Genomic DNA, 72,089 nt, shown 5'->3' on the forward strand with positions numbered 1-72,089 from the left:
AAGAGCTTTTTAAATAAATCGCGATTCAAGTTGATATTTTTAAGGTTTTTTTTTTTTTGGTTTTCACGATTTTGCTTGGCAACCGCAAGTCCTATCGAAATAGGACTAAAGAAACTGTTGTACCTATGAAAATTCTCTACAAGATTGGCTTTTATGATAACTGCGTAGTTTTTACCGCTACAGTTATCAATTGTCCTAATTTGAACATCTATATCTCAGTAACGGTAAAAACTACGAGGATATCATAAAAGTCAATCTTGCATAGAATTTTTATAGCTAAAACATTTAGTCTTCAGTCTTATTTAAAAATGTCAACTTGAATCGCGATTTATTTAAAAAGCGCTCCGGCTTTTTTATTTTTCTCATCTATGAACATTGTAGTTTCAGAATCTGCAAAAACTTCCCAGGTGTAAGCACCTTTCTTTTAAATTTTGTTCAGGAGCACCGTGTTTGATTAATGGGGTATTTTTTCCTTCAAATTAACCGAAACCAATCACAAAAGTAAATGGAGTATGGTGCATATCCATTGTTGAACTTGTATCTCAAGAATAGTAGGTTTTAGTCAGAAATCGTAAAGAGCACTTTTGTGTTCCATTTTATAATCTAAAAGGTTCACTTCTTTGATAAAACCACAGTTTTCGAAATACGTTTAAAATAATCGCGCAGTGTAGACTAGATCAGAGGTGGCGTGGAAATATTTTGTATTGTTTGACTCATATCTCAAGAACAACATTTTTAACCACTTTTTACTAGAACCTACAGTTTTCGAAACAAGTGTAAAATAATCATATCATGTTAGTTTCCTCTTAGGAACGCTAAAGTGAGTACAACAGACGGGCATAGCTAGACCGACTCAGAATTTTATCCTTATTTAGAATATATGCTTTATAGGTCCGCAAATGATTATTTCAATGCATCACAAACGGAAAAACAAACTAGTGGAGGGTATAAAAACGAATAAAATAAATATACGAAAACTACAGTTTGGGTATTTTCTCGGTTTAATATTTTGTTGACATTGCAGATTGTTCGATTTTCGAGTTCATTAGTTCTTTTCACACAACTTTTAAAGGGGATTTTTTCAACCCAAAAATTTAGCACGATCGTGACATCGTGCAGTGCAAAATCGTGTCGAACAAAAAAACACGATCACGCACGGTCAAAAAATTACTCCGACACGACACGCACAAACACGGGGTTTTTCGAGAAGGCACGAACACACAATACTCACGACACGACACGCGCCCGCCTCTAGTATAAAAATAGCAGTTATTCGGAGTCGATCCAGTCAAGTCTGGTCGCCTGCCTATCTGGCAGGTTACTCGATGGGAGTAGTAGATTTCCTCCGAATATGTCTTAATGTCTATAATGTATCTTCCAAACGTTGTTATATTTGTTGATTAATAGCGGTGTATGAGATGTTCAAAAATGCTTTTAATTTTTTCCGAAAGTTGTCCTTGTGCTCCTATTATTCAGGGACTGCTTCGGTAACAATTTTAAACTCACGGTACTACACGCACCGACCTTTAGTATAAAAGTAGCAGTTATTCGGAGTCGATCCAGTCAAGTCGGGTCTCCTGCCTATCTGGCAGGTTACTCGATGGGAGTAGCAGATTTTCTCCGAATATGTCTTAATGTCTATAATATGTCTTCCAAACGTTGTTATATTTGTTGATTAATTGCTTTGTATGAGCTGTTCAAAAATGCTTTTAATTTTTTCCGAAAGTTATCCTTGTGCTCCTATTATTCAGGGACTGCATCGGGAAAAATTTTAAAACACTCTTATTGCTCTTATGGTAAAAATGTGCGAAAAAGTTGATCAATATAGACTTTCTTTGATTTTAATGTACGTTTAGGGGAATTATTATGATTATGACAGGTGATTTAGTTAATCTGTGCAGTTCAACAAATGCAGCGAGTCATGGAGTCCCATTCCACATGTAGTTTATGTGTTTTATATCGTGCCACCAATTTTGGCACAGTACGAATAGAGTCCGCTGCATCGTACGGATCTAAGTGGGCTACTTCGGCTGCAATGGATGGAATGGACTCCAAGTACGATACCTTCATTCGGGCGGTACAAAATTAGTCAAAATACTCAAATATCTAAAATCGGTAGGTACCGTTATATGGCGCCTGTACCAAAACATGGACCTATGTTGAACATTTTTGGTGGAGGAGTTTTGTGAATTCAGGGAACTTTAATTTTTAAAATTACGGGTGGTTCAGTAAAAACTGTGGCTAAAACCGTAAAAATGCCGAAAATCGGGAAGCACCGTTATGTGGTGCCTATACCAAAATATGTTCCTATATTAAAAATTTTTGGTAGAGAAGTGTTGGACTTCTAGCACAGAAGATACCTTTATACGAGGCTTTTACCAAAAAGTAAAGAACATGGTGCAACTGAACTAACTTTAAATGAAAAGAGCTTACATCTTTGAAGTTTTTGCGGATTCGGCTTTCTCCTGTCTGCTCTAGTTTCCGAGAACACTTAAGCATGACACCGACGACATGTAAAATATGTAAAGTCTACCTCCTGACCAGCATACATACCAAAATACTAAGCTATATTTATAATTTTCAGGGTGGAGGTTTTCTATCCTTTTCTATGAACCCTCAATATCTCTTCAACGGCATCCATATTAAAACTAGCCTCTTTACAAAAATTCTCTAAAGGCATACACCCATATTGAATACTGTATGCCAAATTTGAATATTTCGATAGGATAATGTGGCTAAAACCATCAAAAGAACGATAACGATGTGGTAATACGACTAAAACCTTGAAAATACCGAAAATCAGGAGGTATCGTTCTGTTAGGCATGTTTCAAAACGTGTACCTGCGCATAAAAATTTATAGGGACATTTTTTGTGGCCCCAAAAGTGGACTAAATACCAATTTTCATCCATTTCGGTGGGATATTAAGGCAACAATCTTCAAATTACCGAAAATCCGAAGTTATAATTCTATGGGGCCTACAAGAAGGCATAGACCTATTCCGACAAATTTCAGGTGGATAATTTTCACCCCCAACGAAGACTAAGTGACAAATTTCAGCCTTCAACTTTCAAAGTAACGATAACGGTGTGGTAATACGATTAAATCCTTAAAAATTCCGAAAATCGGGAGGTGCCGCTCCATTAGGCCTATTTCAAAACGTGTACCTGTGCATGCAAATTTATAGGGAAATGTTTTGTGGACCCAAAAGAGTACTAAATACCAAATTTCAGCCTTTTCGGTGGGATATTGAGAACACAATCTTCAAAATACCACAATTCGGGAAGTACCGTTTTATGGGGGCTACACGAAGGCATAGACCTATTCCGAAAAATTTCAGGTGGAAAATTGTATACTCCCAACGAAAACTAAATAACAAATTTCAGTAATTTTGGTATGATAATCAGGCTAAAACCTTCAATATACCGAAATCGGGAGGTACCGTGCTATGAGGGCTGTATGATGGCGGGGACCTATACCGACAAAGTGTAAAGGTGTATACACCCAACGAACAAATTTCAAAATACTGAAAAATACCGAAAATATACCACGGTGTTGCCACAGTGGTGCAATGGTATGCACACCCGCCTTGCACACATAAGGTCGTGGGTTCGATTCCCCGGCCAGGCAACATCAAAACACTTTTCAACGGTGGCAAAATACCCCTCAGTAATGTTGGCGACATTTCCTGAGTATTTCAGCCATGTAAAACTTCTCTACAAAAGTGGTGTCTTAGACACGCCGTTCGGACGCGGCGATAAACTGTAGGTCCCATATCATTGAGCTAATATGAATCGGGGTGCACTCATTGATATGAGAGAAGTCTCCCTTGTCCCTTATGGGATGTTTGTGGAACAATTATATTATATATAATATCAAAACGTGGGCCGATATAGTCCATTTTCAATACCAATCATCCTAGGAATAATACCAAATTATAAGACTCTATCTTTAAAATTGCGAGTTGTATCTTGATTTCAACAGACAGACGGACATGGCTATTTCGACTTAGAATTTTATGCTGATCAAAAATACATATACTTTATAGGGTCTCCGAAGATATGTCGATGTGTTACAAACGAAATAACAAATTATAACAACCTCTTGTTGATTGTTCAGGAAACACACAAGTGAGGATTGATGTTGACTGCCGGAGGAGCACTTTGTCTCATTTTGATCTTATCTGATAGTTTACTACCATAGTAGTAAATAACAATAATGAGTTGGTTTACAAGAGTAGTAGATTAAAATATTTACATGGTTGCATTTTGTCAGTTAATTATAAAATTCAATGAATCAATCACAATAGAAAATTGAAATATTTACAAACTCACAATGACAAAAGCTATGAAAACTGTTACTATTGAAATGTAGATGGCGTAAAACTGTTATTACTGAACTATGGATTGCTTCAAAATTTAATTATACCCTCCATATTATGGTAGAGGGTATATATAGACGAACTCTAGCATTTGTGGTTGCTGGGGTGACGGTCCCTAGTCGATGTAACGTTCATAGAACTGGCCATCGTGGCATTGAGGGTTCGTTGTGTACCCTGTGTAATACCAATCATTTTATGGTGGATAATACCTCTATATTCTGGCGTGCAAAAACACAATTATGCGCTTATTACCTATTCCTTCACACAAAAAGCGAAGAAAAACATTTTTTCAAATGTAAGCAACAGGGGTCCAGCATTACAAGGCCAATACACCTGCCTTCTATAAAATAGAAGACCTCCGTAGACAACTTTTGTAGACTATATGGCCTCCGTAGGGGCCATTTAAAGAATACCTTTGTAGGGGTATTTTTTAGAATAGATTATATCTGTACCCAAACCCTTTTATAATGCAGTTCATACAAATATAAAGAATTTTTTTAGTACCACAGTACCTCGTTATGACCTCCAAATAATGTATCAAATATTATTGTCATGTGGTTGGATGGTTGTTGGTTGGTTTTTGAAACTGAAACACAATCGAAAACATTGCTAATGCATTTTTGGTGTGGTTGTGTGAGTAGCGTGAACATAAAACTGAACACTCGACAATGTCTCACATGTAAAATAAACCTGAATATGTAAACATTGAAATTCTGATGGATGGCTGCTGCTGGTTGATGTGGACAATGGAATGGCGAACTGAATCAAGTTTTGTACACGCTGTATGATGCCAAAATGAGAATTAAATGGCAGCAATGATAAAGCCGTTCCATAACAAATATAACAACAAAAACTTGAACAAAATTACAGCTACTAGCATAGCAGAGAGACAGATAATGCAGCTACTGTTCATGTTGGGGGGACAAGAAGCTAAAAGTCATTGGTGGCAACATGGAAGGACAAAAGACAGCAAGAAAGAAGAAGGATGAAGAAAAATTGTAATGCATTTAAAGGAAAATTTAATGCATTTGCCACATGCATTAATCACTTTTGATGCTTAACAGTCAACAGGGTCGTCGCTGCTTGTGATGAGGATGCACATGAAGAAGAAGCGGGAAAGTCCATCGAAGACGCATTTTTACACAACGGGAAAAAGTCAGCTGCCAAGCCAAAGCTATTCCATGTGGCATGTCTTATTGGTAGCCAAGCGCGTTATGTTGACTGTTGATCATGGCGGGGTGCCCACGCCGGCTATGTGAGGAGATTTCGAGGACGCCAGTAATAACACCGGCAGCCAAGAACACATACCATGGGGCCATGTCATCAACAGCATACCAAAGTAGTATTTTTCTTTTTTCCTGTTTCTTTCACAGTTGATCTGGATATTGTTCCCAGCTACCATGGCCCATGGTTATGCTGTTGCTATTTTGACTGTTTGCCGTTGTTGTTTTTAGTATGAGTGGAAAACGTGCCTGGACTGCCAGAGTGTATGATGGGTTGCCACTATGGTTGGTATGAGGCGGCCAGTTGCTGCTATATACAGAGCGTGATGTTGAATGTTTTCATTATCCACACTCTAGCCAGAACACGAACGATTTCATTGCCACCCTGTTGCCAGTCAGCGAGTGTTGGCTCACTCCATTTTCATGTGGGTGCCAGCCAGTTCGTGTACGTGGCAATGGTGGTGGTTATTGTTTGTGACCGCAGGGTGCATTTTTGTTACATGATAAAAATTGCAATTTCATTTTTGCATCCCCTTCCCAAACCCCTTCCATCACACCAAAATCATCGTCCACACATCAGTGGTCATTGCCATCCTTTGGTCCTTCATATTATTTCCACATTTATTCGTAGGCAAAAAATAACGAAATGTGAGGAAAAACATTTCGGTTACACATGAAAGGATTTAATGATGTTTGATGTCACTTTCGGTCGTCCTCATCGTAGTTCTCGTGCTTCTCGGCCAAAGCCAAGAAACGCTTACAATTTGTAATGAATGAATGTAGAGGTATGAAGAGAAAATATAATTTTTTGTTGTGTCGAATGTAATTAATGTTGGAAATCAACCAATGAGCCACAATGCACAATTCTCTACAAATGCTCCCATATCTCTCTGTGTGTGTGATATGCACACAGCTAGGATTTTGGTTGTTTTACCCAAGCTTGGCCTACCTACGACAGACATAGACAGACCAAGAGCTTAAAGGATTATTTGGTAACATTGGAATATGACGAGAAGACTTTGTTGTTGGCGCTTTAAACATGATTTCCCTATGGAAAACTGAAAATTGTAACAAGTTTTAATTGTTGTCAGGAAAAGGTAATTAGATCACGTGATTACAAAATGTGATATTTTTTTTTGTAATTTGAGGAGTCTGATAAAAAATTTAAAAGAAAAACATCTTTCGAACGCAAATTTGCCACGTTCACAGATAATAAGAACGACAAAACCGGGACCTGAGAGATCCAGTCTACGGTTGACGGAAGGGGACAGTCATGGTGTACTCATTGTCTGTGTAGTAAAAGATAGTCTGGCTTGGCAAAGCAGAAAATCGATGAACGGTGGCCCAGAGTTTCAGTCAGGCTAGTGCTTTTCCGACCACAGACGTCCCAGCGTAAAACTGTTGTCGGTTTCAGTAGCAAGTGCTAATCCTATGAATCCAGGACCATCGCAGGTCACGAGACGAGAAAACCAGGTTACAAATGACGAGCGAGCAGGGACCCGATTCGAAATCGCATTGCGGAAAACCCGAAATCACCTCCAACGAATCGAGTCAGAAAAGCGATAAGAAGATGGAAGCAGAGTCATCGGATTGGATTTATCTGATGAAGAAGGAGCAGCTCGTCGAGCAATGTCAGGCACCAGCAATACCGATCGAAGGTTTAACAGTCAGGTACTTGAGGAAACAGTTTGCAGACCTCGTGCGGATGAAGCGGCAGAATACCAGTACCGAAAATTTTCTTTGGGAGTTGGAAAACGAGATGAGAGCAGAGGAGGCAACTCTAATCACAAAGCAATCCTTGACCGTCCCCGATCCTGCCTTCCGACGAGAGACGTGCGATTCAGAAACAATATATGTTGTGCAACGCTGGAACCTCAAATGCGCTGGAGAAGGGAACTTGGTGGAGTTCCTGGAAAGGCTTGAGGAATTGGCCGATTGCTATTGGATACCCCACGACCGTTTAGTTTCCACCCTATCCATTATCCTCGAAGGTAATGCCTTGACATGCCTTGAGTGTTGGACCACTTTTCGGAGGAGTACTGCTTCTATAACTGCCGGCAAAATAACCGAGAAAGGGCGAAGGACTTCATCCTGCAAATGTTGACAATGGCGAAACAACATCCCACCCTCCGAGCAATGGATCACATCGACCGAATCTACGATGGTCTCCGCCCCGAATATCGCCACTACATCCGCCGATTCGATTTCCAGAGCTTGGACAAGCTAATGTGACTCACGGACGACTTCGAGCTTTTAAAAAAGGATAAAGCCTGTACCGAACGTTCACATACCTCGCACATGTTTACTCATCGAGCCGAAGGCTATCACCGTTCAACTCCTTGCTGGCGGTGTAAACAAAAAGGGCACACTTGTTTCCAAAGCAGAGCCAGGTGTTCAACTGATCACCGCGTCACCGTCTCCTGCAATGCCAACGAGCATGCGACCTTATCGCGGAGAACTGATTCACCGCTTCCTGGAACTTCACCAACTAACGTAGACCCCGACTAGGCGAATGGAAGATGCAAACCCGACCAAAACTGTGATAAAGGCAGCAGAGGAATAAACCAAGGACTGGGAAGAAAACAGAAACAAAAGTCAAGAAGGAAGAACAAATTTGAATCCTTATGCTAGTTTTAAGGGTTTCTTCGGTGATGGGTAGTGATGGGTAAACAGCGCTTTGACAACACTCCTCCATACATTGCCTCTACCTGACAATAGTTGTATAACAAGCCACATACTGGTAAATAGAACTCCAGTGTATTTTTGCAACCATCGTAGTCAGTGCTTAGGGCGAATGATTCGCATTCACCTCATGCCTCGAGTCACTCATATATTTAAGATTTAGTTCCTGAATTAAGGCTGTTCGAAATCCGCTAACTTACACCTTGGTGTTACCGAGTTGGAAATACTTTTTGGAAGCTAACCATCAAATTGTGGTGGCTAATAAATTGCACTGGACCTTAGGGGTTTTCAGTTATACAGGGCTCTTGAGTCAACTGTTTAATTCGGCACTGGACCTTCGGGTTTTCTAGTTCTACAGGGCCTTCGAGTCATCTGTTCCAATCGGAACTGGCCCTTTGGGTTTTTCAGTTCTACAGGACCTTCGAGTCAACTGTTCCACTGTACTCATCGTGTTCCCGAACACCGATACCCAACCATCAACACCCGAACGCAGTATCCATCGGGTTTCCGAACATCAACAGGTGAACCCATCGTATTCCCCATCGTCTCCCGATCATCTGCAGCCGAACACCGAATTCATCGTCTTTCCGATCATCTGCAACCGAACACAGAATTCATTGTCTACCAGATCGTCTGCTGCCGAACACCGAATACATCGTCTTCCCGATCATCTGCAGCCGAACACCGAATCCATCGTCTTCCCGATCATCTGCGGCCGAACACCGGATTCATCGTCTTCCCAAGCATCGACAACCGAACACCGAATATATCGTGTTTCCGATCATTCTAACCCGAACACTGTGGGTCCTCATGGAGACCCTGGACGGGACTGAACTTAACCCAGCCGACGAGAAAACCACTTTACACATTGTAGGAATTAAGACGGTTGCACCATCCCAAAAGTAATTGAGCCAAAACTACATTTTTGTCTTGGCAGCTGGCGTTCCTCTGCTGTGATATATGCGGGATGCACATTAACATGGGAGTTTATTAAGTCTTCTGCGGCTGTTTCCCTATGAATACTACTCAAAAGGACTTGTGATCTACGGGTTTACTCTTGTATCGTTGGTCCCTTAGGAATTGAGACGGCAGCACCTATCCAAATATAGTTGAGCCAATACTAATTTTTTGTCGTGGCAGCTCCGAAAACCACATTCACTCGGGAGGTTATTAAGGCTTCTGCGACTGCATATCAATGAACGCTATTCACTCTAGTATCGTTGGATCTCTCGATCTCTACATTGGATCCTATCCACCATATGGTAATTAGTCCACTCTTTACATGAAGGGGCGTCCTGCTGCCTTGACTCAGCCAACACAGTCGTTGTAACTCGATACGTTTTACTATGTCGATATCAGTCGGTTTGTACAGCTCGTGGTTCATACGACGCGGGTATTCACCGTCAACGCATATTAGTACTTGCTTTCGCAAGTACTCATGCTTCCGATCCATAGATAGGGTAGTATCAGTGTCTGGTAGAGCATAATTTTTATTTGACGAGAGATGGTTTTGCTTTAAAACTGCTGACTTAGACCAATGTAGCATGTGTTGGCCGATATTATTCTTATCTTTATTTAAAAATTTATATTGTTTTTATTGTACCCTCAGGATTTATACTAACGAGGGAATATACACTTTTATACACTTTAGACCCCAAGTATACTTGGACGAAATCCGTTTCAGATAATTTGGAGTTGATTTAGCAATGTCCGTCGGTCTGTCTTGCTGAGCTATATCTGTCCACTCCTTCAGGTACCTCCCCCACAAAAGTTTAAAAAAAACTAGCGATGTGTGTCCGTCCATTAAAAATTGTAAATAAGCTTAAGGCCGCAATTATGGACCGATTGTAACGAATTTTTTAAGGAGGTTGGGTTCGGGCCAGATTAGAAATGATTAGTTTTTGCTGATGATCGTGAAATGTTCAGGGAATGAAATGGACTAAAAACAAAATTTTAACCAATTTTGTAGCCGCTCTGTAGGTCAAAATAATAACCCGCAAAATTTTAAACAAAGTTTGAGTTTATGATGAAGAAGAAGCGTACAAACCAACGTGAAGATCAGATAATACTTAGCGGGTTAAATGGACTGAAACTTTTGTGTGAAATTGGTAAAAATTTCAAAAACGTAGCGGTTAAACAAAGGAAGTAGTAGTACTACATAAGTGGGTTTCATTACATTTTAGTTTGTGTGAACTAAATTTTCCTTTCCTGCTACAAAAATGTCTTTGTCATGCTAGATAACTTTTTGGTTTTGGTCATTACATCTCTGATATTTGATAATTAAATTTTCACAATCATTGAAAAGAAGTTCCGTGGAAAGCGATTGTCCAGGGATAGTGGTATAGGGTATCCCATGGTCGGCTCCGTCCTACTATAGACTTTTCTTACTTGTTTTTGTATATTTTACATGAAAGGTTTAAATGTTGTTCACTGAACTCTTATCGACGTTTTAGTTTAGGGCCCCGAGTAATCAAAAAATTTATCACATCTTGTAAAAGCCCTCATAAAATCGTAACGCCCATTTTCAGGTATTTTGGAATTTTTATCGATATATTCGGCCTAATATATATGTAATTTTACACTTTCTCCAAACATTTTTCAGTACACGTCCACGTTTTGATATATAACGGCCCGCAGTGGTTCAGAATCGATTTTTCCTGGTCAAAATTCTGAAACTTTTGAACGTATTGAGATATTTTCATAATTCTTTTTTCGAGTTCTTTTATTATTTTTCGTCAAAATACGTTAAGATAAGCCAATGCGGGAATACTCCAGCTGAAAGCAATAATATGATTCAATCTTCAACAATAACAAAATCATGTTTTCGTATATGAATGATTAAATTGCATTCAAGTTTAACGGTCACAACGAAACTCCTAGTGGTAGAGTTATAAATTAAATACGCATGTCAATTAAGGAGAGCCCCTAGCGGTACATAGTGGTGCTGGACTGATGTTTGCATGTTCCTGTCATGTGGTGACAGTTCAAGTGATCGTCGACGATTGACAGTTGACCTGACGAAAAAAAGGAGTTGCCTTTCACATACTCGGGGCAGTTGTCTGTTGACGATTGTCGAGGTAAGGTGGTTGGTTAGAAGAAACGGAGCGCAACCTTCGTTGAATTGAGTCATAGTATTCTAAACAATATTCCTTGGCTCATAGTGGGGACTTAACCACGGTGACGGGTAGGTGTGTAGCAATACACACTATTTTCTAGCTGTGCTGAAGCTACTGAACCACGGCAACGGGTGGGTGTGTATTCTATTCTCTAGCTGTGCTGACGCTACTGTACTACGGCGACGGGTGGGTGTATAGCAATGTACACTATTCTCTAGCTGTGCGACGCGACTGAACCACGGCGACGGGTGGGTGTGTAGCAATACACACTATTCTCTAGCTGTGTTGACGCTACTGTACTACGGCGACGGGTGGGTGTATAGCAATATACACTATTCTCTAGCTGTTCGCCGCCACTTAACCACGGCGACGGGTGGGTGTGTAGCAATACACACTATTCTCTATCTGTGCTGACGCTATTGAACCACGGCGACGAGTGGGTGTATAGCAATATACACTATTCTCTATCTGTGCTGACGCTACTGTACTACGGCGACGGGTGGGTGTATAGCAATATACACTATTCTCTAGCTGTGCGGACGGAATACTAGACTGAACGTGGATTCTCATCGGGCCGCTATCTCGTCAAGCCGCTGCCACCATATTCGTGGACATCCATCGGGCTGCCGCATTGTCAAGCCGCCACTATAACTACGATTCATCCAATGTTCAACCCAGTATTCTTCATCGATCTTCCTGATCCTGGAATTTCAATACAACTCCCACAAATACTTCGTCATCATGTATTGTCCTGCGAATTGTATTGTGTTTTATGTGTAGTGATAAGTGTTTTTATTAAATAAATTGTTTATAACGTTTTATGAAAAACATTGAGATTATCTCCTTCAAGTTCCCAAATCAAAAATAAATTCTTGTGACGACCCTGACCACCGCTGAACCTACCCCAGCTTCAAAGTGAAAACATATCGTCACAAAACAAATATATTTAAAAATTTCCATTTGTGTGTATATGGGAAAACTGTAAAAAATGTAACGACGGGATTTCTCCCCGTGGGCTAGAATAGCTCGCCGGGGTCCAGCGGTTCGTACAGAAATTTATTTCGAATTTGTGTGAGAGAGAAAGAGCAGTATGTTTTGTTGTTCTCTGATTCGAATTTTATTCAATGACTAAAGGATTTTATATATAATAAGTTCACTGATTGATTGTATCTATGAATTATAAAGTGTTACATGGAGTATAATGGTCCGCCGTCCACGGGTTATTAGATGGGCTTACTGGATTCGGGACACGAGACATGGATAAGTACTCGTGGTAGTGCGATAGGAAGCCGGAGGGGTTGATTTAACAGAGACCTGGATAAGTACTCTTGGTGGTGGAAGGGGAAAGCCGCGGGTTCATTTAACAGAGACCTGGATAAGTACACTTGGTGGTGGAACGGGAAAGCCGGGGGTTGATTTAGCAGAGACCTGGATAAGTACTCTACGGTTCTCCGGGGATTCTGGGTTGGCTCTTTCGGGTACCTAATGGGATGTGGCTACTAATAGGGTATAGGTGCGAAACTCAACACTACTACAAGCATATATAAGTCAGGTTAAGGATTCGGAGAGAGACCTTAATAAGTACTCACGCACTACTGGGTTAGGGGTTGCAAGAGACCATAATAAGTACTCAAGCACTACTTGGATGACATGCAAGGTTAGAGATTGCGAGAGACCTTAATAAGTACTCAGGCACTACTGGGTTACAGGTTGCAAGAGACCTTAATAAGTTCTCAAGCACTACTGGGTTGTGGGTTGCGAGAGACCTTAATAAGTACTCAGGCACTACGGGGTTACGGGTTGCAAGAGACCTTAATAAGTACTCAAGCACTAATTGGATGACATGCAAGGTTAGAGATTGCGAGAGACCTTAATAAGTACTCAGGCACTACTGGGTTATGGGTTGCAAGAGACCTTAATAAGTACTCCAGCACTACTGGGTTATGGGTTGCAAGAGACCTTAATAAGTACTCAAGCACTACTGGGTTGTGGGTTGCGAGAGACCTTAATAAGTACTCAGGCACTACTGGGTTGCGAGAGACCTTGTGGGTTGCAATAGAGACCTTAATAAGTACTCAAGCACTACTGAGTTGTGGTTTGCGAGAGACCTTAATAAGTACTCAGGCACTACTTGGAGGATAATTACAGGGCGGCAAGAACTTACAAAGGATGTCCGAAGATTCTTCAAGGATGTTGGCAGGATATTCAAGGGTAACGGCAGGATACTCAGGGATGTCGGCAGGACACTCAAGGATGTCGGCAGGATACTCAAGGATGTCGGCAGGATATTCAAGGATGTCGGCAGGATATTCAAGGATGTCGGCAGGATACTTCAGGATTCTCAAGGATGTCGACAGGATACTCAAGGATGTCGGCAGGATATTCAAGGATGTCGGCAGGATACTCCAGGATGTCGGCAAGATTCTCAAGGATGTCGACAGGATATTCAAGGACGTCGGCAGGATACTCCAGGCTGTCGGCAGGATATCCCAGGATGCCCAAGGACCTTTCTGGAGATTCTATTACTTACCGAGGTCGATGTTGCTGCTTCGCTGGTCTGTTGCTGACTGTCCCCCCGTTCTAAGTTAGATCGCCCTTTTATAGTGGGAGCCAGCCACGTGTTCTGTGGTGGCTTAACGGGACCTTGTTTACCACTCCACCAAGTGTTTGTAATGGAGCAGCGGGAACTTGTTTACCAAATTTGAACATCCCAACAACACAGCCAGTGATCATCACCACATGGTAGTGATGACTGCAGCCTCGTTGTTTTTGGGCGATAACGGCGGATCTCTCTCTCTTCATCTGTAATGTGGCCTCAGAACACAAAAGCCGCTCACGTAGATTAAAGTTAAATTGATTTATTCAGTATATACAAAAAAACAATTCAATAAGTAAACTTCATTGGGTGTGGGCAAAAATGAACCCAGGTGATTTTTGGTCGTCACAGAAAACACACACATTTTTAACCATTTAGTTTCAATTTAAAATAGTGTTAGATGGGCGGAGCGGGTCGGGTACAAAATTCTATATGGTCTTAAAGCGGACACTTTCAGACGTCTTTTTGCGAAAACGAAACGATGTTCCATATTGTTTTCCGAAAGCTTCGATTAGAACTTGGAATTTCACTAAAATTTAGTATCTGAAGAAAAATATTATATCTTACAACGCGTAAACGCTTCGGTATGTTATTAAAACGTCTCTTAAAGGCAACAATTTCACCTACCTAACAAAAATAATGAAGAATATCAGTTATAGTTTTCGAGGAATAGCTATTTCGTTCTTCAGATATATGCAAAAATATCGTATTTTCTAAAATGGGGAAAGTTTTTCGCCTTAGGATCACCCCCACACCTTCCAATTTTTTGGTTTCCATAGCTTCAATATGATCACTACTTTATACCATATCAGCAATTTAGACCTTTTTAGCATGCAATTTTATAAGGTATTTAACACTTTTTCTTCAATCCTCTGACCAGCAATTGAAAAGCAAAAAAAAAGTAAAACACGAAACCAATCATCAAGCAATGTCAATGCAATACTGAATTTATGAGACAAACTCATAAATTTTCGTTTGACGCATCAAAAATCACTTAAATAAACGATGTGATGATGCAAGAAGCATGCGAGAAGCCTTTATCAACAATTTCATGGCCAGAGGCAACGTAATACATTGCCACCCTGAAACACATGCCCACTCATACATACACATCTATCAATATCGGTAAACAGTATCGAAACATGACATAAACATAAATGCAACAAAATATCAAAATCATCATCGCCATCATAATCACCAATATGAAAGATGAGGGGCTGTTGGTAATGAAGCAGCTTCAAATGCTAAGTTTTCACAACTATGTAGGATTGTGACTTATTTCATCACACCCACCCACACATGCCCAGCAAGAACACGAAATCATCATTATCATCATCTTTCCCTGCAAGCAAAAACTATCGCGGAAGTGACTCAGGCGTGTCGTCCAGGGCGATGAAAACAGTCGCGGCGATAGTCGCAGAAGTCACCCTGAAGTGACCCCCGTTGTGAAGAAATGAACCACGCCTGCGTGTCGCCTTGGAAGTCACTCCAGCGACACTTCTAGAAGATAATTTCCGCGATAGTTCTAGAAATTAAAAAAATATATATTTTTTTCTATTTATTTTTATTTATTTAAACAATTAAAAGTTTTATTTTTATTTATTTATTTTTTAGTTTTCTTCTCTTTCAGAGAAATTATACTTTCCAATTTTTGCCTGCATTAATTTTGTCATTTTAAAAATGTGATGTTTTGTTGCCTGACTTGGGAAGCGAACCCGGACCTTCAGAGTGCAAAGCAAGTATGCTTACCACTGCACCACCGCCTCATATAATCATCAGATAGAAAATGTTCTATATTTGTTCAAATGTTTTGAATCACTAAATAAGTCCCAATTTACATTAGACGAGTTTACTTGCGGCAATTGTCAGTTTGTAGGTGAGAGAGGGGGCTGAGAGGCAAAGGGTTACCATATGCCTCACCTCTCTCACCATCAAGCTGACAATTGCCGCAAGTAAACTCGCCTAATGTAAATTGGGACTTAATGTAAACAATCGCCTTGGAAGTCACTCAGAAGTCACTCCGAAGTGTCGGCATACGCGATAAAACGTAATCACAATAAGGCTATAGAAATTGTTTGTGTAATTCACCAACGATCTTCCTTGGCGTGTCTCCGGAGTGACCCCTTAGGCGAGGGAGTGCGAAACTCACTTCCAATTGCTGGCAGGGTTGCTATTAATATTTGCAAAGTTTTATGTTTGCTTCTTTGAAATTGATAAACTTGCTCACTCATATTGCTATCACACAATATTTGTTTCTTTTTCTACTTTCTCTTCGTTTGCTTGCAAATGCGGTAAGTTTGATTTCTTTCCTAGGAACAAATTATGTGAGACGGTTGGATTTCGTGGCGAAAGATGTTATGGATCATTGGATATGGATATTCAGTTGTGTATGGTGAATGAACGTGAAGGCATAGGTATGATTTACGCATTGTTCTGCGGAGAATATGTTTGTTTACTTTTGTGTTTGATACTTCGGCAACCGCCCTCGTTGTTTGTCATCGCAATGCCATGAACATCAGTTTCCCAGCAATATCATCAATATGCTTTTTCAAAAAAACTAGAAGGTATCAGTTATGTGCAACATGACAAAAACAACGTTTACACATACATCGCTGCTTTATAAAGTAAAAGTTCTTACCCTGCAAGCAAAAACTATCGCGGAAGTGACTTAGGCGTGTCGCCCAGGGCGATGAAAACAGTCGCGGCGATAGTCGCAGAAGTCACCCTGAAGTGACCTCCGTTGTGAAGAAATGAACCACGCCGGCGTGTCGTCTTGGAAGTCACTCCAGCGACACTTCTAGAAGATCATTTCCGCGATAGTTCTAGAAATAAAAGAAGTATTTTTTTTCTATTTATTTTTATTTTTATTTTTTTTATTTTTTTTTCTTCTCTTTTAGAGAAATTATTCTTTGCAATTTTCGCCTACATTAATTTTGTCATTTTAAAAATGTGATGTTTTGTTGCATGATTTGGGAAGCGAACCTGGACCTTTAGAGTGCAAAGCGAGTATGCTTACTACTGCACCACCGCCTCATATAATTATCAGATGGAAAATGTTGTATATTTGTTAAATGTGTTGGATCATTAAATAAATGTAAACAATCGCCTTGGAAGTCACTCAGAAGTCACTCCGAAGTGTCGGCATATGCGATAAAACGTAATCACAATAAGGCTATTGAAATTGTTTGTGTAATTCACCAACGATCTTCCTTGGCGTGTCTCCGGAGTGACCTCTTAGGCGAGGGAGTGCGAAACTCACTTCCAATTGCTGGCAGGGTACGTGCATGTATAAGACGATTGAACCGACTAGTGTGAATCAAAAGCGAAACACTTTGTTTGCATGTTGGAATTTTGCATGCATATGTGTTTGAGTAGTTGTTTGTAAATACATATTTCAAAATTTACAGCTGAATGAATTTTACAAATAGTTTTACACATTGTTTCCAAGACATAATGGAGTAGAAACATGTGGAACGATTTCTTTTTATAGAAAATGATATTTACAAGTGAAAATGACAAGATGCGTACAAGAAGAACAAGTTCTCAGAATGAAAAATTTTATATAAAATTCATTGCTTTAGTACTAGCTATGTAAATTTGTAAAAATCAATGGCCAATAAGATATTTGAAAATGGGGAGATAGCGAAAAAGAATAATGGTATATTATTAAGAGATGCTTCAATGGTATTGTGGGCCTCAAATGCTCTGTTCCAAGACCTGTAAAATGCTAGATTTTCCTATCTAAGTTTGAAATGTTCTACAAGCTTTTTTGTCTGTCAAACTTCCAAAACGTGTTTGGAATTCCAAGATACCATTTGCAAATAAAATCTTTCTTTTATTTTTTTCTCTCTCACTAACGCTAAGCTCAAAACTAATAAATTCTACGATAATACCAATGAAAATTGTTTTTATTGTTTATATCGAAATGGTAGCGAAAAAACTACCTCACAAACGGCATAAAACAGCAGGTGAAAATCACTTAAATTGCTATGGAGCTTAAAAACAAAGCATAGCATGTACTTTTTCCCGCCTTGGTGCGAGTATAATTTATTGGCCAATGAATTGCTAAATCCTAGTCCAGGAAAGAATACAATAAAAAACCTTTAGGCAATATGCCAGCTGGAATAATATTGATAAACGCTAAAGTCCTAAACAATTCAATAGGTGGTTTTCAACCCCTAGTGCATTTTTTTGAGAGTTTAATCGTTTCAGTAAATAATAGATGGACATAAAACTCAATGATGCGGTGTGTGTGTGTGTCTTGTCCTAACTAGCCAATAGTTTGATTGCTGAGCAAGAATTATTTATACAAGAGAAATTTATTTTATGGGAAAACTATGACGGCGAATGTGAATGATATGACTTATGGCATTTAATTTCACAGATAGTGTGTCATGGAGCGTATTAGAAAATTGTTAATGGATAGATGCATTCATTATACGAACCATAGGCATAGGAATAAAATTCTTAGTCAATCTATTGGTAGACGTTCGTCTCGGGTAATCACTCCAGCCTCTAAAAAACTGATATAACACGCTGAAATGTTGGAAAGATGTATCGTTTGTTTCCAGGCAGGTAAAGTTCGAAGATGGCGGTATAGCGGTCCACGTTTTGGTACAGCGCCTATATGTTCAGACCGAACTAACTATGCTTCGGTAGTTAGGGTGATACAGAAACTTCTGCTCTAAAAAATATGAACGTAGGTCCACGTTTGGTATTGTCATATAACGGTACCACCGATTTCAGGTATTTTTCTTTTTATCCACATTTTCAGACCAATAATTTGGCATTTGGAATATCACCATATCACCATCGATTTCAGGTTTTTATCCCGTCAGCCTTTATGCTAGAGAGGGTATATGGTAAAAACCAAAAATGTTTTACAATCGATGAATCCGAGGTTCACCATTTCAGAATTCGCGAACTGTTAGCATATTCTACATAGTATGACTGAAATTCTATAAAATGAAGTGTTTTAGGAGGGATTCCATAACGTCGACCATTACAATCAATTTACGTGGAAGCTGCAACTGACGGCATACTTTGGCCGCTGAATGACACATAGAAATATGCATAGATATTCAACGAGATTGATTCGCTGTATTATAAATCGGATGCGCGCCAACTGATTTTAATTACTTCGCGAAAAACATTTTAGAGAAATATTTGGCGAACTCTCAAATATTTACACCCTGAACCACTATGTGGAAAGGGAATTATAGGTTTGTTTTGGAAAACATTCATGTAACACCGCAAAATATTCGTCGGAGACGCCCAATGTGGTATACCAATATTCATATCTCGACGATATAAAGCGATTTTAAGATGTGTGTCCGTCCGTCTTTTCATTATAAATTGTAATCAAACTACAGGCCGCAATTATGGACCGATCGTAACGAAATTTTGTATGAAGGTCCGGTTCAGACCAGAATATATACCTATTTTTATTGGTGATTATCGTGAAATATGTAGCGGGTGAAATGGACCAAAAACGTTATATTTATCCAATTTTGTAACGACTCTGTAGGTCGCAACAATAGCCCGATGGCCTCGGGATACAGTATATGACAAAGAAGATGCTTGCACTTTGAGATGGTGATCGGATGATGTTTAGTGGGTTAAATGGACCATAACTTTTGTGTGAAAATTGTGAAAATTTTAAATATACACACATTCTGCTCACATAAATAATATTTGAAAGGCCAATTCTTGCCCTGTCCATTGATGCCAATTTCTGTAATTTCTAATATTATTAAATATTTGAGTAATTGCTACATGAATGTTACTCTAAAAATCTGTGGCAAATTGCTTGAAATATTCGCAATTTTTCAAACAAAATCCTCTCTCACTCTCTATCGCTTGTTGCCCTGCACATATCTTTCAACATTTATATAACATTTAATTTGGTGCCTTTTTCCTTCTTTTTCATATTCCTATTATCAAACTCCTCACAAAGTCCTTGCGGAGAATAAAGTGAATCTAGCTACAAAATGCTTGTGGTTATAACCCTGGTGAAAAGCAAAAAATCGACAATTTTCAATAAATTAAATTTTCCACTTTTCCAGAATCTGAACATTCAGCCTTTTTATGGATCAATGTTTTGTTACATTTAGTTCAAACTAAACAAATCCCAAAACTTTAACTTAAGATAAACGCAACGGCAATTAAACACAAAGTGTACTTACTGTATAATCTACTGCTGCAAGTATCCATGATATTTTAAAGTTCGCTACTTTACTAATGACGAATCATCATGTATATGGGCAATTCTGAGTGAAATCGAACACATTTGCAAAAATTAGTTTTTCATTTCCTTTATTATACCCTACACCACTATGTGGAAAGGGCATTATAAGTTTGTTGTGGTAAAAATGAATGTAACACCTCGAAATATTCGTCAAAGACCCCCAATTTGGTATACCAATCTTCATATCTCGGCGAGATAAAGCTATTTTGAGATGTGTGTCCATCCGTCCGTCTGTCCATTATAAATTGTAATCAAACTCCAGACCGCAATTATGGACCGATCGTCACGAAATTTTGCATGGAGGTCGGGTTTAGACCAGAATAGACACCTATTCTTATTGGTGATGATCGTGAAATATTTAGCGGGTGAAATGCACCAAAAAAATAATTTTTATCCGATTTTGTAGCTATTCTGTTGGTCGCAACAATTGTCCGATGGCCTCGAAAATTCGAACAAGGTAACAGTATACGACAAAGAAGATGCTAGCAATTTGAGATGGTGATCGGATGACGTTTAAAGGGTTAAATGGACCATAACTTTTGTGTGAAAATTGTGAAAATTTTTAATATACCGGTTATATCTTTATTCCTGAAAGATACATCCCGCCCACATAAATAATATTTAGAAGACCAACTCTTGCGCTTTCCATTAATGTCAATTATATTGATTTACGGCGTCAGATAACAGAGTTACAGCCTAATATATCCAGCTTTTTGCTTGAAGTGTAATCATAAGCACAACAGAGGTCGCAATTAAAGCTCAATACTCACGAAATTTTGCACGAGGTAAGGGTTTAGGTCGAAAAAGATGCCTACAATTTTGGATGATGATCCGATATTATTTAGCGGGTGAAATAGACAATTACTTTTGTATGAAAAATATACGAATTTTATTTTTGGTCCATATTTGTATTCCTTGATGGCATATACCGGCAAAGTAGCCTACATATGGAAAAATAAATACTAATACGAGTATTTCCCCTGATAAAAATTGCAATACTGTGTCTGCTAAATAATGAGTTTTGTGTAGAGAACCACAATTTCCTCTCATCTATATATATATATATATATATATATATATATATATATATATATATATATATATATATATATATATATATAAAATTGAAATTTGTTTGTACGTTTGTTTGGTTGTGCCTTATAGACTCGAAAACCGCTGAACAGATCTTACTGAAATTTTTAGGGTACATTGCTACATGGCCTGAATTGAAATAGGCTATATCAATTTTTGAAATTTCGCGTTGATCTGGCGATATGGCATCAAAACCGGAGGTACCTCCAAAAAATTTAGATTTTGTATGCAAATATCTTTAGAACTATTACAGAGACAATCTCCAAATTTTGTATGTGTAATGGAATTCGATGTGGAAATAAATTTACCAAATTATATTCAAATCGGTTCAAATTGGAATATAGCTCCCCCATACATATATTTTCGGACGATTTCCTTATTTTATGTACCAAACATACTATTTATACCCTCAGCCTTTAGGCTAAAGAGGGTATTTACACTTTGATACGATGAAACTGTGCCTCATCGAAATAATGGTTTTAGACCCCAAGTATGTTTGGACGAAATGTGTTTCAGACAATTTGGAGTCGATCTAGCCATGTCCGTCCGTCTGTCTGTCTGTCTGTCCTGCTGGCTGGAGCGCACGATAACTCTCGAACGGATTAACCGATGCGGTTCAAATTTTGGCTTTCGTAATATTTTGCCCAAACTTAGTTTAAGTTCGAAGATGAGCTACATCGGTCCACTCCTTCCGGTACCTCCCCGACAAAAGTTCGAAAATGTTCGGAAAGTTTGTGCGCACGATAACTCTTGAAGGGAGTGACCAATTTGGTCCATACTTTGTAAACTTTCTACCAGAGTAATGTGAGGTTCCAATATGGTCTCAATAGGTCCACTCCTTTGGGTACCTCCCACACAAAATTTCAGAAAAGTTCAATTTAGGGCCATTTCTCGTATCGCTTTGATTTTTGTTTTAGCAACTTGTATTCACTGCCCTCCATACGAAGGAACAAGTTTCATCAGGAGCAAGTCCATACTTCCTGAGAAAATAGCATGAAAGTTGCAAAAAACCCCTATGACACCGTGTGAGGTGGTTGGAGCGCAAGATAACTCTCGAACGGATCTGCCGATTCGGTCCAAAATATGGCCTTAGTAATATTTTGTCCAAACATAGCTTAAGTTTGAAGATAAGCCAGATCGGTCCACTCCTGCAGGTACGTCCCCCACAAAAGTTCAAAAATGTTCGGAAAAATTGCTCGTACGGTAACTCTTGAAGGGAGTGGCCGAATTGGTCTACACTTTACGCATCCTAATATATCTACCAGATATAGATCAGGTTCAAATATGGACTATATTTGTCCACTCCATCCGGTACCTCCCACACAAAATTTTGGATAAGTTCACTTTAAGACCTTATACCGAATCACTTTTTGTTGAATCAACTTGCTTTCTCTGCCTCAATTACGATGGTAAAAGTTTTTCTAGGGGCAAGTCCATACTTCTTGAGCAAACATCCCGAAGAGTGTAAAAACTCCCTATTGCGCCATATGTTGTGCTTGGAGATCCACTTCCATAACGGTCAATGTCGATCCATTCCTTTTAGTATCTCCTCCGCAAAACTTTTTATCTTTAATCCTAATCAAAATTTTTTCGGTTCAAACGCCCAAAATTTTTAAAACCCCCTAAATACAGACGTATTTTGGGAAAAAAAATGTTTCAGTATACACAAGCTGAGGGTATATCTCTGTCGGCAAAGCCGACTGATACTTTTTTACGTGTTATGTACAATTTCAATGAAATTTGTAATGTGTGACGGAGCTTGGTCTGGAAATAAATGTGCCAAATTATATCAAAATCGGTTTAGATTTGGATATAGCTCCCACACACATATATTTTCGGCCGACTTCCTTATTTTATGCACCAAACACGCGATATATGTCCAATTTCGCTGAAATTTTGAATGTCTGACGGAATTTGTTCTAGAAATAAATGTGCCAAATTATAATGAGATTGGGTTAGATTTGGATATAGCTCCCATATACATATATTTTTGGCCGATTTCCTTATTTTATGCACCAAACACGCTATATATGTTCAATTTCGATGAAATTTAGAATGTGTGATGGATATTGGCATAGAAATGTATGTGCCAATTTATATCGAAATCGGTCGGGGGGTAACAAAGCACACCGGGTTCAGCTAGTACTACATATATTCTCAATCATGACAGAGAAATTTTCAGTTCAGTTGTCTAATTGAATTTTTATACAAATATTACAGCATGGAGTCGCTTCGCCACCTATTTATGCCCTCAGCCTTTACCTTAATACAAAATATACAAAATACGACCAAAGGTGTGCCCATCGAAAAAAAGGTTTTAGATCCAAAATTTGGCAATCGTAAAATTTTGCCCAAAGTTAAATTAAGTTCTATGATAGTTCTTATCGGTCCACTACTTTGGGTACCTGCCCCACAAAATTTCAAAACGTTTCGCTAAAATGGTGCGCACGATCACTCTCCAAGGCAGTAACCGATTTGGTCTATACTTCGGACATCGTAATATTTCTACGAGACATAGATCCGGTTATAATATGAACTATATATGCCAACTCCTTCGGACACCTACTATACCAAATTTCGGCTTAACATTCGTTTTGATTTTTCTTGCAACAGATTGCACACAAGGCACCTTCTATGATGGTACAAGTTTTTTTTCAGAGGCAAGTCTATACTTTTTGAGAAAATGTCCCGAAAACTATATAAAAACCCTACGGCCAGCATGTGTAGTGGCTGGGGCGCACGACAACTCCCGAACCGAATACTGCGTTGGTCCACACTTTGCTTATAGTAATATTTCATTTAATATAAGATGAAATTCGCAGATTGTGCTTATAGGTCAACTTTTTCCTGTACCTCCCCTCACGAAACTTCGACAATATTTACTAAAATGGTAAGCGGAATATTTGGTCCAAACTTTGGATCTTAAAATATTTTGTCCAAACTTAGTTTATGTTCAAAAGTATGCGCTATCGGTCCATTTCTCAGGATACCACCCACACAAATCAACATTTTTGTTTAAGTGCTGTGAAGGATCTGTACGAGAATTCTTTGGAAATTTTTACCGAAGTTACTTCTAGTTGCCCTGTTTACATCGATATCATGTTTTTAGTGGGAAAGTCCATGTATCCTGATATAAAGGTCATATAGAGAGGAATGACTCCCATAATTGCGGCCTGTAGTAGTGGTAGGGTATGATGAAATGATGTGCTTTCCCCCTTAGAAAAAAATAACAATACTACGTTAACTTGGCTTCAATTTTTAAACAAGCAAGATTTAAAATTTTGAGAAATATTGAAAAAAGTTTTGAAAATGAAAGGTGAGGTATTAAAAGTATTGTTAGAAAAGACTCAAAAACTAAACTGAAACTTGTATCTTAGTCGAGAGTACATATGGTCCCTACAAATATTGACAAGTATTCATAATTCAGGGAGCTTTCAATTTTTTTGCAGCTATTTCAGTTAAAAATTTGAGCTAAAACCCTCAAATCGGAAGAAAGCACTATATGGAGTCTATATCAAAGTGTGGATCTTTGTTGACAGTTTTTGGTGAAGAAGTTTCGTGACCACTGGTAACCTCAAAAGTAAAATTACGGGTTGTTCAGAGAAAAAAAAATGTAGGTAAATCCCTCAACATACAGAAAATCCGAATGTATCGTTATATGGGGGCTATACGAAAACATGGACCTATGTCGAAAAATATTAGTGAAAAAGTTTTGTGACAACTAAGAACCTTAAATGTGAAATTACTGGCAGTTCTGTCAAAAATGTAGTTAAAACCCTCAGAATATCAAAACTCAGAATGTACCGTTATATGATGGCTACACCAAAACATGTACCGATTATGAAATTTTGGAGGAAAAGTTATGAGCCATTGAGGAACTCAAATCTCAAAATGTGTGGGACATACATAACTATGGATATTTTGGACATTTTTGGTAGAGAATTTTGTGATCCTGGGAATCTCAAATGTAGTTGAAATCCTTAAAAAACTAAATTGGCGAGGATCCATATAACGATATGGTGGCTAAACCAAAACTTGGACAGATGTTCAAAATATTTGGTTGATAATCTTCATGAACACTGTAAACTTCAAGATACTCGTAGTTAAAACTTTCGAAATACCGAACATATGGAGGTACCGTTACTTGGGGGCTATTACAAAACGGTTACAAATTTTAGCTAAAATCTACAATATACCGTAAATCGGGAGGTATGGTTATGTAGCAGCTGTACAAGAACATGGATCTATTTTGATAATTTTTTTGTGTATTAGTTTTGTGACCACTGGGAACCTCAAATGTCAAAATACAGCAAGTTTGGTAAAAAATCTGGGATTTCTGTTAGCAAAACATTGACATATAGTGACAATTTTAGTGGAGAAGTTTTGTGACTGCAGGAAACCTCAAATGACAAATCGGTTTAAATATGTTGGCTAAAATCGGGAGGTACCTTTATTTTATATGGGGGCTTCACCAAAATGTGGACCTATGGGAAGTTTTGTGACTCTTGGGAACCTCAAGTGTCAACTTACGGATAGTTCAGTCAAAAAATGTAGCTGAAACACTCAAAATAACGAAAATCTTAAATTTCCTCTATATTGGCTCTATACCAAGACATAGACATGTTCATGATTTTTAGTGGAAACATTTCGTGACTGCAAGAAATCTCAAAATGTAGCTAATATCCCCAAAAACCAAAAAAAAACAAGTGGTACCGTTATATTGGGCCTATTCAAAAATATTGACCTTTATTATGAATTTTTGGTGGAGAAGTGTTCCGACCACTCGAAACTATCTAGTTCGGTTAAAAGTTGTAGTTAAAATCCCAAAAATACAAAAAAATTGGGAGGTACCTATGGAAAAACACTCGGGTGAAAAAATATATATTGTAGAGTTAGTTCTATCTCAATTACTGTGGACGCTGGAGTGATTACAACAGACGGACAATTGAATACACCCTTCATACTATGGTGGAGGGTATAACAATCAGAACTTTTACCTTAAGGGTTCACTGCTATTCTATCGTTAGCTTCACGACACCCAAGCCAAATCAGTTTGCACATACGAAATAGTTTGGCCATTAGTATGTTCACAGCAACATAAAAATTGTTTTTGTCGTCATAAACGACATCATTTTTAATATAACCAAATTTATATTTGCAATCAAATTGACCAACAAAATATTTCTTATGTGTACTTCTCAGAAATAATTAAATATATTGTTTATCAATATGTATAAATAAAAATCCATCTTTTGAAAAACATGTTTATATTATTTGTATATTGCCATTTGATTTGTTTGGCTGCACGTCGTTGTGTTGTTTTTCTGGCCAATTGGAAAATATTTGATTTGAGATTTCCCTTGGAAACCTTTTTGGGTAAATAAAGAATTTACAAAGTTACAACAATTTGATTACACATCGAATGCAATTAATTTTGCTTGTAAATAATTCCAATTTTATTATGAAATCGTTCGTTCTACGTTCGTTTGGGCTGCTCATGTTGCTGTTGGTGTTATTGCTTTTGGACAATATCATTGCCGAGAGAGAGGGAGAAAAAAATGTAAAAAAATATTACTTAAATTGAAGTTGATTACAAATATCTTTTTAATTACCAAAAATATTTAATAAAAGTTATATTCGAAATAAATGCACACAAAACACACATACAAATGGACATGGATATGCAGAGAGGCAGAAAATGAAGATATAATAACATGTTTGGGGAAGAGAACAACATATACCCAGTGAACAATTATAAAGAAGGTGACATCTTCCTCAAATTCAGATTATCACGAAAGAAAGTGGAGATAATATGCAAAAAATACCGAAGTAGAACCTATAGTTTATAAGCTGAGGAACCCTAGTGACTTCGGATTCTTAGAATTTTTAAAAGTAGAAGGTTTTGAGAGTTCTTCTTTTCGAAGATGATTTTTTTCTGAAGTTGTTAGGAAGGCAAACCTCTCTATTTTAATATTCAACAAATTTGGCCTTTCCAAAAGGACAAACCCGAACGTTTTTAGCTTAATGTTTTGTGGCTTATGTACGTGCGGCGTGCAGGATTTAGAACGACTCCATTTGTAGGATTTTGGCATCCCGAAAAGGAACTTACCTTTTTAGCTCAATATTGGGATATACGAAAGGCGGAATCTAGTACATCTCCTCTTGTAGAAAAGTTTTCAAATAACCACCGTAATGTCTTACTGATCCTAATGATCCTCTTTACATAAATTATATATTTTTATCCTTTTTAACTACCACAAGTTGTAATGACTAAAATTTTCACTGGGTTGTTAACAGCATTTTCCGATTTTACATATGTTTGTTGTGTACATTTGTGCCTCTATATACATATTTACATGAAATGCAACCACATAGAATTTGATTGGCGATTTTAACAAAAATTAATTTTTAAATACAATTTCTAGACAAAAATGTAAGCAAAAATTTTGTTATTTTCATTTGCCATTGGTTGGTAGCGGGGGCGGCATAGATTGGTTCGAGATAAACATTTGTAGTCCTACCCAACGCCAAATAAATAAATAAATATACACAAAGTGAAATTTGTACAAACGATGAGTAGCTGTGTTACATTTATATTTACATGCAATGCAATATCACATTTCTATCAGCAATTCATAAAGCCACACATTGATTTTATTAAAAAAGACATTTATAGCTGACATTTGAACAAACAGAATGAAATCATGGAGTGAGAGAGAGTATCTGTTTGTGCAATTTTAGCAAATATTACACGTAGTCATGGTTGTTGGTGATATTATTGGACAGTAGATATGGGACATTCTATGACTGATTGATAGATCAGAACCAAATGTTTATGGTATATGGTGGAGGGTATAATAAATTCAACCCGCCTGAAGAAATCAAAACCATCATCGTTTCTTTTGAAAAATTCAGTGTGGAAAGTTTTGCACGCCCAACGAAGACTACAACCCAATTTTAGCCATTTCGGTTGAATATTGAAAACCACAACCTTCAAAATACCAATAACTAGTATGTGCCGTCCTATGGGGACAATATGAAGCCGTGAACCTATACCAACATATTTAGAGGGGAAAGTTGAATACCGCCGACGATGACTCAATACCAAATTTCAACCATTTCGATGGCTTATTATGTCCATAACCTTGAAAATACCCAAAACAATTTCAGCCATTTCGGAGGAATATTGAGGCCACAATCTTCAAAATACCGAAAATCAGGAGGTATATGAAGGCGTTGTCATATATGAAGGCGTTGACCTTTTCCCCCCAACGAAGACTAAGTACCAAATTTCAGCCGTTTCGGTGTGGTAAAGAAGCTAAAACCTTAAAAATACCTAAAATCGGGAGGTACGGTTCTATGGGGGCAATATGAAGGCGTGCACATATACCCACAAATTTCATTTGGAAAGTTGTATACCCTAAATGAAGACCATATACCAAATTTCAGCTATTTCGGAGGAATATTGAGGCCACAACCTTCAAACAACAGAAAATCGGGAGGTACCGTTCAATGAGGGCTATATGAAGACGCTGACCAATACCAACAAATTTCATACGAAATGTTTTATACCCAAAATGACGACTAAATACCAAATTTCAGCCATTTCGAAGGTATATTGAGGCCGCAACCTTCTAAATACCGCAAATCGGGGATACCGTTCTATGGGGGTTATATGAAGACATGGACTTATACCGACAAATTTCTGAGGAAAAGTTTTATACCCCAAATGAAGACCAAATACCAGCCATTTCGGAGGAATATTGAGGCAACAACCTTCAAGATACCGCAAATCGGGGGTACCGTTCTATGGGGGCTACATGAAGAAGTGAGCCTATACTGACAAAACTCTGTAGAAAAATTTTATAACCCCAACGAAGACGAAGTAACAAATTTCAGTTATTTCGGTGTGATACCGTTCCATGGGCTATATCAAAACGTAGACCGATATAGCCTATTTGCAATATCAAACATCATAGGAGTAATAGAAACATCTGTACCAAATTACAAAGCTCTATTTTAAAAATTGCGAACTGTATCTTGATTTCAACAGACGGACGGACAGGTTTAAAGAATATATGTACTTTCGATGTGTTACAAACGGAATGACAAATTTAATTATACCCACCATATTATGGTGGATGGTATAAAAAGACATTAGTTGGCTTCAAAGCGATTAAACTATTCAAATTAAAGTGCATTAGCTATTCATAAAATGTATTCCAAGCAACAAAAACATAATGGAGGAAGTGCAGAAGCTGTTTAAGGACAAGTTATTGATTACGGTAACCATAAAAAATGCTCATGAGATATTTGACCGTAAAGGCAAAATGACGGTAATAGTTGAGCTAGAAAACTAGCAGGCAATATAATATGTTTTTCGAAACATATAAAAATTATCGGGGTCAAAAACATCCATAAAGGGAGATAAGATTCGAAATAGGCAAGAACGCAAAAAAGCCTTGCTTACGCTAAAGAAAAAAATCCTTTCCGTAACCAAACAGCGTAAAATCATGGTGAGGGAAGACAAATTAAAAGTAAAAGATGTCTGCTATAAATGATATACGGACAACAAACTGGCAATGCCGATGGCGAGGAAGAACTCGTGAAACTGTATGGAGATGTCATATAGTCGATCAATTTGAATTACGATCAAGGATTTTTAAGCAAAAAACTAAGACACGAAAATATTGTAAAAGAAACTTATACATTATCTATCTTATCCTATAATATAAACGGCCTCGAAAATAAATATATTTACCCAACGTTCTTTCAATATGTAACACAATTCGATGTATTTGTATTACACTGTGTGTAGTTTTTTGAGTCATGTTTTATTAACCATATTCTGACCGCGCAGTGTGATAGAAGACCAAAGAAGAAATGACACGTGTCTCGCCGTTTTTCTCTATCTCTTCAACTTTCGCGGTTATAGGCCTCCAAATTTTGAGGCTTTGATGTCAAAAGGCATCATTTTGTCAGGATCATATCTTTCAAACCGATAAGAAATTTGATTTACTCTCAGGGGCAAAGTTGTAGCCCTTGTCTTAAAGAAAAAAATTATGAACACATAAAATCCGCCAAACATCATATGTAAGGTCAAAATCGGCAAGGACATATTTCTTTTACAATTTTTTCTCGGGCTGTGTTCTACAGATGAGAAACCGATCAAAATTTAAGCAAACAACCAACTAAAAATGCACCTTAGATCTCAGTAAACAACATTATACGAACTCTGTAGAAACTGTTCTTAAAGGTCAAAATAGCAAAACAAACGTGACTTTTATCTAGTTTACTCTGGTTTTGGTCCACAGGTACTAAACTGCTCAATATTCAAGAAAACAATCAACTATAATAATGTTGCAAAGATATTAGTAAACCACTTTCTGGAATATAAAAACTGTCAGTGAAAGGTTATTAAAGGGCAAAATAGCAAAACACTTTAGGTCTCTTCCATCTTTTATCGCGTACCTGCAAAATATTATGGGGATTTCTGAGTGAAATCGGATACTTTTTCAAAATGTATCTTTTGATTTCCTACTTATCACTTTCAAAAAAAAAAAAACGAAAAAAATGTAGCTTATTTTGAAGTAGTAGTATAGAGTATAAATTTCAGGTCGATCGGAGCAAAATTGGCCGAGATATGACCGTTCAATGTGAAGAACCCGTTGTGTTTTGTGTAGAGGCGCAGCTCAAAACGCAATCTCTTCAAAATAGTATTCTTGAAGTCGGTGCCAACGATAGCTAGAAAATGAATAGATCGATATTAATATATTTCGGTGAGCTTATCAAATACACAAAAAGATTGTCTTTATGCGAGACACATTTTTTTTTGGACAAAAATGCATTTTTTTCAATTTTGTATACCCTCCATGGAGGGTACCTTCCGATTTTCGATACTTTGAGTGTTTTAGCTACAATATTTAACCGAACTAGCTTTAATTTGACATTTGCGGTTCTATGTGGTCACGAAAGTTTCTCACTTAAAATCGTCAACATAGGTCCATGTTTTGGTATCGCTCCCATATAACGGTTCCTCCCTATTTTGAGGGTCTTAGCTACATTGTTTGACGGAACTACCCGTAATTTGACTTTTTAGGTTCCTTTACTACCAAAACTTCTAAATATAGTTCGATACTTTGATATAGCCCCGTAGGTGGTACCTTTCACCCGGCTGAACACATTTCAGTCATTTGGTCAAAAAAAATTTCCACCTAAAATTGTGAAAGGAAACTAATTATTTCATTTTTATACCCTCAGCATTTATGCTTACGAGGCAAAATGTGCCTCATCGAAATAATGGTTTTAGACCCCAAGTATGTTTGGACGAAATGTGTTTTAGACAATTTGGAGTCGATTGAGCAATGTCCGTCCGTCTGTCTGTCTGTCTGGCTGGCTGGAGCGCACGATAACTCTCGAACGGATAAACCGATTCGGTTTAAATTTTGGCTTTCGTAATATTTTACCCAAACTTAGTTTAAGTTCGAAAATGGGCTATATAGGTCCACTCCTTCCGGTACCTCCCCCACAAAAGTTCGAAAATGTTCGGAAAATTTGTGCGCACGATAACTCTTGAAGGGAGTAACCAAATTAGTCCACAATTTGCCCATCGTGAAATGTGTACCAGACTTAGATAAAGTTTCAATATGGATTCAATCGGTTCACCCCTTCGGGTACCTCCCACACAAAATTTCGGGAAAGTTCAGTTTAGGGCCATCTCTTGAATCGCTTTGATTTTAGTTTTAGCAACTTGTATTCACTGCCCTTCATACAACGCTACAAGTTTTATCAGGGGCAAGTCCACACTTCCTGAGAAAATAGCCTGAAAGTTGCAAAAAAACCCTATGATATAGGTGGTTGGAGCGCAAGATAACTCTCGATAGGATATGCCGATTTGGTCCAAAATTTGGCCTTCGTCATATATTGTCCAAACATAGTTTAAGTTCGAAGATAAGCCATATCGGTCCACTCCTTCAGGTATATCCCCCACAAAATTTCAAAAATGTTCGGGAAAAATTGTTCACACGGTAACTCTTGAATGGAGTGGCCGATCTAGTCTATACTTTAGACATCCTAATATATCTACCCGATATAGATAAGGTTCCAAAATGGACTATATTTGTCCACTCCATCTGATACCTCCCACGCAAAATTTTGGATAAGTTCGCTTTAAGACCTGATATCGAATCACTTTGATTTTTGTTGAAACAACTTGCATTCGCTGCCTCAATTACGATGGTAAAAGTTTTTTAGGGGCAAGTCCATACTTCGTGAGCAAACAGCCCGATGAGTGTAAAAACCTCCCATGGCACCATATTTTGTGGCTGGCGATCCACTTCCATAACGGTCAATGTCGATCCATTCCTTTTAGAATCTCCTGCGCAAAACTTTTGATATATAATCCTAATCAACATTTTTGTCGGTTCAAAGCCCAAAAATTTTGAAACCACAGGCTGATGGTATATCTCTGTCGGCAAAGCCGACTGATACTTTTTTACTTGTTATTAAGACAATTTTATGGTGAAGGGTTTGGTCCGGCCGAACTAAACGACTTTATACTTTTTTTCTTTAAAATCAAAATTTTTATTTAAAAAAGTTAAAAATCTGTTTCGCGTAAAGACGGTTATAGTAGGTTCTTAAAACGGCCACAAAATAATACGAAAGTCGGTCTATTCGTTTTGCAGCTATCTTCGGCACAGCAAAACGCTTTTACAAAAAAAGGTTTCGCAGATAGCCATTTACCTCAAAACTATGCAATAGTTTTCAACAGCAATAATTCCAAAAGTAGTATAAGATGACCTCTTTAAGATGAAAGAAAGGACTAATTTAAAATACTAGAAGTTTCTGTGATAAAATCATAAAAATTGATGTTTTTTTTATTTTACAGCTCTAATAGCAGTCGCATTTTAGTGGAAGTAAAAATTTCTGCCATCAGTGCAAACGATATTTTCCATCCCAATGAAACACTACATGTTTTAGCCTGCGTTGTGAAATTGGTCATTCCGTTTATAGCTCATCGAAATAATCATTTGAAAACCTACGAAGTAGTGCAGCTTGGCAGTTGGTGCGCCTTCGTCAGTGCCGATTTTATTGATAACTAGACAGTGGAATCCTATGCAAATGCATATATGGTCGTACAGAAAATCTGATTAGATAAAACGAATTAGGCCTTGAAATTTGTGTAAATTTTGCATATCGTGCATATTTTTACATACTTGCATAAAATGAGCATATGCAAAAATATATACAAGGATATGTGGTCAAAAATCCCACCGAAATGGCTGAATTGTGGTATTAAATCTTCGTCTTTTCATAGCATTCATAGAACGGTACCTCCCGATTTCCGATATTTTGAAGGTTGTGGCCTCAACATCACACTTAAATGGCTGACATTATGTACAAAGTCTTCGTTGGGAGTATAAAACTTTCCACCTGAAATTTCTCGGTATAGGTTTACGTCTTCATATATTTTGAAAGTTGTAGCCTCAATATCTCACCGAAATTACTGAAATTTGGTATTAAACCTTCCTTGAGGGTATAAAACTTTCCACCTGAAATTTCTCGATATCGGTCCACGTCTTCATATAGCCCCCATAGAACGGTGCCTCCGGATTTCTGGTATTTTGAAGGTTGTGGCCTCAATGGCCCTCCGAAATGTCTGAAATTTGGTATTAGGTCTTCCTTGGGTGTTTAAAACTTTCCACCTGAAATTTGTCGGTATAGGTCTACGACTTCATATAGAACAGTACATGCGGATTTCTGGTATTTAGAAGGTTGTGGCCTCAATATCCCTCCGAAATGGGCGAAATTTGGTATTAAGTCTTCCTTGGGGGTATAAAACTTTCCACCTGAAATTTGTCGGTATAGGACCACGTCTTCATATAGCCCCCATAGTTCGGTACCTCCGGATTTGCGGTATTTTGAATGTTGTGGCCTCAATATCCAACCAAAATGGCTGAAATCTCGTATTAAGTCTTCCTTGGGGGTAAACAACTTTCCACTTAAAATGTGTCAGTTTAGGTTCAGGCCTTCATATAGCTCCCATAGAACGATACCTTCCGATTTTCGGTATTTTGAAGGTTGAGGCTGTGGTTACACATTTCTCTATTTTATTGACTTGTCTGAAAAGTATTTTAAACAGAAAAATTTTACATACAAACATTTTTGTACCTATTATTGAAATATGTGTTCCATAAAAAAGTATGTAAAATGCATAAATTTTGCATATGCAAAGATTTATGCATGTTGCATAATTTTGCATATGTCATATGTTTCGATTGCAATTTAATCAGAAGCCAAAAATATGCCCAGTCCCAAAATTTGACATGAATCGGACCAAAAATAGGGGTTGCATAAAATTCCGCTGTATTGATAACACATAAAGATCGTCCAAGGTAAAGTTGTGAGTTCATCATCGAAGATCTACTACTTTTCCTTTGAATATCTTTATGTAGCATCAATAGAATCGAAGCGAAGGCGAAGGTACAACAGTGGCGAAGTTGCCCCATGTTACCCTATAAGCCCTGGCAGGATTTATTCCATTGGAAATGACCCATATTACATCGCTTTCCTTAAAATCAAATAAACATAACGAAATATTTTCAATAAATGAAATATCATATCATTGAATGCATGCAGTACGTGAGCTTGTAGGCATATCACATACGGACGCATACACACACATACACATACACAACATGCAAACAAATTTGATGCATGCAATCATCCGCACACACATATATATGCATATTTTCAACGTGGCGTGGCAACGTGTTGTTGATAACCAATGGGCGAAAATGAAAATAAATGTACAATCATGGCCAACAACATCAATAACACGAACAACAACAGCCACAACAACGGCCACAGCAACAGCATTATTTGACATCATGGGCAACAGCAGCAATACACCCCACACATCAGAGCAACAACTACAAATAAATGTTGTCAAAAGTAAAACTTAAAAGCAAATATTAAATTTCTGCATATGATACGAAGCAACGAAAGCAATAATAACAACAACAACATCAACAGATATTTTCCACCAATAATAAATATGAGTATGATGTTGATACTATTGACGACAACTGCATCTGCAGCGGCAGCCGTAAGAACGTTTCTTTTGATGCAATATATTTATAGCTAACAGGACTGGCATGCTGCAACAACCAGCAAACTAACAACCATTCGTGTTTGTTTACTTCAAAAGGATTCGATCAAAATGCATTCAATTTGGTGTTGTTGCATTTCTTTTATCTATGTACATATGTGAATGTGTCAGAGAGTGAGAGTACGTGTGTGTATGCTTGCTTGCAGTTAAAACAGTTGTTGCTTTCGTTATTGAGCAAATATTAATAATAAACACACGGATTCGTTCGCTTCACAAGAATTAATATCTTCTATATTAAATATGCATTTTTCGTTCTGCTACTCAAAAGGGCGGGTTGGAAGTGAGTGAAATACACAAGAAATTCAATAACAATTACCCAATGTACCATACAAACGCCTCAAAATGAACACACAACACGTTCCGTTATTGACTTCACATTCAAAGTACAAGAGTTGTTAATAGAGTCATCCTTTGGGGTGGTAGGTAGGTGTGATGGCTAACATGCAACTTAATAATATTCTTGTTTGAAAGTTTATAATCTACTTTAAGAATGAGTTTATGAAATAAACCAATGAAAATCTTAATAATAAGAGGTTTTAAGGAAAAAGCTTGAAGTTCCACGTATTTAGTTGTGTACCTTTGACTTAATATTTTTTCTATAATTTTCAAAGGATAAATTCTCTATCACGTACAAACTTAGAATTGCTGGAAAGAAAATTCCATAAAGTAACAGACTATTTATTTTGTTAAAAATTGATAAACAAACGATATAGACTGAACGGGGCTGACTATCTTGCACCCTGCAGCACTACCCCTGTAAATACACTCCCAGACTTTATGAGTCGGAAGATGATCATGTCGTGATCTACGAAACAAAATTCAAAGTCACCTGTAGGTTGCAAAGTTGCAATGGTTATAATGTTTTGCGAAAAGATCGTACAAGAAGAGGAGTGTAAAGACTTGCCTTGTTTATGTAGAGTTTGTCCAGTACCGACCTATCTCGCTTGAGAGCATGATATTGACTCTAGTGATCCATACATGGGATGTAGGGGGTAGCAGTAAAGTGTGGAATTGCCGAGGTAGAGTTGCTAAGTGTGTACATTAGGGTTATGACTTATTGACATTTTTTCTCAAAGATGATTTCCTGTAGTGAGAATGAATGAAAGCTAATACCTAATATAACGTTAAATCCACTTTATTATAAAACAAGTAAAAAAGCGTTAACTTTTTACACCCTCCACAACGAACTGCATTGACGTGAAGCTATATAAAAAACATGGAACAACAACGGAAAATTTCAGGTGGAAAGTTTTATACCCCAAACGGAGACTAAATATTAAATTCCATCCGTTTCGATGGGATATTGATGACACAACCCTCAAAATACCGAAAATCGGGAAGTTCGCTTCTATGTTTCATACCCCTATCAAAAGCCTAATACCAAATATCAGATATTTCGGTGGGGAACGAAGACTAACTACCAAATGTCAGTCATTTCGATGGAATATTGAGCAGGAACCATCAACATACCGAAAATCCAGAGGTACCGTTCTATGGCGCCTATACGGACGATTTCAGGTGAACAATTTTATGCCCTCAACGAAGACTAAGTACCAACTTGCAGCCATTACGGTGCACAGTGTTGCCGCTTCCATACAAAAGTGGACAAAAATAGAAGGAGTTGATCTAGGTTGATGAATTTTTGCACAAGTACTTATAAGGGCATAGGAATGAAAATTTTCAACTTTGGTCGATATCGGTTCAGATTTGGATATAGCCCCCATATATATCTTTCCCCGATTTTGCTATAAATCGGCCAATTTTAATCGAATAGCCTTCAAATTTTATATGTGATCTTTTCTTAGGCCCCTGAGTAGTTTCACTGACTTGCATAAAAATCGGTACAGTTTTGGATATAGCCCCCATATATATCTTTCCCCGATTTTGCTATAAATCGGTAAATTTTTGGAAAATAGCCTTCAAACTTAACATGGGATGTTTTCTTAAACCCTTTTTAAGTTTCACCGATTTTTAAAAAACATCGGGTTAGATTTGGATATAGCTCTCATATATATTTTTGCCCGATTTTATGTATTCGATGCACTAAACACGCAATGTATGTGAGATATTGATTGAATTAGGAAAATCTGACATAATTATCCGTAATTGAGTGGCATCGGGTGAAATTATATATGGAAGCCATATTCAAACCTGAACCGATATAGACCAAAGTTGAAATTTTTCATTCCTGTGCCTTCATAAGTACTTGTGCGAACATTCATCAACCTAGGTCAACGGTAAAACTGAACAGGGGCCTGAGGAACCTCCCATGTTAAATTTGAAGGATATTCATAAAAATTGAGCGATTTTTAGCAAAATCGGGGAAAGATACATATATATGGGGGCTATATCCAAATCTGAACCGATTTTTACGAAAATCGGTGAACCTATTTAGGGACCTAAGAAAATATGACATATCAAATTTGGCTATTCAATTAAAATTGACGGAGTTATAGCAAAATCGGGAAAGATATATATGGGGGCTATATCCAAATCTGAACCGATTTTCGTGAAAATCGATACAGCTACTTAGGGCTTAAGAAAATATTACATATTAAATTTGAAGGCTATTCGATCAACATTGACCGAGTTATAGCAAAATCGGGGAAAGATATATATGAGGGCTATATCCGAATCTGAACCGATATATGTGAAAATCGGTGTAGCTATTCAGGGGCCTCAGAAAATAACACATATTAAATTTCAAGGCTATTCGATCAAAATTGAACAAGTTGTAGCAAAATATATATGGGGGCTATATAAAATCTGAACCGATGTATCTCAGAAGGTTGCAGGGATGGGCAGAATGTTTTTACACATTTCGGTTCGGAAGAAATGTCCAATTAACGGAAATTAAGAGCCAAGGTTTCAATAGGTGGCAATCAAAAGATATACTCTACGAAATATAAAGAATTTATACTTTTTTATCAAATTTAAATTTTTAGTTCTTGATAACGGTACTTTGCCCATGTGCAGTTGATCTCAACTTTTTGTACACAATTTTTTTATTTATAGCCCACTCATCAAATCCCATCCAAAACTTTTAATATTATCAACAAACACTGCAACACTGTCAGTTCGTTTTGAAAAACATTACTCTCTGTAATAGAGGGTAATAAATGAAGTTGAGCCAATGGGGGAATACTCCACTCAAGCAATCGAAAATGATATTGAATCTTCAACAATAAACAAAACAAACAAAAAACAGCCGAGGCAAGCGCGAATGGAGCTTTGTTAAAAAAAAAATCCAATAACAACCTCACAGGCAACTGTGTTGGTGTTCTTTTCAACCCCCAGACTTCGATGAATTCTTAATTGATACGCGCTGACATGTTGCAAAATATTTTGATTTTGGTGTTTCTTTGGAAAAGCCGAAAAGTGAGTGTGATTCTCATTCATATGAGAATACTAGACACTTAAAGAGTTCAGTTTTTCGCTAAAAAGGCATCATTTCAAAAACTAAGAAGCCAATTGATAATTCCCTTCGCCGGGATGAAATCATGATATTGGTAGCGATCAGTAAAATTTTGCAACACTGTCAGTTCGTTTTGAAAAACATTACTCTCTGTAATAGAGGGTAATAAATGAAGTTGAGCCAATGGGGGAATACTCCACTCAAGCAATCGAAAATGAGATTGAATCTTCAACAATAAACAAAACAAACATTATCAACAAACTTTTCAGAAAATGTTATTTTAAATGTCATCTAATTTTCATATGATTATCGCTTTAGATTATCTGGGAAATATTTTTCATATTTAAAGAGCTATAACTTCATTATTTATTTATTTATTTATTTATTTAATTCTTAACGTCTATGGGAAAAATTCCCTTTCAGACTGCGATTTTTAATAATATACAATTCATATATATAGCTATATACAATATAGGAACATAGCCTAATTAATATTAATTAAACAAATTTTTAATAAGTTCTTAAATGAATCTCTTGAAATACTAAAATCAATCAAAGTTATTCTATTAATGATATTAAAGGTATTTAAAGCACTGACAAAAGGGCTATTTATAATATAATTCTGACGATAACATTCTATTGAGAACATTATGGATACACATATCGACAAAATTCTTTCAGATTCGTTGTATCGGATGTGTTTACTGTAAGAAAAAAAAACATAAACATATGCAAAAGTTAACATCACATTTTTTGATTTTTGTCCACGCGGCAACACTGTGCGGTGTTATAATCAGGCTAAAACCTTCAATATACCGAAAATTGGGACAGACTAAAACGTGGACGCATACCGACAAATTTCTGAGGGAATATTTTGTAGGCCAGAAACAGACTAAATAACAAATCTCAGCCACTCTGGTGAAATAATGAGGCTATATATTATTTCTATCAAAACGTTGACCTAACAGACAAATTTCTGAGGGAAATTTTTGTAGCCCTGAAAAAGGCTAAATACCAAATTTGAGCCACTTCGGTGGAATAATGAGGCTAAAACCTTCAAAATACCGAAAATCGGGCGGTACCGTCCTATGGGAGCTATATCAAGACGTTGACCTATCCCGACCAATTTCAGGTGCAAAGTTTCATACCCTCAACTATATATCAAACTTTAGCCATTTCGGCGTTATCATGAGGTTAAACCTTTCAAAATACCGAAAATTGGGATGAACCGTTCCATGGGGTGTACATCAAAACGTGGACCGATACCGATAAATTTCTGGGAGAAAGTTTTGCATCCCAAAGGAGGAAGAAATATCAAATATCAGCCATTTTGGTAAGATAACCTTCAAAAATATCGAAAATTTGGAGATATCGTCCTACGGGAGCTATAAGGGAGCGTGGACATATCGACGCCTCCAAACAATAGTATGCTAAGTCGACTTAGCATGTTTTCAAGTTCTCTACATTTTTATATTTAACGTCCTTTAAATTAAATTCTGTCAAATTTTGGCAATAATCGGACAATCCGAACAGAAGTTATAAACAAATATTTCCTTAGCATAGTACTGAAGGTCAAAGAAATTTCCAAACTTTTAGAGCTTGTCCTGCAAAACTCACTGTTCAGAATTAGCAAACTATTATTTGGAGGTGTCGAACGTCCTTTAACTTAAATTCTGTCAAATTTTGGTAATGATCGGTCAATCCGAACAGAAGTTATAAACAAATATTGACTTAGCATAGTAATGAAGTTCAAAAAAATATCCAAGCTTTGAGAGCTTCTCCTCCAAAACTCACTTTTTAGACTTAGCATAATATTATTTGGAGGTGTCGATATACCGACAAATTTCAGCAGGAAAGTTGAATACCTCCAACAAAGACTAACTACCAAAATTTCAGTAATTCCATTGAGGTCACAACTTTAAAAATACCAAAATCGGGAGGTACCGTTCTATGGGGGCTATATGAAGAAGTGGACCTATACCGAACCATTTCATATTCGTTCAATACCCAAATGAAGACCGAATACCAAATTTCCGTCATTTCGGTGGAATATTGAGGCCACAACCTTCAAAATACCGAAAATAGGGAATTACCGTTCTATGGGGGCTATACTAAGGCGTGGTTCGTACCGAGAAATTTTATATGAAAAGTTTTATACCTCACATAAAGTCTAAATGCCAAATTTCAGCCATTTAAGTGGATTATTATTAACACAACCTTTCTGGAGGAATATTGTATACCCCCAGCGAAGAATAAAAGCTATATACCAGCCATTTCTGAGGAATATTGAGGCCAAATCCTTCAAAACACCGATAATCGGGAGGCACGTTCTATATAAAGACGTGGACCTATATCTACAAATTTCTGAGAGAAAGTTTTATACCCCAATGAAGACTAAATACCAAAATTCAGCCATTTCGGTGTGATAATGAGGCTAAAACCTTCAAAATATTGAAAATCGCTAGATATCGTCCTATGGGGGCTATATCAAAACGTGGACCTATATAAACATTTTATTGTAGAAATGTTTTTTAGCCTCTGGAAACACAAAATACAATGTTACTACCGATTCTGTGATCAAATGGAACTAATACATTCAAAATATCTTAAAGTGACGCGTACTATATATGGGGCGTTATATGGGGGCTATACCAAAACGTTAAAACAAATTTTGGTGGAAATATTTTTTAGCCTCTGGAGACACAAAATATCAAATTACAACCAATTCGGTGGTAAAATGGGACAAATATGTTAAAAATTCCATAAAACGACGACGCGTCACGCGTCGCTTTGTATGGGGGCTATACGAAAACGTATAGCCCGCTTTCAATACCAAAAGTCATACGTACATATAATAGATTTTACCAAAATTTCATCCACCTACTTCAACCCGTTCGGACGCTAGAGTGATTTCCACAGACGGACAGACGGGCGGGCATCGCTATATCGATGTAGAATTGCACGCTAATCAAGAATATATAGTTTGTAGGGTCTAACATGATTATTTCGAGTAATTACAAACGAAATGACAAACTTAATATACCCCCCATCATATGGTGGAGGGTATAAAAATGGTGTTAAGTTCGCCCGGATCGAACCTTTTCTACTCTCCAACATAAATTATATTGAAACCAGATGTCAGCAAATTCGGTTGGATGATGTGTAGAAACGTAGAAACTTTAAAGTACAAAAATCGTTCGAAGTCTAAATACCAAATTTTAGATATTTCGGCTAAAACCTTGAAATTCCAAAAATCTGTATAGACCGTTCTATGGGGGTTATATAAAAACGTGGATCTATACTGACTAATTTCTCAGGGAAGGTTTTGTAGTCCCAACGAAAACTGAATGCAAAATTCCAGCCATTTCGGTTCATGAAGGGCCATATTGAGACATTGTTATCAGAGTTTAACTACTAAATTTGTTGGCCTATTAGGAGCTTTTAGTTGATTTAAAAGCCAGATGCATAATAATAATGAAGCGTAAAATAAAATCCACTAAATATATTACGAAGATTTATTTGACGTATATGTAATGTAATTGGCATTTGAAATCCAGTACTATAAGACAATGAACAGTTCAAAAAGTTAAATTGTATATTTTATTCAAGAAAATAAAATAAAACGACGATTGTTGACAACCTGTTGAAAAAATGTTGACAAAGTCACTATAATAGTAGACAAAGTGGTGATATGTCGACTAGGGCTATAACCAAAAAATACCACCACGTAGCCGTGTAGAGCATTGAAAACTATTATGAAATACGGTGTAAATTTTTCTCTATCGCGAAAAAAGTTTCCGCACCAAATGCATTGAAGTTCAGTAATGCATTTTTAAATTTTATTTGTTATAATGGCATATACCCTTTTTATTAAAATTTGTGTTTTTTTTTTGTAATCTAATTTAAAATCAATATCAAACCGTTCTGGACCAATTTGTTCTCAAATCGCGCCATTTCGGAGCATTTTAGGAACTTTTGACACTATTGCAATTTTTGGTTTTTCTTTATAAACTCGTGAATTTCATGTTTATATTTTTTGTACCTATCGGACAAGAGAATATGGGGTCATTTGCAACGAATTCGTGAAAGTTACAGGCTGTTTTTTTGACTTTGCCTTTGAGAATTGTATTTATCTATATATATATAAAATTGAAATTTGTCTGTCTGTTTGTTTGTTTGTTTGTTTGTGCCTTATAGACTCGAAAACCGCTGAACAGATCTTACTGAAATGTTTAGGGTACATTGCTACATGGCCTGGAATGAAAATAGGCTATATCATTTTTTGAAATTTCGCGTTGATCTGGAGATATAGCATCAAAACCGGAGGTACCTCCAAAAAATTTAGATTTTGTATGCAAATATCTTTAGAAGTGTTACAGATACAATCTCCAAATTTTGTATGCGTGACGGAGTTTGATGTAGAAATAAATTTACCAAATTATATTCAAATCGGTACAGATTTGGATATAGCTTCCACATACATATATTTTCGGCCGATTTCCTTATTTTATGTACCAAACATGCTATTTATGTCCAATTTCGATGAAATTTGGAATGTATGACGGAAATTGGTCTGGAAATAAACGTGCCAATTTATATCAAAATCGGTTCAGATTTGGATATAGCTCCCATACACTTATATTTTCGTCCGACTTCCTTATTTTATGCACCAAACGCGCTATATATGTCCAATTACGCTGAAATTTTGAATTTCTCACGGAATTTGTTCTAGAAATAAATGTGCCAGATTATATTGAGATTGATTCAGATTTGGATATAGCTCCCATACACATATATTTTCGGCCGATTTCCTTATTTTATGCAGCAAACACGCTATATATGTTCAATTTCGCTGAAATTTGGAGGGTCTGACGGAATTTGTTCTAGAAATAAACGTGCTAAATTATATAGATATCGGTTCAGATTTGAATATAGCTCCAATATATATTTTCGCCGATTTCCTGTATTTTATGCACCAAGCACGCTATATATGTCCAATTTCGCTGAAATTTGAAATGTGTAACGGAATTTAGTCTAGACATAAATATGCTGAATTTTATCGAAATCGGTTCAGATTTGGATATAGCTCCCATATATATTTTCGGCCGATTTTCCGCATTTGATGCACCAAACACGCTGTATACGTCCAATTTCGCTGAAATTTGGAATGTGTAACGGAATTGGGTCTAGGCCGAATAACATATATCGAATTATATCGAAAACGGTTCAGATTTGGATATAGCTCCAATATATATTTTCGGCCGATTTTCCACATTTTATGCAATCAATTTCGCTGAAATTTGCAGGGTCTGACGGAATTTGTTCCAGAAATAAATGTGCTAACTTATATAGAGATCGGTTCAGATTTGAATATAGCTCCCATATATATTTTCGGCCGATTTCCTGTATTTTATGAACCAAACTCGCTATTTATGTCCAATTTCTGTGAAATTTGGAATGCGTAACGGGATTTGGTCTAGACATAAATGTGCCAAATCATATCGAAATCGGTTCAGATTTGGATATTGCTCCTATCTATATTTTAGGCCGATTTTCTGTATTTGATGCTCTAAACTCGCTATATGTGTCCAATGTCGCTGAAATTTGGGATGTCTGACGTAATTTGTTCTAAATATAAATGTGCCAAATTCTATCGAGACCGGTTCAGATTTGGACACACTACATATGTCCAATTTCACTGAAATTTGGAAAGCGTGACGCAATTCGTTCTAGAAATAAATGGGACAAATTATACCGAAATCGGTTCCGATTAGAATATAGCTCCCATATATATTTTCGGCTGCTTTTCCGTATTTTATGCACAAAATGTGAATGTAAGACGGGATTTGGTCTAAAAATAAATATGACAAATTATATCGAGAGCGGTTCATATAGGAATATAGCTACCCATATATATTTTCGGTCGATTTAATGTTTTTGTTACGTATGTTCAATTTCAATGAAATTTTGAAGACTTAGCAGTCAGTAAAAGTCATCATTATTTACAGAAGTACTTATAGTTGGGAAGGAATTGACCAAGGCTGTTAAGTATCATATCTTTGAGAGACTACTTAAGATTTATGTTTTATTATGATATATCTAAATTATTAGGAATACTTATAGGCGGAAAGGCTTTCGAAGGAGTGTTACCTCCTGAAACTTAAAAAATACCATAGTAGCTCCATAACAACCCTGAATAGGTATATAACTCCTTCATATCTCCTATATTTATTCGTTAAAATATTAAAAACGTTAATATAATTATGGCATTCCATTATATTTTATCGTAGTCGGGGCAGCATAGCGCGCCGGGTTCAGCTAGTTTTCTATAAATATTTATTCAAACAAAGCAAATTTAAAATTTTAAGTAGAAAAAATATCAAAAGGGCTTTAGTAATCGCAGTGTGATAATTTATCTAAACACTTAAAAATTTCGAAAATTGGGTGGCACCTTTCTATGGGAGCTATACCAAAACGTAGATCGATATAGGTCATTTACAATACCAAACATCCTAGGAGTTATAGAAACTTCTATACCAAATTCCAAAGTTCTGTCTTAAGAAATGCGAGCTGTATCTTGTATCGAAACTATCCCCAAAAATGATGTCGGTATAGGTCCATGCCTTCATATCGCCCCCATTGAAGGTTTTGGCCTCAATATTCCACCGAAATGGCTGAAATTTGGTACTTAGTCTTCGTTGGGGGCATAAAACTTTCCACCTTAAATTTGTAGGTATAGATCCACGGCTTCATATAGCCCCCATAATACGGTACCTACCAATTTTCGGTAATGACTGAAATTTGGTACTTAGTCTTCGTTGGGGGTATAAAACTTTCCACCTTATGCCAAGTTTACACTTGCGCTCTAAAATCCACTGGATTTCACGAAATCCTGAAATACATCCCGGTGTTTACACTTATTTTTTTGTTGATTTCATACATATCACAATGATCAAGGTAGATGCATACGCGCAGCTGATCGAACATGAATTTTCAAAACAAGTTGTTGCAAATTGAGTTAGTCATCAAAAATATACGACAATATAGAAGTTTACAACTTTATTTCGAAAATTATCGTAAAACTATCTATATATCGTATTCATTGTGTATAGAACCCGTTCCCGTACTCCGAAGTCTAGCAAGACTTACACTTCTCTTTAAACAAAAATAGCGCCGAATAACACCCTATTCTCCTGATTTCTGCCATACAATTTTGGCATAGTAGAAACCAGCAACATGTTCATTATCATCTAAATACGATAGCTGATACGTTGATTTGCTGCAGTTTTTGCAATTTCCGTAATTTTTTCGTTCCCGTATTTTTTAAGAAATTTGTATGGGGAAGCAATTTTAGACATTTCGCTCTTTTTTCTAACATTACCATTAAAAAAGTACGAGAACGCAATGAAAAATAGCATTGTAACAAAGTAATCTAATATTTTTTTCACATTGTTTAAAAATTTTGATTCTAAAATTTTTTGTTGCAGCAATTGACCATCTACCTTGTTTATTGTGATACGTGAAAAGTGTTGCAACTTTTGGTACTTTTTAAGTCACAAACTTGGTTGTATATCATGTTTACTGTGATTTCGATGTTGATTTCGCTGAAATCACTAAATGAGATGATTTCATTTTTGTATGCGAAATCATGATAATTTTTGCTTGATTCCGCGCGAAATCACGAAACGCCTTCGAAATCACGAAAAGACGCCGAATGTAAACCAAACATTAAATTTGTAGGTAGAGGTCCACGGCTTCATATAGCCCCATAGAACGGTACCTACCGATATTCGGTAATGGCTGAAATTTGGTACTTAGTCTTCGTTGGGGATATAAAACTTTCCACCTTAAATTTGTAGGTATAGATCCACGGCTTCATATAGCCCCCATAATTCGAAGGTTTTGGCGACAATATATTACCGAAATGGTTGAAATATGGCACTTAGTCTTCGCATGGGTTATTCAACTTTCACCCCATACATTTGTCGATATAAGTTCCCGCCTTCATATAGCCCCCATAGAAAGGCACCTCCAAATTTTCGGTATATTGAAGGTTGTGCCCTCAATATTCCACCGTAATGGCTGAATAGGTCGGAATAGGTCCACGCCTTAGTATAGCCCCCATAGAACGGTATCTACCGATTTTCGGTATTTCGAAGGCGGTGGCTTAAATATACCACCGAAATGGTGGACATTTTTTACTTAGTCTTCGTTGGGGGTATTCAACTTTCACCCTTAAATTTGTCGGTATATAACTCGATATAACCCCTATAGAGCCGTACCTCTAGATTTTCGGTATTTTGAAGGTTATGGCCACAACATTCTACCGAAAGGGCTGACATTTGGTAATTGGTCTTCGCTCGGGGTATAAAACTTTCCATACGAATTTTATCGGCATAGGTTTCTGCCTTCATATAGCCCCCATTGAACGGTACCTCTCGATTTTCGGTATTTTAAAGGTTTCAGACACATGATCTTTCCGAAATATCGGAAATTTGATTAGTATAAAAACTTTCCGCCAGAAATTTGTCGGTATAGATCGACGGAAGATGTAATAACAAATCACTGGTAATGCGAACTTGATTCACTTTTCTTAAAGTAAATGATAACAAAAATGGACTTTAAAGAAAAGATGTAAGAACGGGCATTAGACTATTATGATGATTAATCACAATGTTTATATACCCTCTATCTTATGGAGGAGGGTATATTTAAACCTAATTTAATTCGAGTAATTGAATTCGTTTCGTCTTTATTTTCGAAAGGAATAACTTGAATGCTAAATTAAAGGAATAGAAACACCTAAAACCTGTTTAAAATTCATCATATCAGCAGGCATCTTGCCCTCTTCCTTTATCCTTGTGGAATCACTGTTCAAATTTGTATCGGAACATTCCAGTTTCTTACATACGGCTAGGTGTCATTCTAGCTGTTTATTTGTTGTTTGGAGAAATAGAAATCAAACAAATATTTATTGCATCTTTGATGTAAACATAAAGTCAATACATCTGCATGGATAATGCAGTAGGTGTGTTATTTGTCATTTCATCCCTTTTACTTTGATATTTGCATTTCCATATTTGCTTTAGTTCTAGGTAACGATTTTCCACTTTTAGAATCCATTTATTTATACGCATCGCTGTTTGCGTTAGGCGTGAGTTAAGCCTGAAATCTCCGTCGAGTAAATATGTACGCTTGGTGGAAATTTATCAAAGACGCAGAATTCTTTAGAAATTTGCATGGCGACAAAGACACTTTAAATAGAAGCTTTGATGTTTTTATTTCTTGGCAGAAAAAAGAAATCTTTGTATAAAACGTTCACGCAATTATTGTCGGCCTTTAAGAAAAGAAAAACGTAATTATTATGCATAGAATTTTAAGACGATTTTTAATAAATTCCATGCAATAGAGCAACAAAATAATGAATAAATCTAAGATCATTAAAAATAAAGAGATTATGTGGAAATAAATGACACAAAATGAAGATGTTTCTCAAATAGATTCCAACAAATCTAAAAACACAAAAGTAAAGCAGCCACTAATATGTAATTACAATGTTTGTTCGGAAGAAGTTGGTCGTAATGCTTGGTACAACTAATTATGGAGCGTCGCTAACTATGTTGCAGTTGAATAAGAAGCACGTTAATTTAAATGAATTTACGCTAATTTAAAAATCGGATTTGTAGCGTACATTTTTATTAAGCAGAAGCAGACCCCGGATCGTCGTAATGAGTTTTAATGACAACTTTTTATGGACTTTATGCTTGACAGTTCAAAAATAGATATTTTCTACCTAACTTTTTCGGTCCATTGTCAAACAGAGGTGGTGGCAACCTTTGTCTCGAAAATTTATTTGCAAGCCGATGCCCTCATAAATTTAGCAAATATAGCGATTATAAAACAATATAATAATAATTGTTCCACAAACATCCCGGAAGGGACAAGGGAGACTTCATCCCGGAAGGGAGAAGAGAGACTAGCTCAATGATATGGGACCTACAGTTTATCGCCGAGTCCGAACGGAGTGTCCTAAAACATGGCTAGAATACTCAGGAAATTTCGCAAACATTACTGAGAGGTATATTGCCACCGTTGAAAAAATGTTGATGTTGTTGGCCGGGGACTCGAACCCACGACCTTTAGCGTGCAAGGCGGGTGTACATACCATTGCACCACGGTGGCACCCATATGCCCCTGAAATTCGTTACAAATATATTGTATTATGGACCACGGGACATTCCTGAACATTTTTGAAAATTGCATGGAATTAGGTTCAGTAGTTTTGGAAAAATAATGTATTGAAAAGAGTGAGCGTGGTCATAAGTTTTCAAGATATAACATAATCAAAATATATAATCATAAGATTGGCTTAGACATATAGCATTTAAAAGAAAGGCGTGGGGAAGGTATCCCACCTCCTAAAATATACATAACAATAAACATTGAGCTTTTGCTAGAAATTTTGTGGAAATCGGTTCAGTAGTAATGAAGATATAACATATTTAGTACAACTTTTGGACCGATTTGGACCGATTCGGCACAAGTTGTTTCAAACCGAAGTAAAACGATTTGAGAGCAGATCTTAAATTTCTCTGTTTACAAATTTTGTGCAAAGTATGGAACAATTTGTTCCGAACAAATCGGCTACTAGCTTAATAAGTTATCGTGCGCACAATTTTTCCGAAGATTTTCGAACTTTTGTGGGGGAGGTATCTGAAGGAGTGGACCGATATTGCTCATCTTCGAACTTAAACTAAGTTTGGATAAAATATTACTAACACCAAATTTTGGAACAAATCGGTTCATCCGTTCGAGAGTTATCGTGCGCACCAGCCAGACATACAGACGTCTAAACATACTTGGGGTCTAAAACTATTATTTTGATGAGGCACAATTGGCCCGTATGAAAGTGTATATACCCACGTTAGCATAAATGCTGAGGGTATAAAAACAGACGTGGTCGTATCTTTAGGCCCAAAAGGAGTACCTAGATTGTAGATTAATGCGTAAATTTTTAAACCGATACATGCGTAATTTTTGTAAATATAGCGTTTTCTAAAAATATCACATAGATTACGTACCCCGCCCCATCTGGAATTCAATAAAATACACAGGCTGTTTTCGGGGGCCATCCCTGTACATTCCCTGCATAGTAACCTAAAATTGGGTTGTGACGAACATTTAAAAGAAAGAATTATCCAAATCGCCGTTCTCAACTGATGCCATTACCAACGAACGACATTTGATTTTTATTTATAAAGAAAAAAATTCAACAAAAAATGTGTAGCCTATTTTCACAAGGGGACATCACTTTACATTCCCTAACAATTTCAGGAAAAATAGTTCAGTAGTTTTTGTAGAAAATATTAAAATTGAAAAGAGTGGGCGTAATAGAAGGCGTGGTCGAATTTTCTTTGCATAGAAACCCGAATTGAGTTATGAATTAAAGAATTATCCAAATCGGTCTAGCCGTTCTCAACTGATGCCATTACCAACGAGCGAAATTTGATTTTTATTTATAAGGAAAAAAATTCAACAAAAGATTTGTAGCCTATTTTCACCAGGGGACATCCCTGTACATTCCCTGACAATTTCAGGAAAATCAGTTTAGTCGTTTTTGTAGAAAAGATTAAAATTGAAAAAAGTGGGAGTGGTAAATTTTTCTTTGCATAAAAATGTTCGGTTATGGCGAATATTTCAAAAAAAGAATTATCAAAATCGGCCCAGCCGTTCTCAAGTGATGCCATTACCAACGAAAGCCATTTAATTTTATTTATTAAGATGTACTTTATTTGAATTAATTTTACAACAACAACTACTGTATAGGATTTACTTCAATCATGTAATTTTTGCTTAGTCACTATTTCCCATGTTTATCTTGCTTTTTTGTTATATTGTCACTTTCTTATTTATTTTGATGACGTCACTCATTATATTACCTCCGCCCTATTTATTACTTACATTCATACGACTGTTTGTATGTGTATTTTCGAATCGGTTAGCATTTCGCTTCAATATTGGAGAACATTCTAGATTGAGGATGCAAGGACAGTCTATGCATCAGCGAGCAAGTATAAATGCGCGATAGTAGCAGGTATGTGAGTGAGTTGTAATTCAGAGCTCGAATTAAAACCGTCAATTAGAGAAGAGATAAAGTGTAACCGAAGTAAAGTAAAGCGTTGTGGTTAGTAAAGTCTTGTGCGAGTAAGTGAAAAAAAGTCAATAAAGCATTGTACAATGGTAATCTAAACGACCCAAAGTGTTATTTCGTACGAATCGTATCGGGAAATAAAACAATGTCTGCACATAGCGAATTTACATCTAATTCCGTAAAAGAATGTTGAAAGTTTCTCCCACATTTTCCAGACGAATTGTTGTACAAAGTTGTTAATATAGGTCCACGATTTATGATATTCTGAAGATTTTTAACCACATATTCAAACCAAACTAGCCGATATTACGAATTTTCAGCCTGTACCAAGAATTGTGGATATTGGCCATGTTTAGATATAGCCCCCATAAACCGGTAGCTATTGATTTAAGATATTTTTTAAAGTGTTACCCATATATTCAAATCAAAACAGCTGTTATTTGATATTGATGAATTGATAAAATCGGTATATGGGCAATATTTTTGAAAATTTAACATAGCTGAAGCCAAGGTTTACCCTTTTATAACTCGCGAATCGTGGTTGTATATTATACAAATTAAATGCTTCTGGATAAAATTATATGTTTTTAGACTTGGCAAAAAAACTGTCCTTAAAAGTTAATTTCCATGGAATCTGTGGATGTTACAAAATGGGTAAAAATTGGGTCAAGCTAAGAGGTTTGTTTGGATTTGTGATTAAACCACACCTTTCACGATTTTCCTGTCTAAGTAAAAGTAGAAGCCAACTAAATAAGAATAATCTCTCCAATGTATAACATTTCAAAATTTTATCTGCGTCAACCATTAAATGGTGCTGAAGTTTTGTTTTGATTTGAAGTGTTTTTGAAATTTCATTCCGCAAACAGGTTTTTCAAAAAATCATGTATAGGATGGTACATAACTCTCGATTATGAGTTATTTGATATATGTGTCGTGCATGTAGTCTACACAGCTTCACAGCAATCTATATCCAAATATGGAAATTTTGTGCGAACATTTATCTAAAAATCCTACTTTGAAAATCCATCTACGAGAAATTCCAAAGTAGAAAAATTACTTAAAATTGTTCTCTGCTGGTCGTTTCCGCTGCAATGAAAACAAGTAAGAACTGTTTTAAGTTCGACCGGGCCGAACTTGTTATACCCTCCACCACGAGTGGTATTTAAGTAAAATGGAACAATTAGTTTCCTTTCGTTTATGAAGAAGACTTAATACCAAATTTCAGCAATTTCGGTAAAACAGTGTCGTTAACCTTCAAAACACCGAAATTCGGGGGTACCGTTATATGTGGGCTATATCAGAACGTCGATCTATACCGAAAAATTTCTGGCGCAACGATTATAGACTCAAAGAAGACTAAATAAACAATGTCCGATATTTCAGTAATATAATGTGGTTAAAACCTAAAAAATACCGTAAATCAAGAGGTACGCTTCTAATGGAGATATAGGAAGACTGGGACGTATACTGATAATTCTTTCCTGGAACATATTTTAACCCCATGAAAGACTAAATAAAAAATTTCAGCCATTTCGGTGGGATATTGACGTCACATCTTTCACAATTACGAAAATTGTGTAAAATGAGTGTATTTTTACATATATTATATATTTTTGATGTATGTATGATGCTACATATAAAAACGTAAAGTAAAAATGTAAAGTTCGGTCGCACCGAACTTTATTATATCCCCTACCATTAAATATTCTGACCACAAATGGAATAATTTGTCGCAGACGTTTTTTGACCACTAAGAACTCCAAATAGCAAATTACAACCAATTCGGGCCGAAAATGTTGATAAAATCTTCAAAATACCTGAAATCGGAGTTATCGTAATATGGGAGCTATACCGAAACCTGGACCTAAAACCACAATTTCTGGTCAGAAGGTTTTTGACCATTGGGAACCCCAAATACCAAAGTACAGCCAATTAGGGCCGAAAATGTAGATAAAAGCTTCGGGTGGTACCGCTATATGGGGGCTATAGGAAAAACTGGACCCATATTGATGATTTTTTGGCTAAAGTATTTTTTACTTATTTTTAGCATATTCTGAAATAAAAATAGGTAAAAAAACTTTTTTAAGTTAAACGGTTTTATGTTAAACATACATTGCAATGTTTAAGATAAATGTACTAAAAACCAAAAAATAATAAAATAGATACAGTCGTGGGAATTATAAACATATGCATAGACTAGACTAAAATAAAACCGTGGAGCACGTCAATTGTCTACAAATTATCGACTTAATGTGCGATAGAAGAATCGTTTAATTCGTCGTTAGGCAGTTGGCCCGCAGACGGTGAGAAAATTACTTACTATTTCTTGCTCATGGAAATTCCAATAGTTATACACTCCATGTAAATAAAAGAGATGTTTCAACTAGTTTATCGTTGGACATTCACACTGCTGCCTGGCGAGGAAGCTTTTCACTGCTCGTAGTTTGTCTTTAATCGACAAAGTACTACTCGCTCACCACTATGAAACCCTAAAACTCGCCTATAATCGAGCTACTTATCACACGTCCATCGTTGTCGGTTGAACAACTGCCTAATTATAGTGTACCATTACAAAACAAACATTTTAATCAACGATTGTAGACAATTGACGTGCCCCACGGTTTTATTTTAGTCTAGTCTATGCATATGTTTATAATTCCCACGACTGTATCTATTTTATTATTTTTTGGTTTTTAGTACATTTATCTTAAACATTGCAATGTATGTTTAACATAAAACCGTTTAACTTAAAAAGTTTTTTTACCTATTTTTATTTTCTAGTTTTTAGTTTTTATTTCGCATTCTGTTTAATTCGTTTAGTGCTTCATTATTGCAAGGTTTCTTGCCCGTTAGTTTATTGCAGTCCAACTCCTCTATACGTAGTCCCTGCAAAGATCTTACTCTACTAAGAGCCACGTAGGCTTGACCTTCTTCAAACAGTTTCGCACCTAAGTATACGACTGCGTGATCCACAGTGCTGCCCTGCATAGAAGCCCATGATAGTATTAAAGGCAACATTCTTATTTCAGCCGTCCCGTAATTGTACTTAGCTGGAAACTGTATGGCTTTCGGGTGTATAAGATGTACTGTATAGTGCACTGTATTCTTCTTGTCAAGCCCTTTTATTTGATACCCATATTGGTGGGATTGATAAAAAATTGTTATCAGCCATTTGGTAGCGGCGGCCATCTTAGATTTCAATTTTGCATAGTAAATTGTATTCTACTTGTTGAGACCTTTCATTTGATACCCATTTTGAGGGGATTGATAAAACCTAAGTTATCCGCCATTTTGTAGAGGCCATCATCTTAGAAATTAATTTTATATAGTACATTGTATTCTACTGGTTGAGCACTTTCATTTGACACCCATATTGATGGGATTGATAAAACCTACGTTATCCACCATTTTGTAGCGGCCACCATCTTGGATTTCAATTTTTTATAGTATATTGTATTCTGCTTGTTGAGCCCTTTCATTTGATACCCATATTGATGGGATTGATAAAACCTACGTTATCCGCCATTTTGTAGCGGCCGCCATCTTGGATTTCAATTTTTTACAGTATATTGTATTCTGCTTGTTGAGCCCTTTCATTGGATACCCATTTTGATGGGATTGATAAAACCTACGTTATCCGCCATTTTGTAGCGGCCGTTATCTTGGATTTCAAGTTTTAATAGTATATTGTATTCTGCTTGCTGAGCACTTTCATTTGATACCCATATTGATGGGATTGATAAAACCTACGTTATCCGCCATTTTGTAGCGGCCGCCATCTTGAATTTATAATGATAATGAATAAATATAATTGTATTGTCACCAAAATCCAAAGTGTATACAACATTTCAGATTAATCGGTTAACAGGAAGAGGGTGAAATTTGAATTACTAAATTTGACCCAAGAAAAAATAATAAATAAAACAAACGGGGTGAGCTAAATAAAACCATTTAAAAATCAGATTGATCCAACGTATATAAATATTTTTGTCGTACCTTCCCATACAAGTGAGACCACTGTGCATCGGTGTCTCATTCTAATGAAACGTTGATTAAAAGCAACAGATATTTTTCAGTTAGCATATTCCACTTTTCCTAAGAACTTAACTTGCATGCTTTTTAATCACAAACATTGAATACAAAAACTTCTAATTATCTTCGGTCTGCTAATTAAAAACCATTTTATGTCTCTATGCTGCTTAGAGTTATCGTAATACGATATTTTTATTATCCATTGACTTGTCAATATCCACAAAAAATTAGACTCGTCATGTCTATGATATTCCCATTGCTTCTTTTTTTTTGGGAACAATGTGATGCCTTTATTAACCATTTGGAATTGTTGCCCGTCAATAATGTAGCAGCTTTAACCAACTAAAGGGAGAAGATGGTAACGTACAATGAAACGTCGAACCAAAACAAACAAAACCAAAATCAGATGACAATGAAAATTAATGATATGACATGACATGTTGTAATGTTGATACGTTCACATTGCATTGCATCGCATCGTATCTCATCATTTTAATAAGCCAATGATTAATTACGAATGTTTCAGAAAATGTTCCTTCATAACTCTATTATTATTCAATATGAATGGCAAGTGATGTGTTTTTTCTTTTGGTTGATGCACGGAAGAGAATGATAGGTTTTTGTTCGGAATTATGAGCAAATGAGCGAGGGACATGTGAACACGGTAAGCTTAAAAAGATAAATATAAGTGAGCTTTTTGGAATCCATAAAGTGAACTTCATTTTAGGAGGCACCCATATTAAGGTTATCATCGAACACAGTAACTATGTATTGATACTGCTGTTAGCTTGCTACCTTCCCTAAGAGGATCAGTGCAGGCAGTTTATGTTTTATGTACCTCTGAAGTCGACCAGAACCTATGTTAAATACCATAATTACAAGATTAACACATAAACAAGTAAAAAAGTATCAGTCGGCTTTTCTGATAGGTATACACCCTCAGACAATGTGAATTGGAACATTCTTCTATGGAAAGATCGAATGTATTTAGGGTCTTTTCAGAATTGTGTGGCCCTTTCTGGACATTTGAACTTGCCGACAAAAATGCGGATTAAGATTGAAGTTCAAAAGTGTTGAGTAGGTGATACTTAAAGGAATGGACGGACATAGTCCATTATGGAAGTGGATCTTATTTTGAGTGTCATATATTTTTGATAGATATCGCACACACTAGTCATTTCGGTACGAGGGCACAAAAAGCGCGGTATAAACAGAAAAAAGGTTAATTGTTTTGGAAACTTCCATCTCTGTTATGAACACATGGCAAGTCCTTCATATAGAAACAGGTCTTCAAAAAAGACGCATCCGCAATTTTTTTACAATGGAAAAAATTAGAAATGCGTGCTGTCATTAAATATTTACATAAAAAAGGTTTATCGGGACAAGAAATTCATAATGATATGGTGAATGTGTTAGGTGAAAGTGCTCCTTCATATGCAACAGTAAAAAATTTGGTTGCTGAATTTAAACGTGGTCGTACAAGCATTGAAGATGAACCACGTAGTGGACGTCCAAAAACAGCAACAACAACAGAAATTGTAGCCAAAGTGCATGATATGGTATTAAATGATCGACGAATAAAAGTGCGTGAAATTGCTAATATCATGGCCATCTCAAATGATCGAATCCATTTAATTTTGCATGAAGAACTACAGATGAAAAAGCTTTCTGCAAGATGGGTGCCGCATTTGTTAACAGTCGATCAAAAACGCATAAGAATGAACATTTCTCAAGCTTGTTTGGATCGTTTTAAGCGAAATAAAATGGATTTTAAGCGTCGTTTCATAACTGTTGATGACACATGGATCCACCACTATACTCCAGAGACAAAAGAACAATCCAAACAATGGACTGAAGGTGGAGGAAGTGCCCCAAAGAAGGCAAAAACAATTCAATCGGCTGGTAAGGTTATGGCAAAGGTATTTTATTGATTGACTATCTGCAAAAGGGTAAAACAATAAATTCTGAGTACTATTGCAACCTTTTGGATCAATTAAATGTACAAATTCGAGAAAAACGTCCTGGCTTACAACACAAAAAAATAATTTTTCATCAAGACAACGCACCAGCGCACAAGAGTGTTTTAACAATGGCTAAAATTAACGAATTAAAGCACGACTTGCTTGACCACCCACCTTATTCTCCTGATTTAGCTCCCAGGGTGACGTAGGGGACGGAAGATACCAAGCAACGGTCCTGACCGGTTTTAACATGGCAAAGCCAAGGATTTATCTTGGTCCCTCTTTCACCCCAAGTGGACACTGACCTCCCCGTGTTGTCACCTGGGGAACTGCCTTTAACACCCATTAAAGGTAGTGAGCTAACACGTGCTGCGCGTTCACCCATAAGAACGTTAAAAACTTGGGTTTGGGCGCCGGGTTAGTAACCCTCCCCTAGAAAAAACAGCCTACTACGAAAAAACGAAAGAAAAGAAAAACAAACCCCTCTAAAGTTGACGAACCCCGCAAACGTTTTAAGGACCATGATCTGCTAATCTGCACCTGGAATGTTCGCACTCTATATAGAGAAGGTGCAGTCTTCGCATTGGCAGACGTACTTGAAAAGTACAAGGCCGATATTACTGCCATACAGGAAATACAATGGATTGGAAAAAGGCGTCACAACAACACCTAAAGGTGACGCACTGTATTATAGCTGCCATGACGTAAAGCATGAGTTTGGTTGCGGATTCGTAGTTAGTCGGAGGCTAAAACATCTGGTATCAAGCTTCACCCCAGCGAATGAAAGGCTTGCTGCAATTCGAATAAAAGCTAAATTCTTCAACATCAGCTTTATTTGCGCTCATGCTCCCACTGAAGAAAAGGACGAACAGACCAAAAATATATTTTACGAGCGCTTAGAAGAATCATATGACCGTTGCCCTGCCCATGACATTAAAATCATTCTAGGCGATTTTAATGCCAAAATTGGAAAGGAGAATATCTTTGGCCCAACAGTCGGGAAATTCAGTCTCCACAGTGAAACATCTGACAATGGTATGAGGCTGATAGACTTTGCAGCTGCAAAAACATGGTAGTTAGCGGTACCAGATTTAATCATCTCGATATTCATAAGGGTACCTGGCTGTCTCCAGATCAGAAAACAAGAAATCAAATTGATCATGTTGTGATAGATGGAAGATATTCATCGAGCGTGTTGGATGTACGATCGTTCCGAGGCGCAAACATTGATTCGGACCACTACCTTGTTGCAGCAAAGGTACGCACCCGCTTAAACGTAGCAAACAAAGTACGAACAGACACAACACGAAAGTTAGACATCGGCAGGCCAAGGAATAGATGGCGCAAACAAGTGGATGATGAGATGAAAAGGCGCGGTATTCCAGAGTGCGAAGCAACAAATAGAGATGAATGGAGATCTCTTCTTAGTTCGGCCTATAGAACAAATGTTCTGTAATGGGCCAGCTAAGTAAGTAAGTAGACTTTTACTTGTTCCCAAATCTAAAAAAACTCCTTGCTGGCAAGCGTTTTGCCTCAAATGAAGATGCAATTACAGTTGTAAACCACTATTTTGAAGACCTTGAGGAAAACTATTTTAATCAAGGGATAGAATTGCTAGAAAAGCGTTGGACTAAGTATATTGAAGTCTCAGGAGATTATATTGAAAAATAAAAATATTTTTGAAAAACTAACTATTCGCTTTCATTGATAGGCTAAGAAGTTTCCGAACCGCCCTCGTAGGTCATCGCATACATTTTGAACAAGTATGACAGGAAGCGAAGACTGGTCCATGGAAAACATAATATCGTTCTAAAAAGGACAACAATGAATACCATCAGTATACATTTACAAACGGTGTTCGAACGGAGCCTTAACTGCACATAGGCACAAACGTTGAACTTTTGCGGGAGAGGTTCCCTAAGAAGAGGACCTATATGGGCCATTTTAAATTTGGACAAAATATTAGGAGATCCAAACTTTGTACCAAATTGGTTGCAGGTTCGGGAGTTATCGTGCTCTCCATTGGGGTTTTTACACCTTTCGGGGCTGTTCTCTAAAGAAGTATGGACTTGCCTCTGAAAGAAACTTTTACCGTCGTAATTGAGGCAGCAAATTCAAAATCAAGTGATTCGATAGCAGGTCTTAAAGTGAACTTATCCGAAATTTGTTTGGGTGGTACCCGAAGGAGTTAACAAATATAGTCCATATTCAAACCTGATCTATATCTGGTAAATATATTAGGACAAATCGGTTACACCATTCAAGAGTTATCATGGACACAATTTTTTTTGGGAGGTACCTGAAGGAGTCGACCGATATGGCTTATCTTCGAATTTAAAATATGTTTGAACAAAATATTACGAAGGCCAAATTTTGGACCGAATCGGTAAATCCGTTCGAGAGTTATCTTGCGCTCCAACCACTACACACGGTATAATAGAGGTTTCTGCAGCTTTGAGGTTATTTTCTTAGGAAGTATGGAATTGCCCTGATGGAACTTGTACTTGCGAAAGCCAAATTTTGGACCGAATATATTTATCCGTTCGAGAGTGCGCTCCAGCCAGACAGACAGACGGACGAACGGACTTGGCTAAATCAACTCCAAATTGTTTGAAACGGATTTCGTCCAAACCATTATTTCGATGAGGGACATTTTGCCCGTGTATATGCCCTCGTTTTTATAAATGCTGAGGGTATAAAAATTGTTAAGTTCGACAGGGCCGAACCTTTTGTACCCTCCACCATAAAATCTTCTGAATTGTAATGGAATGCTTTCTTATTCCCAAAATGCCTAAATTAGGTCGAAGATTGTGTCTATGGGGGCTATTTCAAAGTGTTAAAATGTTGAACACTTTTGGTGGGGAAGTCTTGTGGCCAATGGGAACCTCTAGTGTCAAATAAGAGGAATTCAATCAAAAATTTACTTAAAATCCTGAAAAGACCTAAAATCGAGAGGTTACGCTATATGGGGTTTTACTAAAACCTAGACCTATGTTGACAATTGTTTGGTGGAGAAGTTTCCTTACCGCAGATGAACCTCAAATGTCAAATTACCGGTAGTTCAGCCAAAAAAGATTGCTAGAGCCCTTAAAATCCAAAAATAGGGAGGTACCGTTATATAAGGCTATACCGAAGCATGGACCTATGTTGACAATTTTTGGTGGAGAAGTTTCGTGACTACAGGAAATCTTAAATGTCAAGTTTCGGGTAGTTCTATCAAAAAATGTACGCAAAACCCTCAAAATACATGGGGACTATACCTTAACATGATTTATGTTAACAATTTTTAGTGGAGAAGTGTTGTGACCCCTAAGAACCTCAAATGTCAAATTACAGCCAAGGTGGTTAAAAATGTTAGCTAAATCCTGAGAATCGGGAGGTACTTAATATAGACCTTATTCTAAAAGTGGTATAGCCCAATGGAAAAACAAGTAAAAAAGCATTAAGTTCGGCCGGGCCGAACTTTTCATACCCTCCACCATAAAATATTCTGAACTAAAATGGAATAATTACTTTTCATTCCTGTCCCCAACTTTAAGTGGGTACCTTAAAATGTCAGATAATGTTTATGTACATTTATGCTTCATTCGGGAGGCCCTCTTTTATGGTGTCTATATCTAACTATCTATGTTGACAATTTTTGGTGGGCTAGAAATTGGGAGGTACTGTTATATAGGGGTTATAATAAAACATGGGCCGATGTTGATGGGAGCCCTTAATGTCAAATAACTCCTAATTCGGTTAAAAAATTTAGCTAGAATCTTCAAAATATCGAAAATCGGTACATAACGTGGGAACTTCAAATGTCATTAACAGCTAGTTCGGAGGTATCTGGGCTATACGAAAATATGAACTTAAATGAACCGTTATATGGGGGCTATACCAAAACGTGGACTTATGTCCACAAGTTTTGTCATATAAGTTTATTGACATTTAAGAACTTTAAATGTCAAATTATAGCTACATCGGTCTGAAAATGTAGCTACAAACGTCAAAACACCGCAAATCGGGGGTACCGTTATATGGGGGCTATACCAAAACGTGGACCTATGTCCACAAGTTTTGTTATATAAGTTTATTGACACTTGAGAACCCTAAGTGTCAAAATATAGCTAAATCGGTCTGAAAATGTGGCTAAAACTGTCAAAATACCGTAAATCGGGGGGTACCGTTATATGGGGGCTATACCGAAACGTGGACCTATGTCCACAACTTTTGTTATATAAGTTTATTGACATTTAAGAACCCTAAATGTCAAATTATAGCTATATCGGTGTGAAAATGTAGCTAAAAACATCAAAACACCGTAAATCGGGGGGCACCGTTATATGGGGGTTATACCAAAACGGGGACCTATGTCCACAACTTTTGTTATATAAGTTTATTGACATTTAAGAACCCTAAATGTCAAATTATAGCTACATCGGTCTGAAAATGTAGCTAAAAACGTCAAAATACCGCAAATCGGAGGGTAACGTTATATGGGGCCTATATCAAAACGTGGACCTATGTCCACAACTTTTGTTATATAAGTTTATTGACATTTAAGAACCCTAAATGTCAAATTATAGCTATATAGGTCTGAAAATGTAGCTAAAAACATCAAAACACCTTAAATCGGGGGGTACCGTTATATGGGGGCTATACCAAAACGTGGACCTATGTCCACAACTTTTGTTATATAAGTTTATTGATACTTAAGAACCCTAAATGTCAAGTTATAGCTAAATCGGGGGGTACCGTTATATGGGGGCTATACCAAAACGTGGACCGATATATCCCATCTTCGAACTTGATCTTCCGACGGCTAAAAAAAATGGTATTCCCCAATTTTCAGCGAAATCGGTCAACAAATGCGACCTGTATGTTGCGAACGGACGGATGGACGGACATGCATAAATCGACTCAGAAAGTGATTCTATGTATATCCCTAGAAGGAACTATGGGTCTATCTCGCTTCCTTTTGTATGTTACATACAAATGCACTATTATGTGTTAGTGCACCACATAGTGGTGTAGGGTATAATGATACCCGGTGCCAAAATATACCACTCTTGCTCAATTTTTGTATTCGCTAGAGTGATTACCAAAGACGAACAGAGGCACATGGCTAGATCGACTCAGAATTTTATCCTAAACAATCAATGCGTTATGAACGGAAAATCTTAATAATTTGTAACAGGGGACCACGGCTACCTTCCATAATAGGATTAGGGAAGTGATTGGCGAGCACCTGACAAATGCTCCTTTTCGAATCACAAAACAATATTTTTTCATGTCACGGTTAGGGGAGCAAGGCAAATAGTCAAAGGAATTCGAGGATAACTAATTGGAATGAATTGGAAAGAGAGTTTTCTACTGCAAGACTTAGGAGTCAAGAAACTCTACTAATTACATGAGCAGATCTGTAAACTATGATACAAGGTTGTCCTAGAATCCAATGAACAAACTTGCCCGTTTACATATCCGGGAAAGAAATCTCAACTAATATGGTGGAATAAAAATCTGGCAGACCTTAGAGAGTTTAGTAAAAGAGCTCACAACAAGGCCAATAAAATCAAGCTCAGTGCTGACGGGGATTTGTGTAAAATGCATTTCAATAGGTACGAAACGAAAATTCTAGATCAGCTTCTCTGACTCAATTGTGGCAGTTGAGTCAGCCTCAAGGTTCCGCCAGATACTATCAAAGGATTCAAAAGCTTTTGGAAATATCAAGTGACCCGATGGTCACTTTCCGAACTGTAAGAATGTCGCCACAAACCCAGCATTGCAGGAAGAGACGCGTAACCGTACACTGGAATATGGGAATCTGGTCAAAAGAGTAATAAATAATGCCAGTATTTCATGGGCAATCAGAATTTTTCAGCGATTCAAATTTCCCGGACCAGACAGTGTATACCCTGCGCTGTTGCGAAACTCGCCGATGGTGATATCTTTATTAAAGAAGATTTTCAAGGCGTACTGTAGTACATTCCGCTTTTTTGGAGGGGGGTGACAGTGACCTTTATCTTCAAGACTATAGACCAATTAGCCTTTCCTCCTTCTTACTACATACCATCGAAAAATAATTGTATGGAATGCATACCAAAGGCGGGAGTTTTGTCGCCACTTCATCAGCTCTTAGTAATAAACTAGAAACTGACGGATTTCGAAGAATAGGGGACTAAGATCGTTGCTGACGACGTAGCCTTCCTTAGAAGCGACAAAATTGTTTTATCATTGTCGCAGCTTGTGTAAGGCGCTCTTTTTCAGCTGACCAGTTGGAACAAACTTAACGGGTTAAGTGAAAATTCGACAAAAATTTAAGACTACTTCAAAGCTTGGCCATCTATATGGATGGACCCAAAATGGAAGACGGCACTGGGCCGAACTTTTTTCGTGCAGCTCGATGTTAGACGATCATATAAATTGAATCAGATCTATAAGTCTTTCAAGAAAAAAATGCCACTTTAAAGGAACTTGAGCTGATACAAGTCAACTTAAGTGGTTTTGGGAGGTAGGTAGTTGTGTTTGTCGACAACCAAGCGGCGCTCTTGGCCCTCAACTCGCTAAATCCAAAGTTGATAACATGTGTAGAGATCTGGTAGGAAGGCTACATAATCAAATTACTTTTTGCTCGATACCGTTATACTGCGATATTGACAGGAACCAGATTGCCGATGAGCTAGCACTTGAGGGATCATAGTCGGTCTCCGCCTCAGCGAAATTGTGGATTTTATGAGTCGGAAAAACATCATGGTCGCCGCGATCCAAGAAACAAAGTTCACCGCCTCCTCCCTATCATCGCCTCCGTAAACAGACCATCCGATTTCATAACCTCTGAGAGCCTTACTTTCCTGAACCATGGGAAAGCCGATTGGCAAGGGTTCAGATAATTTACCAATCACCGCTTAAGAGAATTGCCCACTCCCTCACATACTATGGTAGCTGAGGAAACAATCCGGGACATCGTCACTGCAGCAGCCGCTCACAACATACCAGCTGGTCGAATACCCGAAATAAGACCAAATTTGCCAGCAGAGGCAGCGGGACTAGCAAATGAGCGTCATGAGCTTCGTCGTACGAACCCTGAAAACCCAAGAGTTAGAGAGCTTACTCTTGAAGTCAACAGGCTAGTAGGCGAACATAAGCGGAAAAGTGGCTAGACCACCTGAAGCAATGCAACATTGGTGCAGGATTAAGTAAATTGTGGGCAACGGTTAAATCAGTCTCGAATCCGGAGAAGAAGCATGACAGAACAGCAGTTACTTTCCACGGCGTGACAATAACTGACAGTGCTTGTGTTATTTTAACCGGCAGTTCATAGAGCACCCCGAGAGTTAGAAGTGTGCCCTTCCAGCCGAGGAGGTGCCACCACAATTTACGATGAGCGATGTTGCAGATGCCATCCGAATCGCGAAATCATCCAAAGCGTTGGGCCCACACCGAATATCGATGGTAATGCTTAAGCAACTGGATGAACCTGGAGTTGAATATTTAACAAGTGCGCTCAACCTATCGTTAGCCACCCATATTATACCAGAAGCCTGGATAGTAGGCAGTGTGGTTCCGCTACTGAAGCCTGACAAGGATGCCAGCAGAGGTGAATCGTACAGTCCGATTTCACTTCTGTCGCCAGTAGCAAAGATCCTAGAGGCACTACTCCCCCTCACGACGAGAATATGTTTTCCAGTTGACCAACATCAACATGGATTTCGGAAAATGCATAGTACTACAACAGCATTAGACGCCATATCCACACATATCAGTAGACGACTGAACCAGAAAAAGCCGTGAGACCGAAAAGTCATGGTGGCTCTTGATCTATCGAAGGCTTTCGATGCCAAGCTGTTCAAGGATATAGAGAAGACTACTCTCCAGCCATGTTTGAAACGTTGGGTAATCAACTAAATGTGCGGACGCCAGTCGTTTGGGGAATTCAGAAACAAGAAGTCCAAAACCCGTAGAGTGAAACAGGGAGTTCCCCAAGGAGGGGTGATATCTCCAGAACTGTTTAACCTCTACCGTTCTGAAATTCTACACCCTCCAGACGGCATAGACATCGTAATTTATGCGGATGATAGTACGATCTTGGCGTCAAGTCCTATCGCCGATGACTTATGTGATAGGTTAAATGTCTACATAGCTGACCAAGTGCAGTTCTTCCATCTGAGGAAAATGAAAATATCCGTCGCTAAATCCACTGCCACACTGTTCACCACATGGATGGCTGAAATGAGGCTCCCACTGAACATATTGGTCGAGAATGCACTGATTCCGACCACTAACTACCTCAAAATACTGGGTGTAACGTTCGATAGCATGTTTAAGTCATTCGCGCATGCCATAGCTCTTTGCGACAAGATCAGAGGTAGGAACAAGACGCTCAAGTCGCTGGCCGGCAACTCTTGGGGAGCTGACAGAGAAACCTTGTTGACCACCTACAATGCAATAGGCCGGTCTGTGGTAAGCTATGCGGCGACAGCGTGGTCTACAAAGTTTAGCACTACGCAGTGGAAGGAGATTCAGACCAACCAGAATGCTGCCCTGAGGACTGCAAAAGGGTGCCTCCTCATGACACCAGTGGACCATCTTCATGAGGAGACGCAGATTTTACCGCTGCGTCAACACAATAAGATTTTGTCGATGCCGTACCTGTTTGGGTGTTATCGCAGTGAGCATCCCTGTCACGATTTAATGGACAGGCTTCCTCTACCCAGGCACGTCAGGAGAGATCTTCATGTTCTAGAGAGAGAGGTCCACACGTTACACTGCATTTGTTTAACTGCCAAGCTAACCCCACTCAACTGTCTCCTGATTCCTTATGGACGCAACCAGTCCAGGTTGCAGAGTTCTTCAGTCTGGATACAGAGGGACCAGAAACTGATAACTGAAGTAATACACGAAAGAACATATTTGCTTTGCTACAACAACAACCGTGTAAGATGCGGAACTTTGTGGTGGGATAAAAGCAATGCTGATTACTGCAGACTGTGTGAGGATGAGAAGGAGACAGAGTTAAACAATACTAGACGAAAACTCTTCAGTGCTTATGAGTTCTTGTAGGCCTCATACCTATCAGACATGGACATCGCAGTCATTATCGTTTTCTCAAGAAGTCTTAGATGGCTATGGAATATGTGCTCTGAGCGTTTTCAGCTTAAAACTAAAAAGCAATCAACCGACGGCTTCCGCGTTGTATTTCTTTCTATCCTTTCTAACTACTCACCGCCTAACTTTATTTATATATTTTTATTATCTTTATATTTTCATACCACTTTTCATTTTTATACATTCTCTTCTTCTTACAGGACAATGGACCTTTCGTCTCCGAGTGAAGGCGGTTGTATTTATTAAAGTCGCGCGTCCTTAAACCTAAACCTATAGTACCACGGGGTGGTAATGGTTAACTTGAGATGATAGATAGCATGATAAGTCTCAGATATGTAATGTTTATCCACAGTACAGCCGACCCTGAAGGAATGTCCCTCAGTAAATTCTTAAATGCCAATAGTAGGCTCTTGAAACATCCACAATTATAGTTTTACAAACTGTGTGTTCTCTGCTCATACTTTCCCTAACTTACCTCGTTTCAAAAAGCCACAAAGGAACAATAACATAGCGATGCATCTATGGAACACATGGAATGTGCTCATATCCATGAGGTAATAGGATATTTGGATATCTGCTTGACGTTGACAGCATTTGCTGGAAAATACCATTAGTTTATGGAATTTTGTGTACCAAAATAACAAGTAGAAAAAAATGATAACTCCAAAAGCTAATCATACATTTTTTCCCAACAATAGACTTCGCTATTGAGTTACGGTTCGCATAGAAATGCAAACATGACATGGGCAAAAAATAATAACAACAGAAACTAATAATTAGCTTGCTGACGTTTGGTTGCAACATAAGCATAACATAAAGGATTATCATGCCTCCAAGGGGACATCAAAACCATTGTGAATACATATCACAAAAAACAATGAAAATTTTAATGAAATGCACTAACTATTGTATTTTTGCTTGCAAATTAAAAGCAAAAGTTATTATTGTAAAAAATATTTGTTTCCTCTATCACAAATTTTTTTCTCCCTCTCTTCAATTTTTTTGCTCCATTTTGTAGTATAATTTCCATAAAAAAACTTATAATTTGACATTTTCATAATAAATCCATAATTATATTTATTTCGCGTAACTAAGGTAACATTTTATGGCATATGCTCGTACCAACAACACACAATACTACCCCACTTCATTATTGTTTGTTCTTTGAATGACACCCTGTTCAAAACTAAAGTGTAGAAAAAATGTGCAATTATTGCTATGATGACAAAGTTTTCCGAACACGCACACACACAATGTTGCCTCATCATAACTGAACATTCTGTGAATTATAGTTAATAGGGTTATAAAAGCTTCTGACGAATTGTAGAAGAATATCAGAGCTTACATATATGCACATGTTCCCCCGACGGAACAAGGAGACTTCTCTCATAACGACGAGTCCGAAGTAGTTGGAAACCACCGTGGTACAGTGGTAAGCAAATCCGTCTTTCACTCAGAAGGTCGGCGCACAGTGGTTCAGGAATTGATTTTTCTGGCCACCGTTTTTTAATTTCTATATGGGATTAGATAGTAAACATATTACAACTAAGGAAACCAAAAAATTAGGTGACAATATTGGAAGGTGTGGGCGTGGCGTGGGTAATTAATTGAAACAAATGTAAAAGACAACAATCCTACCTACCTACCAGTTTCAGAGAAATAGCTATTCCTTTCTTCAGAAATTTGCAAAAATTACGTATTTTCTAAAATTGCGAAAAAAATGGTCGTTTTTATTAGGACCATTTTTTCGCAATTTTGGAAAATACGTAATTTTTGCAAATTTCTGAAGAAAGGAATAGCTATTTCTCTGAAACTGGTAGGTAGGTAGGATTGTTGTCTTTTACATCTGTTTCAATAAATTACCGTAGCGTTTACATGTAGTGAGATTTTTAATGTTTTCTCAGGTACTAAATTTTAGGGAAATTCGAAATTTAGTGGACTAGAACTTTTAGGGTACAGCTTGGAACAAAGTTCCGTTTTCACAGGATGATGCCCGAGAGTGTCCTCTTTCAGCTTATATATATATATATATATATATATATATATATATATATATATATATATATATATATATATATATATATATATCTAATATATAAAAGGCAATGTGTGTATGTTAGTATGTTTGTTTGTTTGTATGTTTGTATGTTTGTATGTTCCGAATAGACTCAAAAACGGCTGAATAGATTTTCTTGAAAATTTCAGATAATGTACTGGGAACACCGGTGGTGAAAATAGGCTATATATTTTTTTTGAATGGTCGTCGCGGAAGTGAAATATCGCGGTCATCCCAAATTATTCAAAAATGTATTATTTCAGATAATATACCTAATTTTAGTAAGCGTGACTACAAAACCGCTATAACACTGGCTTCAATATGTGGGATAACGCGGTCAACGCCATATTTTGGAATATAGTAAAATCCCGATGTCTTGAGATGTCACTATATAGAAATTCCGAAAAATCGATTGGGAAATCTTATGAAATTTTGTATGTGGAGTTTTTAGGTCTGAGAATAGGGCGTAATCTATTTTTATATCCCGCTAAGTGTAGTGACCGGTGGTCCTCCCCACAATTTTTTTAAGAAAACCGCGAAATTCAAGATACGTTTTAATATACTGTTTACAAAGTGTTTGCAATGCTATGGTAATTACTGTCTTGACCCTGAATGGTCGTCGCGGAAGTGAAAATCGCGGTCATCCCAAAATTTTCAAAAATGTATTATTTCAATCAATTAGAACTGTCGTAAGCTGTTTTTATACGGCTAGGAGTAGGGACCGGTGGTCCTCCCCCACAATGTTTTAAGAAAATCTGAAATCTTTGATATTTTTGAACGTATTGTTTACAGATTGTTTTCCCTGAATGATCGCGGTCATCACAAAGTTTTCAAAAATGTATTATTTCAATTAATATACATAATTTTAGTAAGCGTGACACAAAAATGATATAAACACTAGCTTGAACAAGTGGGATAGCGCGGGCGTGAGCTATTTTAATACGGCTAAGTGTAGTGACCGGAGGTTCCCCTTCAATTTTTTTTTTTTAAATCTGAAGTCCATGATATTTTTGAACGTATTGTTTACAGATTGTTTGCAATACTACTGTAATTACTGTCTTGACCCTGAATGGTCTTCGCGGAGGTGAAATACCGCGAAAAGTGAAATATCGCGGTCATCACAAAATTTGCAAACATTTATTATTTCAGATAATATACATAATTTTGTAAGTGTGCCTAAAAAACGCTATAAACGCTGAACACTAAACAATAAGTGGGACAGCGCGATCAACTCCACATTTTGGAATACAGTAAAATCTGGATAACTTGAGATGTCACAAGATCGAAATTCCAGAAAGATCCATTGGAAATCAGACAAAGTTATTGATATACAATACAATATCATCATTGGAATCAGAATACCATGATCGTGTTCGTTTTTTGAAAATATTATAATTACGGATAAAATCTCAAAATGTGGGAAGTGAAACTTCATGAGCATTGATTTCAGTCCTTGGAATAGCTAGGTAAAGATACATTTTTTTAAATACAGCAAAATCTCGATAATAACAACTACAATTTATAGAAGTAATTTTTTTTATGAATTATATAAATGTTGCCATACATATCCCGAAGGAATATACATTTCGCTGAGGGGTATTTTACCACTATTGCTTATAGAGCGCGAAGAAAAAAGTCGTTACGTTCGATCGGGCTGAATAAGGCTAAATCCACCAAAAATAGCGAAAATCAGGCGCCACCGTTCTATGGGAGCTATATCAAAACGAGGACGTATACTGAACAGTGGCTATATCTCTGAACTATCGAAAATCGGGAGGTACTGTTTTATGGGAGCTATATCAAAACTTGAACCTATTACTGTTACATACCGAGCGCAAATAAAAAGGCGTGTCTTTCGGTCGATACGAATATTTATGCTCTCTTCTTTAAAATATATTAAAACCAGATTTCAGCCATTTCGGTGTGTTAATGATGTTAAATCCTCAAAAATAGCGAAAATCAGCCGGTACAGTACTATGGGAGCTATATCAAAACGTGGACCTATACCAACAATTCTTTGCAGTAATAATTACGACCCCAACCGAGACCAACAATCCAATATATAGCAATGTCAATTGACGTGCACCGACCATTATATGTGGGTCACAAAGTGCTTTAAACTGTCGATTTATGGTGAAGGGTATAATAAAAGAGATTTTATATCTTAAATTTGTGGGATACCATTATATGGAATTTATGTCAAAACATTGATTAATATTATGAAGTTTCTAGAGGGATGCCTAATTATGGGTGTATCAATACTGGATAGATAACTAAAGTTTACACGGAGAACCCAAACAACGGGCCAGCAACGCGGACCGGGTCAGCTAGTATATATATATATGGTAAATTTCAAATTTCCTTTACAATTAAATAGAAAAAAAATTAAAAATTTTTTTGGCGAGCACATCCGCCATTTTTGGTACATGGGTTACGAAAAAAATCGTGGTTTCAAATCTGTTCGCGTTCACAAAATTGGATGCTGCACTCAAAAGTTATGTGCGGTTTTACTCTCTTGTAAAGAAAAAATATTTAAAAATTCCTATTGTGTTGTAATAAGAACACGTATATATGAATCGTTAGCAGCATTTGATATCTATCCGTAGATGCTGAAATAGTTGCTAAATTTATTTTTATTTTCGCGGAAAATAAGAAAATATTGAAGAAATCTTGGAATAAATTTTATTTATTCTAAATCAGAGTCCAAAAAATCTCTAAAAAAATAATTTAAAAATACGTACAGAATCTAGACAACGCGTAGAAAAATGTGAGACCAAAATTATAAAGATCGCGTTTATAAATTGCATATTACAGCAACAACAAAGAACCGAAACTTATTGTTGGAAATTTTTTCAAAAATATATTTTTGGTTAAATGCGAAAAATTTGAAAAATAAATGTTGGGAGTTATTCTATTATTTCGCTAAATTCCGATCCAAATCCTGAAGTATTTCGCTTAAACTTCTACGAGAAAAGTAATTAGTCATCGTGAAAGTATATTTGTTTTCTGTGATAAGCAATAGAAATAAGAAGTAGAGAGTAATATTGAAATTACAATCAAAGAAAAAACATAGAAGTTAAAAACCGTATAATTCGCGAATTGGTTTAAATCGGTTGAGGTGCATGTGCTTTTCGGATACAGGGAGTCCATGTCTATCAATATGCATGGATTTTCCCATGTTTCATCCAGCGGCCAAACTGTGCCATCAGTTGCATCTTACTATTCAAAAAACCTTCAAGTGGGCAAAAATTACGCGATGTGCATATGATTATAAGGTGCATCCGATTTCAATGGCCCCCTATTAAAAATACGTCAATATAAATTATTTTAGACAGATTCGTCAAGAACTACGGATGTGCCACCGCATTCTATTTTGGGATAAATAGGGATATTACTCCTGAATCTTTGCAATTTGTGACACACCTTTTTGGCAAATATTATAATCGCGTATAAAGGATTACATTTATGCAAAAATAATCAAAGAAAATCGCGGTTCAATTCGCGGAATTGTCAAAATATATTTTTGCAAATTTTCCTACTTTCAAGGTATCTATATCCGGCGTTTTAGTGGATGGATTCGACCGCGGAAGAGCTCATTAGATCCGGCACGTAAAAAAACTAAAATCACGCGGGGTTCAGGGGTACCTGTACGACAGTTGTAAATTTTAAAGCCAAAAAATAGGTTTTTTTAGAAAATTTACGCACCAAATTTTCGCCTTTGGACTCCTATTACTAGGGAGCTGTAGGGAGCACACTCATGAGATATACATCGAACGACGTGGAATCGCGAGTTCTACAATCCTTTAAACTAGTTTCGATTATTATCTAGTTGCACCATCTAATTATAAGAAAAATTCGAAAAACACTGAAATCAAAAC

This window comes from Musca autumnalis, unplaced genomic scaffold (genome assembly GCF_047663935.1).
Source record: "Musca autumnalis isolate F117 unplaced genomic scaffold, ASM4766393v1 scaffold_4, whole genome shotgun sequence".
Classification (NCBI taxonomy): Eukaryota; Metazoa; Arthropoda; class Insecta; order Diptera; family Muscidae; genus Musca; species Musca autumnalis.